The sequence below is a fragment of the Cajanus cajan genome, chromosome 8 (genome assembly GCF_000230855.2).
Source record: "Cajanus cajan strain Asha chromosome 8, NIPB_CcT2T_4, whole genome shotgun sequence".
NCBI classification, from domain to species: Eukaryota; Viridiplantae; Streptophyta; class Magnoliopsida; order Fabales; family Fabaceae; genus Cajanus; species Cajanus cajan.
Genome location: NC_138524.1, coordinates 19,729,777 through 19,801,865, shown reverse-complemented (window position 1 = coordinate 19,801,865; position 72,089 = coordinate 19,729,777). Strand labels below are relative to the sequence as shown.

Sequence of the window (72,089 nt, the reverse complement as noted above, 5' to 3'; positions counted from 1 at the left end):
AGAGAAGGTTGATTTTATATGATATTTTGTTATTGAAATTATATCATTATATTTTGGGTCAGAAATATATTATTATTATAGAGGAAAAATATTTTATAATATACATGTATTTATTTTATTTAATTATTTTGAGGAAAAAGAGAAGTGGGTTAGAAGAGAAGGAAAATGGGTTGGGTTGACCCAGCCCAATGGATTAATTTTAAGAAAGGAGTCAGGTGGTATTAACCCTATCTGCCTCATTTGCGTTCTGAAGGGTAGAGAAAAAAAAGAGGAGAAACAAAGAGCTCTAAGGAAGAGTACTCAGGAACGATCTTAAATCACACAAGACCATTCGTCTTTTGCTCATCCAGGTACGGGGGAAAATGAGATTATTTATATGTAGAGTTACATGAGAAAATTGGGTAGAGGAAGAGTCCCTTAGGATTATGAGTAATTTTATAATTATTTCTATTTGAGAAATTGATAATCCCATTAGATTCTGTATGTGTTGAGGATTAGAAATATATATTTAATTTGTAAGAATAATGATCTGAGAGGGAGAACGAAACTGTAGAAAAGTGTCTGTGAGCTAGGTTTTGGAACAATTGGGGGTTTTATCGTTATGTTGAAATTATATTAAATTGGTAATTCCGTTGAGTATTATATTAATTTATGAATGTTATTGTTATATTACTTGATAAAAATTGATGATTTAGATGTGAATTGCTTGATGTGTATGAAACCCATTATTTTGGACTTGTTTGATGTGTGTATGGTATTGAGCTATGAGATGAGATGTTGTATGGATGTGATTATGATTGTGGTTCCTCACATCAATGACCAGGGATGGCATGGCCCCTGGGTAAGTGATGCTACAGGGAGGGCATGACCCTGGCATGGTGTGGATGAGTGAGACAATTGACATGTATCACTTATGTCAAATATGGCAGCCCTGACATATGGTTAATTGCAAGAGATTTTGTGGATTGTGATGTGATTGTGATTCCTCACATCAATGACCAGGGATGGCACGACCCCTGGGTAAGTGATGCTACAGGGAGGGCGTGACCCTGGCGTGGTGTGTGATGAGTAAGACAATTAACCTGTATCACTTATGTTAGTTGTGGCGTGGTCTTGGCATAATGTTAATTGTAAGATTTGTGTGGATTGTGATGGATTGATGTAATTGAGATGTGAAGATGATGAATGATTGATAAATTATGATATATATATATAAATGCTTGTGAATATTTCATTCAGTAAGGAGTTATGATGGATTATGTTGTGTTTTTCCTTGTGTGCTTTCCATATAGATGTTTTCTTTTCTCACCGTATAATTTGTGAATGTTTTAGGTGAGGAAGATCCGACTTTGAGTGACATCTAAAATGCCAACCATTGAGTTATGAGTGTGCTCTGATATTGTGACATCGGGATAGAGGATTCTAGGATAAATTTTTATATGTATTTAGAGTTATACCTTCTCTTTTGAAAATAATTTGTAAACTCTCAAGTTTTACTTTCTAAATTTTATTTTTAATTATTTTGGTTATTTATGAAGGTTTTATGTGAACCATTTTTACCATTGTTAAATATTTTATTCTTTAGTTAATTACAAGATTTATTTAAATATATGTTGGGATAGTAAGGGTGTCACCTTATGGAATCTATACTCTTTAAAGAATTTCTTATGATATGTCTTCCTTTGATTTATTACTTAACTTACACATCAATCATCAAGTGAGTACTAATTAACTCTAGTTTTCAATCATGTTTGGGAGAGCTTAATTTCTCGACATCCCAGATAGTGCAAACAGCAACTAGATATCTCTTCATCTCTTTTTTACTTTCTTTTATAATTAATACCACGCATAATTTAACTTTTAAAATTAATTTGTTCATAAATAATTAAGAGTTTATTAACAATATATAAGAAAGATGTACCAACACCCATTTAAGCTATATTAGGTTACACGTTTAAAACTTATAATATTAGTTAGTTCATCTTGATCGTAATATTTATTTGTTTAACAACTTTTTTTTTCATTCTATTGCATGTGAATTACAAACAAATTTTGATTTTAAATCAAAAGTTAGAAGAATTTTTTTTTAAATTAGTTTAAAAATTTAAATTCAACCTAACTTTTTATCTATAATTCAATCACACAATCAATTAACATCAACTTATTAAAGACGTGAAAGAAAAAAAAAATAGTAGTCAAAGACAAGAAAAAAATAAAAGAAAAGAGGAATAAAAAATATGTGCAAGAGTGTAATACACCCTCCTCTCCTACCTTGAGGTGCGAGCCCTCTATCCAAACATGTCGTTTACATGCTTGCTTATATTTTTGGTCATTATATAACAAGGAAATTATTACAAAACATTACTTTGATATATTTAATTGCACGTTATCTAAGCTAAAAATAATGTGTTACGTTACGTTTATTATATTTTATTATTTGAAAAACGGTATGAAAACGGTGTGAATTGAATATGCTTGTGACCAAAGTTTTGCCAACCATTTTGCAACATTATTTTATGTTCCTTGAGAAGAGGAAGGAGCATGGAAAGAAGAGGGACAGTGAGAAAGGATGAAGTGGCCGAAAGGTGCACCAATTTTAATTAGAAAGAAAATAGAAATGATATACAAGAAAATTATCATACAGTAACATATACCTTATAGTGACACAATATGTGTCACTAAAAAAACTATTTTTATCCACATAATAAATATAATATATGTTGATATATTATTAAAAAATGTAAGTATATATTATTATGACACAAAAAATATGTTATTAAATTTCATTCAAAATCAACATTAAAATTATATGTAACTATATATGTCAAATGGATATATACCTACATATATTATATATATAATAATACTTTTTGTATGTCATTTGTGTAAAATTTATTATAGTAAGTATTTGTTGGACTTCGATCACAAGATTAATTTGGCCTGTCTCTATACGAAATTTAAAACAGTTAGTTATATTATATGATACCAATATTCAAGTAATTAATTCTTAACAATATAACTCAAACGTAAAATTTACTCAATTGGACATTTGTAAATGGTATAATAATAATTCAATAAAAGATAATATGATAATTTTGGCAATATCATTAGACATTTGATGTTGGATCTCTTACATTAATTATGTTATTTGACTTGATTATTTACTTAATTGACCATCATATTTTATTTTTTGAGGAAAAATAAGCATCATATATGGTTGGAGCATATGGAACACTATAGGATATCTAATGGATATGAATCTGAAAATTTAGGACAAGTTTGGAAATGTTCGTGGGTGCCAATACAATGTATTGATGGAAGAGATAGCTATTGCCATTAATTACACAGGTAGTTGAAGAAATATCAGTAGAGTATAGAACTATATTACTCTATGTGTACATCATGTTAAACAGACAAATTGATGAAAGCAGTCTTTTATATATAGTACTTTTTTTTATACAGATTTTTTGTTTATATATTAAAGTAATTATTTATAATTTTTAATGTGTATTTTTAAGAGACTCATTATTTATTAAACGTGTTGGATTTTATTGGCTCAGCCTCTTCTAAACATATGATAGAGGAGAACTCTAATTTTAGAAATTGTGATTTCAGTGCAAAAGGACTTCTACATTGAGCTGATATAAATTAAGCATTTTACAGATTTTAAGTAGGTTAAAATATTTTTAAAACTTTTACACTTTTATTTATCTTACTTTTTAGTTTTTATAATTTAAAATAAATATTTTTATTCTATATACTTATTTTTATTAATAATTTTTTATGCTTATCATTAATTTTTTGTGTAATTCAATCATTTTTTTTATGTTGACGTACATTATAAGAAAAGTGTCATTTTCCCGCAAATTTTCTTAAAAAAAATATTCGTAGAAATTTTTTACGAATTTTCTTGCAATAATAATTTCACAAAAAAAATTTATAAATTTATTTGCAAAAAATAATTTACAAATTTTTTTACGAAAAATAATTTACTAAGAAATTTTTGCAAATTTTGCTACAATTTTAATGATCATAGAAATTTTTTTCTATGGTAAAAATTTGCAAAAAATGTTATAAGAATTTTATTTTGTTTCTTGCAGATTTTCTTGCAAAAATAAATTCTCAAGTAATGTTTACTGAATGGTAGAAAAATTTTGCAGGTAACTTTTCTTACAGATTTTGCTGCAAATTTTAATCTGCAAGAAAAATAAAAAATATTTAAATTTATAAGTTTAATATTTTAAAAAAACTTCAAGTCCTATATCGATTGAAAATAAAACAATTAAAGAATATATAAGTTGGGATAATACTTACCTTACAAGTTGATTTGTATGATTGAGTGTTAGCCTTATAATCTACAATCTTAGAATTTAAAAGATTATGTATCACATGTTGGAGGCATAGAAACAAATGTTTCGGATGAATTCATTGTGAGCATTTGAAAGTTGAAAGAATTTATAGTAATTTCTTTAATTTTTTCGTAAAAAATATTCCTGCAGAATTTCTTGCGAAAAATTTGCAGGAAACTTTCCTGCAAATTTTTTTCGCAAGAAATTTCGCAGGAAAATTTTCTGCGAATTTTAAAAATTGTAAAATATATTATCCACGAAGGTATTACCTGCAAATAAAATTTCGCAGAAAAATTTGTAAGAACAACGTTTCCTCGAATTTTTCATAAAAATTCGCAGAAAAAGTCGCATGTAATAAGAGAAATTCTGGTAATGGTAATAAATGTTTTTAATTGTGTTTCTAATGTGGAATATATGTTTATTGGAGTTAAATTAGAATTTTCAATGCTTTATGTTTCTTTTTAGTAATCACTTATGATGTTCATTATTTTTTTCTTTTTTATGATTGACATTGTTGAAGTTAATTAACATAAGTACGAGTTAATTTTCCTCGAAGAAAATGAGATAAAATGAGATATTAGTTATTATCTACCAAATCAAATAACCTCAAGTGTGTGGTTCAACGGTAGGGTTGATCTACGCTTAAGCAAGATCAGGGTTCGAATCCTGCCTTGTATATTTGAGGTGTCTAGTCACTGCTATCGACGGTGGACACTCCAGGAACAAAAAAAAAAAATCAAATATATCACCCTCACCTAAAATTAATAAGCATATGCCACTCATGAAAACGATGCTATAAAATAAATTAACATTATGATTAAAAAATTTAAATATAAAAATTAAAAATATTTATTTTAAATTATAAAATCTAAAAAGTAAAACAAATGGAACTATAATATCTTATTATTTTAAATATATAAATTGAAATAATTAAATTATAATTTATACTTAACCTAAAATGTTTGACAATAACTTATTGCTATTTTTATCCTTAAATACATGAATTAGTTAATTGACTGCTCATGCTTTCTGTATCATCTATTTGTCTTTGATAATTATCTTCTCATTTAATATTTAATTAGTAAATATTTATATTATCTAAACATTCTGAAGAGTAAATTACAACTTTTTGGTGAGATTGATTCTCAATTAAATTATTTTTTTTCTGAAAATTTCCCTTCGTTCCATTTAAAGATTAATAGAATATATTTTATTTTAATATAAACTTCTTCGTAAGTGTATAAAAAAAAAGTAAAACATTTTTTTCTTTTAAGTTAAATGTATAAGTTAATTTATAGGAAACGTTTTTTATATTAACTTTAAGAAAGTCCATTTTAATTTATACAAATTATTTTTATCTTAATAAAAATTCATTCATAAGTACACATAAAAAATTAATTCAAATAGAATCATGATATATATATATATATATATATATATATATATATATATATATAAAAGAATGTTTACTATAAAAAATATTAAATACAATGATATACAAAAAAATCATAATAGATATAATATATATATATATATATATATATATATAAATATAAAATATATTTAATATATAAATATACATAATTTTATTATTAATTTTAAATAAAGTTAAATAACATATATTATGTATTATTATAATTTATATTTATATTTTTTAACAATGTATCAATATATATTATATTTATTAGTGTAAATAAAAATAATTTTTAATAATAAATAATATGTTATTATACCGTATGGTGCCGATTGGACCGAATTATCCGAACCCCTTACCGTTCCCGAACCGGCCGAATGCCCGATACCACCGACCCCAAAATAGCGTACGGAACGCTTCGGTACAGTCGGCCAGGATCAACGACATTACTTAATTACGGATAATTTAATTAGTTTAAAGCCTCGGATTAGTCCCTAATTTCCCGGGGCCCATCCCGTAATCACGGCCCAACACGAATACCTATAAATACAACTCCTGAGAGGTACGTAACCAACTTTTCAACTACCGCATTTAATACGCCGAACACTTACTTGAGCGTTGGAGTGTCTTTGCAGGCACCCCCCCCCCTCGTTTCGGACTGCTCGGAGAAGGACGAGAAGACCTAGACACCGGACCCGACCCGCTACAACAAGGATAATTGGAGGGTGTATCCTAACACAGGAACATTTGGCGCCCACCGTGGGGCCGAAGAGACGTTTTCAGCCCCTTTCTTAACTCTACGACTGAGACCGAGATATGGTAGTGACCCGAAAAGGACAATCAACAACGACCCAACCGACTCACAACATTAATACCGAAGCCAATCCCACTATGAATAACCAAGAGCGTTACCCGTACGGAATGCCCCAAACTCAACCGGAACCCGTGATACAGCAAGTCCAGCCGAATACTGATCAAACCCAACCAAATTTACAAGACGACCTTCGCGCGTTGCGGGAAGAAATGGCCACCATACGCAGGCAAAGAGAAGCCGACGCCCGGGAGCTAGCCGAGTTACGGCGACAGAATGCCGAACTCCGGAACCTGAATCAGACTTGTGTGCCGTCCACCCCCACGGCTGTGGAAGAATCTGCCTATCACGCCCCAACTGAGCCGGTAACTCGATCGCCGGGCACCTCATTGATAGCCAACAGGGCCGAAACCACCGTCCATTCTCTAAGACATCCGTTTTCACGGAGAATAATGGAAACAACCCTTATGGATCATTGGAAAAACCTCCCAATTGAGAAATATGACGGAACTTCCGACCCCGACGAACACCTAAACGTTTTCCTGACACAGGCAACCCTTTCCACCCAAGACGACTCAGCCCTGTGCTGAATATTTCCCACCTCATTGAAAGGAAGAGCTCTAAACTGGTTTACCAAGTTGCCGAACGCTTCCATCGACTCGTTTGGCGAGTTATCATCCCAGTTCACCTTACAATTTGCGACGAGCAAGCCGTACCGGACGACCTCGTTGGCTTTAACCGGAGTGCGTCAGGAGAAGAAAGAGAGTCTGAGGTGTTTCATGGACCGGTTCAACAGGATTGCCATGGAGATCGGCGACCTCAACCCAGCCGTAGCGCTAGACCGGTTGAGCACTGCCCTCAGACCGGGACCATTTGTCAATAGCTTATGCAAAAAACCACCTGTGGACATGAATGATCTCCGACGCCGAGCTGAGAAGTACATGCAAATGGAAGAGTTGGCCGAAACAAGAAATCAAGCTAGAGCCGAGGAGAATTACAACCGGAAGGAATCCGGTCGAGAACCAACAAAAAAGTTCAATGCCGACCCCTCAAGTTCTCGCCCCCCGAAAGGACCTCGTTACACAACGTACACTCCCCTCAACGCTAGCAGGGCTAAGGTACTAGAGCAAGCCCTGTCGTCGGAAATCCTGATAATCCCGAAAAGAGCGAACACGCCCCCAAGGGCAGACAAGGCGAAAGCATGCCGATTCCACCGAAACCGGGGGCACTCGACGGAAGAATGTTCGGCGCTAAAGGATAAGCTGGAGGACCATATCAAGCAAGGGCACCTGAAGAACTTTGTCTCACCGCAAGACCACCGACCAAGAGGGAGAGACGAAGAATACAGTCGGCGAATGTCACCACCGAGAGATCGACGTCACAGGTCCCGTTCAGCCGAAAGGAATGACCATTCACGAAATTCAAGAGAAGACAACGCTCGGCCGAGAAAGATAATAAACACGATCGCCGGAGGTTTCGCCGGAGGAGGCTCCACCTCTTCGGCTAGAAAGCGGCATCTCCGGGCTGTCCGAGATGTTAATACAGTGAACCAACAGAAAGCACCGAGGATGCCGACCATCACATTCTCGGACCGAGACTTCCGTGGCGTCGACCCCATCCAAGATGACCCTATGGTGATTTCAGTCGAGATGCACAACTGCATCGTGAAGAAAACCCTGGTCGACCAAGGGAGCTCCGCCGACATCTTGTACTGGAATACTTTTGTGCAACTGGGGATCCCCGAGGAGAGCTTAGAGCCGTATCACGAACCCCTGGTCGGTTTTTCTGGCGAAAGAGTAATGACGAGAGGGTGCATCGACCTGTATACCCGTTTCGGGTTCGACCAAAAGATTTCCCGAGAGATTAAGGTCCGATACATCGTTGTACACGCCAACACGTCGTACAATGTTTTACTGGGCCGACCCTCGATCAACACGTTGGGGGCTATTGTTTCGACCCCCCACCTGTGCATGAAATTTCCATCGAGGGATAAGCAGGAGGTGATCACCGTGCATGCCGATCAAAAAGCTGCAAGGGAGTGTTACCTTTCTAGCCTGAAGGTGCAACCTCTGGCCGAGCCACCCGCGACAGCAGAAAGGGTAAATGTGGTTGGACAAGAAACAGCCGAGAGCATCGACCTAGATCCTCGTTTAGGAGAGGTGGAACGAATTGAAGCCGTCGAAGACCTCGTCCCTTTCCAGCTCGGCCGATCACCCGAACAAATCACCCAAATAGGATCCCAGTTGAGCGAAACTGATGCGAACCGAGTCAGGCAAACTGTCCGAGACAACAAAGACTTGTTTGCTTGGACGGCATCAGACATGCCTGGGATAGACCCTGGTTTCTTGTGTCACCGATTGGCAGTGTGCCGAGACTCCCGACCGATAGCCCAAAAGAAAAGGAAAATGGGAGACGAGAAACGAAGGGCTGCAAATGTTGAGGTGCAAAAGCTATTGCAAGCAAAGTTCATCCGAGAAGTTACCTATACCACGTGGCTGGCAAATATAGTCCTGGTCAAGAAGTCAAATGGCAAATGGAGAATGTGTACCGACTACACCGACCTCAATAAAGCCTGCCCGAAGGATGCATACCCGCTCCCTTGTATTGATCGGCTTGTAGACGGTGCGTCAGGGCACGCAATCTTCAGCTTCTTGGATGCATATTCAGGCTATAACCAAATAAAAATGCACCCGGCCGACGAGGAAAAAACGGCGTTCATCACCGAAAGCGCCAATTTTTGTTACAAGGTAATGCCATTCGGGTTGAAGAACGCTGGGGCAACCTATCAGAGGTTGATGGACAAGGTATTCCGAGATCAAATCGGCCGCAACATCGAGATTTATGTGGATGATATGGTGGTGAAATCTAACTCCATGGAAGATCACGCGGCCGATCTCGCCGAAGCATTCGGAGCATTGCGTAAATATAACATGAGACTCAACCCCGAGAAGTGCACTTTCGGGGTTAAGGGAGGTAAATTTCTCGGCTTTATGCTATCGTCGAGAGGCATAGAAGCTAACCGAGACAAATGCCAAGCTGTAATAGATATGCGGAGCCCGAACAGTCTCAAGGAATTGCAGCGCCTCTCTGGAAGACTAGTCGCCCTGTCCCGATTCCTCCCTCGGCTAGGCGACAAAATCAGTCCGATGACGAAGCTCTTGAAAAAGACGTCAACTTTCGCCTGGAACGAATCATGCGAAGAGGCCTTCGCGGCATTGAAAACGGCTTTGGCGACCCCTCCGACCCTGACGAGACCGGATCGTTTGAACCCGCTGTTGGTATACTTAGCCGTATCAGACGAAGCAATCAGCTCGGTTCTAGTACAAGAAAAGGGAGGTTCTCAGGTTCCCATCTATTTCGTTAGCCGACTTCTTCAGGACTCCGAGACCCGATACCAACTTATTGAAAAAGTCGCTCTCGGATTGGTACATACCTCCCGGCGTTTGAGACACTACTTTCAAAGCCACCGAATGGTCGTGCACACCGATTGCCCAGTCTCCAAAGTCCTCAGAAAACCCGAACTCGCCGGGAGAATGATGGCATGGGCTGTCGAACTCTCGCAATTTGACATTGCATACAAGCCGAGAGGTCCGATCAAAGCGCAATGCTTGGCCGACTTCGTGAACGAGTTACACCCCCACGGCCACTTCGAAGAACAATGGTGGACCCTCCACGTGGACGGCTCCTCAAACAGCCAGGGGAGCGGAGCAGGTGTAATCTTGGAGGGGCCGAAGGGCATTACTTTGGAGCAATCCCTACGTTTTCGATTCAAAGCCTCCAACAATCAGGCCGAGTACGAAGCCCTGATAGCCGGACTCAGGTTAGCCGAAGACATGGGCGCGACGAGAATCAAATGTCTAACCGATTCTAAGGTTGTGGCCGAACAAGTAGGTGGCAATTTCCAGGTTAAGGACCACGTGATGATGAAATACTACCACACTTATCAAGGGCTGAAGTCCAACTTCCAGGAGGTGTCGGTCGAGCACATCCCACGAGAGAACAACACTCGAGCCGACCGATTGGCTAGGCTAGCCACAACCAAAAAACCAGGTCAATTGAGAACCATCATCCAACAGGAGATCGACCACCCGAGTGTTGACACGGAGTTGATAGCAAATATCGATGCCGACCACGCCGAACGAAAAGATCCCCCAGACTGGCGAGCCGAAATCAAAGCTTTCATCATTGACGGGGTCACACCAGACGATCCGGCTGAGGCCAAACGTTTGCGAACCCAAGCCAGTAGATATACTATCATTGCCGGGCAGCTGTACAAACGTGGTTTCTCTACCCCGCTGCTAAAATGTCTTGACCTCCGTGAAGCCGATTACGTGACAAGAGAGGTGCACGAGGGAATCTGTGGCCTGCACTCAGGAGCAAGGACAACTGTCTCCAAGCTCCTACGGGCCGGATACTACTGGCCGACCATGAACACCGACTGTGCAGCGTTTGTGAAGAAGTGTATACCATGTCAGAAGCATGGGAACCTAATCCACCAGCCGGCCGAGCAATTACATTGCATTCCCCCCGCCTGGCCATTCGCTACCTGGGGGGCCGACATACTAGGACCATTTCCGATCGCCAAGGGACAATGCAAGTTCCTCATCGTAGCCGTCGATTTGTTTACTAAGTGGATTGAAGCCGAACCCCTGGCATGCATCTCTGCCCTTCAGGTTCAAAAATTCCTATGGAAGAACATCGTCACCCGCTTCGGAGTCCCTCACACGTTAGTGACTGACAACGGCCTTCAATTCACCGATCGGAAACTCAACGAGTTCCTGGCTGGCCTAGGAGTACAGCACAAGTTTACCTCGGTGGAACACCCTCAGACAAATGGGCAGGCCGAGTCGGCCAACAAGGTTATCCTGGCAGAATTAAAGAAACGGCTAGGGGAGGCAAAGGGAGCATGGGCCGAACAACTACCTGAGGTGCTCTGGGCATACCGATGTACCCCCCAATCGACTACGCAAGAGACCCCTTTTCGCATGGCTTATGGGTCCGACGCAATGATCCCCGTGGAAATCGGGGAACCTTCATTCCGCCGAACCCACTTTGATGAGGCAAGTAACGAAGCCGAGCTCCGGACAAACCTAGACGCGATAGAGGAGGTTCGAGACCGAGCACTGGTTATAGCCGAAGCCACCAAGCAACGATACAAGAGAAGGTTCGACAGCAAGGTGAAGCCTCGAGCATTCCGAGAAGGAGATCTCGTCTGGAGAGCCACGGGCGAGGCGAGGAAAGATCCGAAGCAGGGGAAGCTCGCCCCAAACTGGGACGGGCCCTTCCGAGTCCGACACAATCTGAATAACGGGGCATTCAAGTTGGAGCACCTATCCGGAAAGCCTATCCCTAGAACTTGGAACTCAACTCACCTTAAGATGTACTACAGTTGATGTACTAGTGCACTCTTTTCCTTGACCGACTCTTTTGTCCCTAAGGAGGGTTTTGGGTCGGCAAGGTTTTTAACGAGGCACTTAATAAAAATTTATTTCATTCTCTTTCTTCATTCAATATTATGCATATGTAAACCACAATGATGCGAAATTTGATCTCGGACGACACATACAAACCCTAAACGCCTAGCATCCCTCGGCCGACTTCTTCGACATTCTACCGAGCCCGACAGGTTTCCCTGCCGAGTACCCTCCTCGGCTAAGGATGTACCTGGGCCAAACGTTAAGCACCAACGCCGAGCATCCCTCGGCCGACCTCTTCGACGATCTACCGAGCCCGACAGGTTTCCCTGCCGAGTACCCTCCTCGGCTAAGGATGTACCTGGGCCAAACGTTAAGCACCAACGCCGAGCATCCCTCGGCCGACCTCTTCGACGATCTACCGAGCCCGACAGGTTTCCCTGCCGAGTACCCTCCTCGGCTAAGGATGTACCTGGGCCAAACGTTAAGCACCAACGCCGAGCATCCCTCGGCCGACCTCTTCGACATTCTACCGAGCCCGACAGGTTTCCCTGCCGAGTACCCTCCTCGGCTAAGGATGCACCTGGGCCAAACGTTAAGCACCAACGCCGAGCATCCCTCGGCCGACCTCTTCGACGTTCTACCGAGCCCGACAGGTTTTTTCTAACGAGTTCCCCCTCGATTAAGAACGCATCTAGACATAGCAGCATACTACCAGTATTCAAACCCAACATAATACCCTGAGGAGTCGACTTCCCCTTAATCCCGAACCCTCGTTGCTAGAGGAGTCGGCCTCGCGTTGGACTCCCCCGACTCGGCCACTCTGAAAACGCACGATGAAGCCGAGCACTCATTACGATAACATATTCGTATTAAACATACAACTGTTATGTTAAAATGGAAAAATAACCCGAACAATCGAGAGCAAGGTAAATTTTAATATTGACGAATAAAACGGTTACAAAAAATCCTATACTACCGGCGCCAATGGCCGAAGTCACAAAAGGCTCTAATGGCCCGGTTACAAAATAATAGGAATTACCCCCTACCTATCCGACCCCTACTCAGCAGCCGCGCTTCGAGGCTCCCCGTCACCCACCACGTCTATGATCAGGTCCTCTTCCTCGTTAGTCGGCGCAGGGACCTGAGTAGAAATACCTTGTCCCGGGGCCTCGGCATCAGGTTGAGCACCCTGGGGAAATTCAGAATAACTGATGAACTTCCCGCCCAGGAAGTCTCGGCTGACATCAAATTGAAAGTCAGCCGGAACCTCACAAAAGTGATAGGCCTGCCGAACCGCATGTTGAAAGCCGGCATCATGCTGGAGGAGGATTTGCTCGGTCGCCTCGGCCTCGAACTTGGTAGCGGCCTCCTTCAGACGGGTTATCTCTGCTGTGGCAGCAGCGGCGTCGGCCTTCATCCTTTGCACCGTGAGCTTTAAATCGTCAGCCTCTCTTCGGTGGGCATCGGCTGCTTTCTTCAACTCCTCAGCCGACTTCACTGCCTTAGCATTAGCATTTAATGCCTCCTTCACGGTCACCTCGGCGTCCTTCAGTCGGGCCTGAAGTCTCTCGGTTGAGACCGCCGACCTCATCATTACATGCTTGGCCACAAGCGAGGTCCGAGTGTCGAGCTCACAGAAGAGCTTGTACTCGGCCTCCGCGGACATGCCCTCCAAATACTGGCGCCCTCCACCAGTCGTTATATCAAGGTTGATTAAATTCTCAACCTGCACCTCCGAGGCCAAGAAGTTTGTGCCGGCCACCACGGCAGGTATAGCAAAGGCCCCGCAACCCGATTGCTCCAAAGCAAGTTGCTTCGGGCGCTTAGTCGACGAGCCCGGACGCTCGGACTCGATGTTTTGCTCGGCGGGACGAGCCCGAGACGTGCCCCCCTTTTTCTTAGGGTCGGCCAATGGAATGATCACGGGGGAAGGTTTGTCCCGTGGCACCCTAACGGCCGACCTCGCCGGAGGCACTTTCCCACTTTCCTTTGCCTCCCTCGCCCTCTTCGCGAGCATCGCGGTCACATCCAGCTTACCTCCGGCCATCAATCCTGCAATAAAGAGAATTTTAACATCAATTTAAACTGATTGATCAACCGAATCCTACTACACGTACCTAGCAAGACCCTCTCAAAATGAGACGTCTCAAAAATCTCCAATAGCTCCCGGACAGGAAGCTCCTTCGGCAGCTGATCCAACAAATCCACTATCCCTTTATCTTCGACAGGAAGTTTTGAGGCCGGAAACGCCTCAAAACGAGTCGGACGCCTCGTCCAATAGAAGGGGAACAGCGGGGCGTTGTCTCGGTCATAAAAGCAATTCGTCAACTCCGACCCCCAACGCACCTTGAAGAACCCACTTTTAAATCCCTTATACGAGGAGGTGAAGGCCCGAAGGAACCCCCGTCTCGGCACCCGGGATAAAGAAACCCATTTTATCGGCCTAGTCGGACGACAGGTGTAATAATAAAGAAAGGCGAGCGGTCTAGGCGTTAGGCCGAGGCAGAGACACAAATTCCGGAACGCTTGCATGGCCGCCCAGGCGTTAGGATGCAACTGAGTCGGCGCCACGTTTAGCGTTCGGAGCACCCCCATCTGAAAGTCGTCGAAGGGTAGCTCGATGCCTAGATCCTCGAACCAGCATATATACGCATAGAAGTAGTCGTCTTCGTCAGGATCGGCCCCCAAAAATACAAAATCTGTGTCTGGCCCATCGTCCACACACGCCTCGGCCAACAACGGGAACTCCTCGCCGCCACCTCCGAAACACCTCTCCGACGAAACGAAGGTGTCCAACAGACTCTGGTCAGATAACCTAGAAAAGTATATGCCGACCTCTCCGTCCACCCACTCGTAGCCCGGAGTTTCCACGGTACCATAATCGATCTTCGGCACCCTCCGAACCGGCCGATTCATTACCCCCTTTCCCTTGGCAGTAGTAGGCCTCGGTTGTTCGGCCCGCAGTAAACCCCTTACGTCGACTTCGGGTACTCGGTCTAGGGCCACTGCCTGAGTAACCGGAGGCGATACCTCCACAACTTCATCCCCGCTGTCTTCTACCTCGGTACGGTCGGACGGAAACACCACTTCGCATTGCAAAAGTGGCAGTCTTGATATCTCGCTGGAATTCGACCCGTCCGTACCAGACGAGGCGTCCGACTCGCCCGACGAGGTCCAACTCCTACCCGACGAATATTCCCTATCCATTTATTATTTTGAATTAATGAATACAAAATTTACCTTTATCGGTCGCTTCGGTCGAAATTTGTTCTCGAGAGAGCTCGGAATTTACAGCAAGTGAATTCTCGCAACTCCCCTCCCCCTATTTATAAGCAAGGTAAAAAGGGAAGGTGAAAAGGCGTCTCCCAACCCCAACCGTTCGATCTTCACCATCTAACGGTCCATGTTTCATAACCGTTGGCATTAACCGCTAGGGCCAACGTGGCAAGTCACACCCGTTTCGTTCTCCGAAACCTCCAATCGGTCGGCCCCAACACCATCCCTTACGTCGGCTTAATCAGCTTAAACAACACACTTGAGGTCTCGGCACTCCAGCCCAATCGTCAAATGTCTCGGTCACGACTTTCCAAGTCTCGGTAAAACCTTTTATATCCGACCCATCGCCCCGGGCTTCGTCCTCATGACCCTTCGGCACGTCGCCCAACTTCGCATATCCCGCCGCCATTCCCTGTCAGAGGCCTCGGCATGGTAAGGCCACATCTTACGTCGCCTAAACTTGAGTCATGTCTTAACCATCTTCGTCTCTTCTCTCCTAGATGCTGTGGGGGTTGTATACCGTATGGTGCCGATTGGACCGAATTATCCGAACCCCTTACCGTTCCCGAACCGGCCGAATGCCCGATACCACCGACCCCAAAATAGCGTACGGAACGCTTCGGTACAGTCGGCCAGGATCAACGACATTACTTAATTACGGATAATTTAATTAGTTTAAAGCCTCGGATTAGTCCCTAATTTCCCGGGGCCCATCCCGTAATCACGGCCCAACACGAATACCTATAAATACAACTCCTGAGAGGTACGTAACCAACTTTTCAACTACCGCATTTAATACGCCGAACACTTACTTGAGCGTTGGAGTGTCTTTGCAGGCACCCCCCCTCGTTTCGGACTGCTCGGAGAAGGACGAGAAGACCTAGACACCGGACCCGACCCGCTACAACAAGGATAATTGGAGGGTGTATCCTAACACATGAACAGTTATTATACAGAGTATGGTGTCAGGACAATACAACTTTTTCTTTAGTGTTTGGATTGCTTTTTTGGAATGATTTGTTCCATTATTTGAATTTTCTTCAATATTGATGTATTGATCATTGAAAATGTAAAGACACACCCTTTCGTAACTCTTCTGGTTTGATTCAAAAACTCAAATATTTCATATTTGAAATAGTGATCTAAGTTGTGTCTTGCAATAATGCAAACTCTTAGAACTATTTTTTTTTTAATTGCGATTTTAATGCAACACATCTATCGGTCATGCAAAATTAAACTTTCATAGGTTAAATTTCAAATAAGTTCTATTTGGACAACCTTTTCTATATTCATTTATAGAAGAACAAAAACTAAATATTTTTTTAAAAAGTTAAAATTAGTTAAACTTCTCTAAAAATCAATATTTAAATTATACATAAATTAAACTCTAATATACATTTAATTAGTTAGCTTAAAATTAAATAATGATATCAGTGAGTTGATGAGTTAAGAGGACTGAAATTCAGCTGATTAGCTAAAAAAATGGACTAAAATAAGAAGCTGCAAATAGCTGATATTATAGGAATAATGTTCAATTATTGAACTTAAATTCAAATTTGATTATAATTAAGAATATTAATGTCCAGATTATGCAAATGCAAAATATGTTGATAAGACACTTATCTTCAAAATGGGTAGCACAATGAGAAGATAGAGGCGATTTTTAGCCTTTGATTTAAAGTAAAAACAGTTGGTAGAATGTTAAAGATGATGCCCTTAAAATCTGGGAATATGGAAGCCAATGTGATCAATGGGGACCCATTTTTCTCAGCCAAATTTTGGATAAAAGAGCCAAATCAATGATGCCAAACGCAGCCTAAGACAATTATTTTAGCATAGGCACATTTAATTAGACAATTATAGGAACCAGCCTAGCTAGGTGTGACTTGGTAAAAGTATGTTTTAGAATCACTTCTCAAGCTTAAGGGTCTCAAAATTTTAATCCAAAATCTGGTGTGGTTGTTATAATCTTCGAATATATATAAAACTAATGAGTTTAAACATTTCAATATAACTGCAAATATATAATCATTATAGTAAAAAAAATCAACATAATAAGAAATGATAATAATATTATACTATATTTATTTATTTATATATGCTTGTTTATTCATTTAAAAATAAAACTCTTTGAATAAGTACTTGGTTTAGAGTTGAAGTAGGTTAATATCTACAGAATTAATCACCTATACACTGCTAGTGTAAAATTTATTTTAATTTAATAATTTTTTTATATTTTAATTTAATTAAATGAGCAAATGACATGACACTATTAACAGATCTGATTAGTTGTTAGTGTAAAAAAATTTTACACTGCCAGTATATAAATGATTAACTCATATCTATATATGCTTACCCTTATTAAATAGTATTTTAAAAAAATATTTGCAACACATTTTTATTTTCATCGCACTTTATTTTTGAATTTTTGAGTTTTCAATAAATATATATATATATATATAATAATTATAATATTAATATAAAATATTTATCATGAAAATATTTTTATCCTAATATAGTCTATTTTATATTTAAGTTCAAGATTTAAATTTTGGACAATTTAATTAAGTGATACATGTATAGCTACACATAGTGTTGGTACTTACATTTTTCATTTAGTATTTGATAAAAATAACATGAATCTTATTCAATAATAAAAGTGTGCTAAAGAGAATTTGATGAAAAAAGTGTTGTTAGATTAGATCTCCTAATAAACCACATAGAAAGGAACTTTGAGAGAGCACGCTTGGGCCGATGGTCGGATTTGAGTTGACATGTTTAGTTGACATTCAAAAGGCAAAAAAGGAAACAGCAAAAGGACATTTTTTATTTTTCGTCTAGTGTTTTATTTTATAGGGGGCATTAAAAAGTATGAAGTTGAAAAATTAGATTAGGTCGAGATATTATTTTTGGTATAAATTTGAAATCATTAGAAATTTTAACTAAGAAAATGTATGATAAAAGTATACATCAATACATGCACAATTTATCACTTATGTAATAAGTAGAGATTTATGCAAGCATGTAATGACCTATCTATTAACTAATCCTTATATGTACATTTATTTTTCAATTATTTATATAAAACTATTAATATAATATACATAGGCATTTTTTTTTAAAAAAATTATAAACACACATCAATTACAATAAAATTCGCAAATCAACATACAAGAATCTTAACTTCACAAGAAAAAAAAAACCAATACATCCAAATTGATCAATATTTCCTCCATAATTAAATAGAAATACGCATTACATTTTACAAATACACAAGATAAGGTGTTAATAACTTCTCAAATTGTACTACAAAAATCCTACAAAGGCTTAGAGTTCATTGCATTACCCATACTTTTATAAGTGTGCACATGTAATCTCACTCTCCTCTAACCTCAAACATTGATCTTGAGTGTGAAAGATACAATCTCAATGATCTAGAGGTTGCTTGACTCACTCCTTTTAACATTGAGCACTTTCTTATTAATTGATTTTATTAAATTATGTGTTGTGGTGATTTGTTGTTTAAATATTAGGAAATTTTAAGAATTTAGAATATTTTATGAGTTTTAGTGGTTTAGGAGTTACTATGAGTATAAACCAAGTTTGATCTGTTAGGGAAAGGTATATAAGATTTTCTTTAAGATTTGAGTTTTAGAAGTTCGTTCTTAAAGAAAATTTAGAGAGATAGTATAGAGAGAAGGGTTTTGGAGTTTGAGAAAACATTCAGTTCCCTAAGCCTTCTTTAAAGTGTTGTGACCTTCCCTATAGCTCAATTGTAGGAGTGGTGTTGGGATTCAAAGCTCAAAAGGTTGAGAATCGAGTGGTGGTCGTTCCATGCAGAGTTCACGAAGTCTAGCTCTTCTTTTTCTTCTTTTGATTATTGATAGTTAGAGGTAAAGGAAGCTTACTTTGTTGATCTTGTGGTGATATATGAGTTGTATGATGTCTGAATTCATTTAATGGTTGTTGTGTGGCTGATTGAGAGGTGAAATTCTTGTATTTTGGATTTTAGTTATTCTTGAACATGTTGGAGAAAATTTGGAGATTTGGAGTCATATCTTGGTTACATGTTGTCAATTTGGTTGGAATTGAGTTTCTCATTTGGTGTAGATGTGAATGCTATTGTTGCATGTTGGTTTTCCTGAGTTTCAAGTACAAGTTGAGCCTAATCGTGAATATACTAAGAACATAATTCATCATTGCATCAGGCTCAACTTCAAGGCGTTGGGTGTGATACAAGTCAAAGGCTCTTTGTCTTACTAATGTCAGGCGTAATATTGGTAGCACTGAACCTGAGTTAGAGGGTAGCTCTTTGAATTGGTCATGCTAGACGTAGGTTGAATGGTATCAAACGTGAATGCCTTTGGAGTTCTCTAACTTGGTGATGCTAGACCCCAATTGAGTGGCGCTAAATGTGATTGAGAAAAAAGCTCTTTGTCTATACGACGTTAGACACCAATATATTGACATAGGGCATGAGTTAGGCAAAGACTCTCTTTATGCTTAAACAAGGTCAGGTTTGGGTGTGATACAAGTCAAAGGCATTGGGTGTGATACAAGTCAAAGGCTTTTTGTCTTACTAACATTAGGCGTAATATTGGTAGCACTAAACCTGAGTTAGAAGGTAGCTCTTTGACTTGGTCATGCTAGACATGAGTTGAATGGTATCGGGCATGAATGCTTATAGAGTTCTCTAATTTGGTGACGCCAGACCCCAATTGAGTGGCGCTAAACATGATTGAGATAAAAACAAGGTCGAGTTTGGGGTTTGACCACATTAGGTGTGATTGTCACATCTGCTTTTTGTCTCATTTCATGCCAAGTGTAGGGAGAATGGCATCAAATGTGAGTTGCTTAATGAAATTAAGTTGGTTTTCTTGATTAAGTATTGAGTGTGTGTATGATGGTTGAATATCTCACATGTTGTAGCTAGATATATGTTTCTAGTTCTTTATACATTGATCGAGGATGATGTATATTGATGATTTCACTATTAAGAGTTGTAAGTTTGCATTGTTGAGATGGTTGTGTTGAGAATGCTTAAGGCATTATATTGAGTTGTGTTGACTAGCTTAGGACTAGAGGGGAAGTTATTTTAAAAGTTGACTATCTCATTGTAAGGATATTGTGTTATGATGCTCTACAAGCCTAGTTGTTTAAAACCTTCACACGAGTAGTTGACTCTTGAAGTGAATTATTTAGAATTTTTTTGGGATCTTAATTGATGCGGCATGAGGGCAAGTTCGAGCCATACTGTCTACAAAAGACTATAGTATAAGGGCCAAATTAGGCTATACTATTTTTAAAGTGATAAAATGCTTATTTGTATAAGGGTTAGGTCGAGCCATACATGTACAAAGTGACCAAAAATCGAGTAAGGTACAAGGTTGGTGACCATAGCCCTAAGTTCTAGAAAGGGCATAATATCTAGGGGGTAGTCTACGAACCAATCCTGTAGGAGACTTAGTCGCGTATACTAAGATCATGATAGGTCAACGCCCAAGTTGTCCTATCCTGATAGGAATACTAGACTTTCCTAATTTAAGTAGAAAACTCTAAGAAACCATGTTAGGGATTTTTATCCAAATTAGCTATTGATCTAGCTAGCCCAAAAAGATTGTGTTGTTAATTGGTTCGGTTGGGTTAAGCCACTTAGACTGCTTACTTATATTATAAGAATCTCTTAGTTGAAATATGTGATGATACATTTAGTTGTTGTGTTGTGCATATTTTATTAAGTTGATGAATAGTGTGTGCATATGTTGTGATGTTGTATTCTTCAAGTTAAATGATGTGTTGTGTAATTGGAGTGCAAGTGGATAACAATTGATGCATGTTGTAGAATTGTTTAAGTTATATTAAAGTTACTTAATTTTCTATACTTGTGGTTTATTTTTAAATGTTAGCTTATCCTTGCATGTTTCCTTGTGGTTGGACTGCAATGATCATACTTGATATGAAAGTAAGGAAAGATAGGCAAGAGGAATAAGAGTGTTTTGAGGTCATGTTAGATGATGACAATGTGGACTTTTGAGCTACCTCGATGTAGCTAGTTTAATATTTTATAGTACTGTTTGACTGATAACTTAGGTTACATTTCCAGTACTGAATTATTGTGTATGTGTGTGTGTATATATATATGTATGTATTGTTGTAATTATAGTCACATGGAGGGATTTGTTTATTATTTCATTCATTGATGAAAATTTTTGCACATATATATATTATTGCATGTATATCCATGTACTGCTTGCATGGTAATCTTATATAGTTAGATTTATATTTTCCATTGCATATAACTGAGTTGTAAAATGTAATAATTTGATAGGTTGTTACATTCCTCAAGCAAAAGCTCGTCTACACTTTCTTAAGAGTCATAAACTTATAAATTGACTAATTATGTGACTTAACTATTCCTCCTCTCTAATTTAATAAGTAAGGCTCGAGATGAACTTTTAGAGTCCAAATTCAAAAGTTAATACACTAACCAACACACTTATATATATATATATATATATATATATATATATATATATATATATATATATATATATATATATATATATATATATATATATATATATATTGTACCGTCTAGGTAAAAACCCGACAAGTGTACCGTCTAGGTAAAAACCCGACAAGTGTACCGTCTAGGTAAAAACCCGACAAGTGTACCGTCTAGGTAAAAACCCGACTAGTGTACCGTCTAGGTAAAAATCCAACTAGTGTACTGTCTAGGTAAAAATCCGACTAGTGTACTGTCTAGGTAAAAATCCGACTAAGTTACCTCTCGTCTAAGTTTCAGTACAGACCTAATCGGTCATAGCCCGACTCGACCTGCTAAGCTCGATTCCTCTCGCCTACAAGGGAACCACTCGGCAATTACCTTACTGGACCCTCGGTATGGGTCCAGTCGGTCGGAATCCGACCAAGCTCGTTCCCATTAACTCGCACCATCATGATAAGAACGGTTAGGGAAATCCCTTGATTCTCGGGGCCCAAGAAGCCCATGAACGACGTACCATAAAACCCAAAACCCTAAAGTTGAGCAGACAGATTACACTCTTGAATGCTCTGGCTTTGAGGCTTGACCTAGGAAAAAACCCTAGCGCGTCTCTTGGCCGGAACATTTTGGCGCCCACCGTGGGGCTACGGTGAAACTCTTCCTACGCCCCAAGAAACAAAAAAAAAAAACCTACACTTTACCATAGCGAGAGGCGGCAACAACAACAACTCGCAACCACCAACCATGGAGGAGATGATGACCATGATCAATGGCATGAAAGAGGAGCGCGACCCAGAGAGAGAGAAGGAGAGGAAGTTTCCCGCACAAAAACAGAGTGGGCTTTGTGTTTTCGTCCGTGTAAGGTCTTGCACCGTTGGATCGAGCTGATTTTTGGACTATAGGTTCCAGAAATGTGTTTCTTCATTCTGACCGTTCGGATTGTCAATCTGAGGACTGGTTTGTCGAAAAACAGCTCCATATCAGTGGGTGAAAGTGTTTCAGCACAAAACAGAGCTGGTACTGTGTTTTAATCGGTGTGAAGTCGTTCACCGTTGGATCGGCCTGATTTTTGGGCTATAGGTTCAGGAAGTGAGGTTCTTCATTCTGACCGTTCGGATTGTCAATCGGAGGACTGGTTTGTCGAAAAACAGCTCCATATCAGTAGGTGAAAGTGTTCCAGCACAAAACAGAGCTGGAACTGTGTTTTAATCGGTGTGAAGTCGTTCACCGTTGGATCGGCCTGATTTTTGGACTATAGGTTCAGGAATTGAGGTTCTTCATTCTGACCGTTCGGATTGTCAATCTGAGGACTGGTTTGTCAAAGAACAGCTTCGTATCAGCAGGTGGAACCGTTTGACGCGAAACAGGATCCTAGTCAACATCTAATGGACTTTCGTGCTCAGATGTCAATTCGTGGAGGAAGCATGGGAGTCTGCTGCGAGGGTGTTATGCTAAAAAGGTTTTTAATGAGGTACCATCAAATAATAAAATCATTATTTTCAAATTGATTCTGACTTGTAGGCAAACTCGTGATTATCGGCAATAGTCCGGCTGGGCGAGTATAAATAACTCGAAGACCAAACTCGTGATTGTCGGCAAAAGTCCGGCGGGGAGAGTATAAATAACTCGAAGAACTCGTGATTGTCGGCAATAGTCCGGCTGGGCGAGTATAAATAACTCGAAGAACTCGTGATTGTCGGCAATAGTCCGGCTGGGCGAGTATAAATAACTCAAAGAACTCGTGATTGTCGGCAATAGTCCGGCTGGGCGAGTATAAATAACTCGATTGATAAAACTCGTGATTGTCGGCAAAAGTCCGACTGGGCGAGTATAAATAACTCGAAGACAAACTCGTGATTGTCGGCAAAAGTCCGACTGGGCGAGTATAAATAAATCGAAGACAAACTCGTGATTGTCGGTAAAAGTCCGGCTGGGCGAGTATAAATAACTCGAAGAACTCGTGATTGTCGGCAATAATCCGGCTGGGCGAGTATAAATAACTCGATTGATAAAACTCGTGATTGTCGGCAATAGTCCGGCTGGGCGAGTATAAATAACTCGATTGATAAAACTCGTGATTGTCGGCAAAAGTCCGACTGGGCGAGTATAAATAACTCGAAGACAAACTCGTGATTGTCGGCAAAAGTCCGACTGGGCGAGTATAAATAACTCGAAGACAAACTCGTGATTGTCGGTAAAATTCCGACTGGGCGAGTATAAATAACTCGAAGATCAAAACTCGTGATTGTTGGCAAAAGTCCGGCTGGGCGAGTATAAATAACTCGAAGACAAACTCGTGATTGTCGGCAAAAGTCCGACTGGGCGAGTATAAATAACTCGAAGACAAACTCGTGATTGTCGGCAAAAATCTGACTGGGCGAGTATAAATAACTCGAAGACCAAAAATCGTGATTGATCGGTTCAAATTCGACTGGACGAGCACAAACTCGACACGGCTTTAGACCGATTGTCATTCATCTTGCAACACGGCATCACATGGATCGGAATATGGCCGACCGGCCGTATTAAATTTGGTTCTATACATTATGCGAATCAGACTTTGGCCGACTAAACGTACAAATTTTTTTGAATAGTCAGAATTGGAACGACTGGGGTCGTAAGATCTAACGCTTAACTTGGAAAATTTCCACTTCTTTTTTACGATTCGGAATTTTACCGAATGGCTACGCAAATTTCATTCTGATAGAAATTTTGTTTGTTATGCAACTCAGAATTTGGTCGACTCGCTTCGGAATATTTTAATCTTCAACTAGGAAAGTTTCCATTGGTCTAGTAAATTTCATTTTACAAGGTTTTCAACTCATTATACAAATCGGATTATCACCGACTCATTTAGAAAAATTTTCATGACTTATGCTAAAAATTTTCCGTTTGTTTTCGGAGCTTAGGCGATTTGTTTGGTCAAATTTTCTTTCCAATTACATAGAATCAGCAATAGGGTGATCCAACCCCGCAAAACTCAAAAAAAAAAAAAAAAACATTGTTGAACTCGGCATATGGCCGATTATATTTGGTCATCGAAAGTATTTTTCGTGACTTATGCTAAACGGAATTTAGGTTCTTATCAAACCCCGTGATAACTTAAAATAATAGTGATCCATTTACAAAGGTAATCGGCTTTGAGGCGATCACTATTGTTCAAGAACCCAACATGTAAAAACCGTTTTTGTTACTTAGAATTTTTTGGATCGTAAGTGAAGTCGGGATTTCGGCGGTTACTCATTGAAGCCGGAATCTTGACGACTATTACTTATTGCCCCAATCTTTTAACTTAGAATAATCTTGATGCATGGAGTATGCCAATCGGAATTTACGCGATTATACTCGTTTTAATGGTGATACTTCTAAGCAATGATATTTGTGATTCACTGTTTATGGTTATCAGAATTTCGGAGACTACTTTTGGTTAACTTAGAATTACTATACCTTTTGTTGAGATCGAAATTCTGGCGATTGTTTTGGTTTTAAAACCTCCATATTTCTAGTGTACGGGCTAGGCCGGATTCCGACCATGGGGTTAACAAGGGACAGGTCGGCAATGGCTAAGCCGACCCTCTATCTAGCAAAGCCTTCTCGCCTTACACGCTCAAGGCTGGAGGGCTAGTGTACGGTCTAGGCCGGATTCCGACCATGGGGTTAACAAGGGATAGGTCAGCAATGGCTAAGCCGACCCTCTATCTAGCAAAGCCTTCTCGCCTTACACGCTCAAGGCTGGAGGGCTAGTGTACGGTCTAGGCCGGATTCCGACCATGGGGTTAACAAGGGACAGGTCGGCAATGGCTAAGCCGACCCTCTATCTAGCAAAGCCTTCTCGCCCTACACGCTCAAGGCTGGAGGGCTAGTGTACCGTCTAGGTAAAAACCCGACAAGTGTACCGTCTAGGTAAAAACCCGACAAGTGTACCGTCTAGGTAAAAACCCGACTAGTGTACCGTCTAGGTAAAAATCCAACTAGTGTACTGTCTAGGTAAAAATCCGACTAGTGTACTGTCTAGGTAAAAATCCGACTAAGTTACCTCTCGTCTAAGTTTCAGTACAGACCTAATCGGTCATAGCCCGACTCGACCTGCTAAGCTCGATTCCTCTCGCCTACAAGGGAACCACTCGGCAATTACCTTACTGGACCCTCGGTATGGGTCCAGTCGGTCGGAATCCGACCAAGCTCGTTCCCATTAACTCGCACCATCATGATAAGAACGGTTAGGGAAATCCCTTGATTCTCGGGGCCCAAGAAGCCCATGAACGACGTACCATAAAACCCAAAACCCTAAAGTTGAGCAGGCAGATTACACTCTTGAATGCTCTGGCTTTGAGGCTTGACCTAGGAAAAAACCCTAACGCGTCTCTTGGCCGGAACATATATATATATATATATATATATATATATATATATATATATATATATTATTGCATGTATATCCATGTACCGTTTACATGGTATTCCTAGATAATTAGATTTATGTTCTCGTTACGTGTAACTAAGTTGTAAAATGTAATAAAATAGGTTGTTACATTCTTAAAGTAAAAGCTCATTTACACTTTTTCAAGAGTCATAAACTTATAAATTGACTAATTGTGTGACTTAATCATTCCTCTTCTATAATTTAATAAGCCAGACTCACCATGAACTTTTAGAGTCCAAATTCAAAAACTAACACGTTAACCAACACACTTAGTCCAAAATGTATTTTATTTATAGAAAATCTTTAATTATATTATAAGCTCAATTAATAAATTAAGTAAGCATATAAAATGAATATAATTTAAACAAATTTTTATTATTAATTTAGAAAAAAAGAAGATGTTACTAGTTATATTAAACTTAAAAATAGTCCAAGTTTGATGATGAAAATGGAAAATGAATAATTCTATCTTCTGTGTTATTTGATATTAAGTGCAATTTTAAGTTGACTATTAAATGAAACTTAGAGAAAGCAGGTATAGAATGTAATGAAATTTTATCATAAATCTTAGTTATATAAATAAATAATTATCATATTGCAGATGCTAAAATGCTATGATAATAATAAAACTTATCAAGGAAAGGTGGGTTCTTGTAATTTGCATGATATTGGCCATTAGCTATATGGTATAAAAAAGGCACCGACTAATTGGTTAATATTTTACCCAAAAAAGGTAACTTATAAAGAAATACTTGTTAAACTAAATACATATCATAATGGAAGAAACTAGAAAGGTTGTATTAAAATAAAAATAAAAACCAAATGTTAATTTAAGATGTGATTTGATTTGATTTGATTTGATTTGGGTTTAAATTGATTGTGACAGAGTAGTGAATTTTGTGGCCCTACATGAATTTGATTCTGAAGTAGCTAGCTAGGTCATGGTTTGGGGGCCATGTTCGATGAGCTTCAGAGATATCTCTTTCAAAAACGTATATGGACAAGACAAGAGAGCATCAATGCAGCAGAAGCAGATTCACAGTCACACATTCACCCCATAACCCTCTTTCTTTCCCTTTTCAGATTAAATTTCTCCCTCAATAAAAATATAAAAAAAACCCTAGCTTCTAACAATATTTTTCATTTTATCAAGATTTCTTAATTATATTGTACATGTTTAGTGTTTACTGATTTTATTTTGTTGACGATTAGTGTGTATAAAAATGTTATGTAGTGGCATTGCATATAAATTAAATCTAAAACATATTTCATACCCTGCTAAAAATATAAAATTATACAAAAAAAATTGTATTCTTCTTTAAATGCATGCATGCATTGTTTCTATAAAATAATTTGCCATACTTATGAATATTGTTACTGTTTAACATGATTTTTTAACAATTAAAATTATTCAAATTTATTTGATATTTACTATGTTAAAAATATAAATAAAATTTATTATTATCGATAATTATTTAACAACAATAAATTAATTATCTCTATTTTATTATTTAATAAAAATATTAATGACTAATATATAATAATCATTAAAAATATATTTATATTACACCAAAATTTATTATTAATGATAATTATTTATTAAGAAAAACTTAAGTCTCACATCGACTAGAAATAAGATAATTAAAAAGTATATATACGTGGTTGATAACTCTCATCTTACAAGTTTGTTTTGTACGATTGAATTAGACCTATAACTTATTCTAAGTTGGTATTAGATTACTCACCATTACCAAACTTGAGGGAAAGTACTGGGAAAAACCAAAATCTTACATCAACTATAGATAAAATAATTAATTAAGAGATAAAACAGTTAAAAAAAATAAGAAAATTAAAGAATATATAATTAGAAGACAACCTTCATCTTACAAGTCTCATATCGATTAGAGATAAGGTAATTAATGAGTATTTGTACTTATCTTTTAAGTCTCACATCGACTAAAAATAAAATAATTAAAGAATATTATGAATCATTTCTTAAACTTTTAGGGTAATAACAAAAAATATTAAATGCCAGTAAAATATGCCACAAAAACTTATACACTTTTCTTGACTATTATAAGAGTTTTTATCAATATGCAGAATAATTGTCAGTAAATGTTTTAACGACACTACATATAGTAGCTAATGTGAAAATATTGGTAAAATATTTTGCAACAATTTTTATTAACATTAAAAATTATATTAAATGTGAATAAAAATCTATTTTATTATAGTAAAGATAGATTAAATAAATTTATCTTTCTATATATTTTGACAGTGAAATGCTAAAATATTTAATTTTGGAACGTTGAACAATGATTTTGTAGTTAATAAAAAATTAAAATCAGATTTGATAAATTATATATAAACTAAATATTGAATGTAAGTTTTGTCTAAAGTCTTATAAATTTTTGCCAGAACCTACAGTAGAGGAAGGTGCAAGTGGCACATATGAATTGTTGGACCCCAAAACTTGAGAAGTTTTAATCCAATAAGTTTTGATGGTAACAAATTAAAAATGTATGGTATAATTGATCTTTTGGGTGAAGAAAAGTTAATTGATAACGAGTAACTTGATCAAAACGTTCAATATATGTAGAATAATATGTCAACCTATGTTTTAAAAAAAGCTTTTGATACTCGTTTTTAACCAAAAAAAAGTGTTAAAAAATTTGTTTGGATACAAATTAAAAATGTTTTGAAAAGTTTATCTACTAGAAAATATTGTTTATTTTTAATAAAAAAATTCCCAAAAATGTTTCAATATTTTTATCCTAACATAGTCAAACACTAGGCTTTTTGAACAATAAATTAAGTTTATAATAAAACAATACATTCATATATTTTACATCCTACATTCATAATTTTATCTATCTTTAACAAACATTATTTTTCTTTAGAAAACTTGTGTTTGTCTTTTTTGGAATAACTAGACAAGGAATATCCTTTATTACGCTATAAAAGAATGGAAATATAAAGAACTTTTGACTGTTTAACCAGAACAGTAAAAACTACTTTTCATATTTGTTGTGTCTGTGTGTTGTAACTATTTTTTCTCTTTCCACAGCATAAGAAGAGAAAGTTTGTCTATTCTAGCATGTAATGCCCCAATTTTTCCTAAACATTATTGGAATGTCAAAAACTTATTTAAACATCTTCTATTTTTTATTTAACATTTGAAGTCTAGTTTGACAACGTGTTATCTTTTATTCTTTTACCTTATGTTGCAGATTTTTCTTTTGAAAATTTCTACATGTTTTTCTTGATCACGTTTATTTATGATATGCAATGTCATGAGAAATAAAGAGTAGTGTCTTTAGTGGTATCTAAGAGGGTTGATCCTTTCGACCAATATGTTATGTATTTTTTCATGTTTCTCTACATGTACTCTATGACTTACTTAACTTGTGTTGAGTTGTTGCTTGCTTGTTTTATGTTGATGTCTTACTGTTATTTCTTTCTAGTATGATAAATTAAGGAAGCAAATGATTGATAGGGGTGTTTGGGAGATCATTGATGAAAGAAGAGTCATAAATTGGGGAAGCCTTCAAAGAGGTTTTATCGGAAAAAGTACTTTTTTGAGGACATCCACAATCACAAGAAGATGGAATTATTAGAACTCAACTAGGAAGGTATGATTGATGTTGAGGATGCCGCTAAGTTTGAAGAACTGTTGAGGTTCTTTTAACACTACAACCATGAAGTAGAGGAGAGATCTAAATGTGTGAAGTTTATCAACAAGTTAACACCAAGGATCAAGCAAGTTAATTATGAACTATTAGGAGATTCATTAGTTTCCTACATTGGTGAATCATTGCAAAATATTTGATGAGGACAATTGGGCGAGGGCCACACATTGCAAGAATACAAGTCTAGTGAGATTTCCTTTCCTCTTGCAGTTGACTTCGGATGCTAGTGAACTGCCAAAACATTTTAAAAGTTAATATATCAATGTATAATTGTTAATTGAAGAAATGAAGTGACAAAATGAACAACTTATAAAGATATAAACTTTTATAAAATATAATATCAACCTTCAAATATATAATTTGAAAGCAATGACAACTTTTAATTATCCTTAAAGGCCTATAGAATGTCTCAAATCTCAACTCTTTCATTGTGTTGTTGTTTTTCCAAACTAATTGCAATTAAAGGTGCAATACCTCACCAGGAGCAATGGCATAAGAAAACATGTTTGAAAGTATCACAAGAGCATGCTTCGAGATGGATTCTATTGGGGACCTAAATATGTTCCCCACTATGCGAGACGTAAACCAATTGTTGTATATATATGTTTTTAATTTAATGAATATAATTTAATATTGGTAAACGGATCGGGTTCGTAAATGAATACTAATATGCATAAAATAAACATTCCACGTAGTTAGAGATTAATCTACGTGTCCATGTCTCGGGAATCTATGTGTTCAATAAGTCTCATAGGTTATCGTGTCGGAACCATTATTTATATTCTCAAATAAACCCATATTTTTAAGCATAGTTGTGATGGAGACATTATATCTATCTTGAAGGTGACCTATTTTTTGTGTGTTTGCTATTGGTGTGAAGTTGCAGTCCTGGTGGTTAGTTACGCAAGTAGGTTCCATTGTTGCTTACCTCTTTTGCTTTTTTCTTCCATTGACAAATAAATTGTGTATAGCCCCGATTGGAAATTTTTTTTGTATAGGGTTTCCCTACCCATTCTGAAGCAACTAATATTTTGTTGTTGGCTATCTCTTTTGCTTTTTTCTTCCAATGGCCAAGAAATTGTGTGTAGTCTCAATTGGGAACACTCTTGGTTAAAGTTATGAGTCATCAAAATGATAAACATTCAAGTGTGAGACTCTTAGATTTAATTGATTTTATTTTATTTTTTTTGTTGGTGGTTAAAGTAATTTTGCAAACAAATATTGATGGTTAGTTAATTGTAAGATATAGATAATAAATCAAATGGAGATGAAAGTGTTATTAAAGATGAAATTAAGCAAGGAGATGAGTCAAAATATGGAAATGAATGAGAGGATGGAGATGAATTAGACCATGGAGATGAATGAGAGGATAGAGATGAAATTGCTTAAAAAATGAGTTTATTTAAGGATGTGAATAATGACTTCAGCACGACAATCTACGAGACTTACCAAATATGTAGGTTCTCAGAATATAAACACATAGATTAATCTCTAATTATGTAAAATGTTTATTTTATAAATATTGATATCCATTTAAGAACTCGATTTATTTAACAATATTAAATCGTATCTGCTAAATTAAAAACATATATATCCAAAAGTTGATAGTGAGGGAGATGTTTAGGTTAGAATCTGTCCATGGTAAATTATGCCCTAGAGCAGCTTACTTTCTTGCGCTTGTAATTTTTCTTTTGATTTTGTTTTATTTTTTGTTGTAAAAATAAAAGAGCAAAAACTTTTTATGGAGAGAGAAGTGTTGGGCTTTTAGGCCCAAATGAACCATTCGTAAGGAAGGCCCAACAAAAAGAACACGCGAACAAGCGTCCAAATTCTCTACAGCATTTCGCAATCGCAATTTCGCAGAGCATACACAGCATTTGTCGGCGGCGGTGACGAAAGCGAAGCAGAAGCGTTCGTCGGAGGGAGTTCGAAGATGACCGGTGTTAAGGAAGACAAGAAGCCAACGGAGCAAGGCCTCAAGGTCAAGGAACAGGTTCATTTCTTCTTTCGTTCTTTCGTTCATTTGAATTTCTAGGGTTTTCGCCCCTTCTTCAATGCGTTACTTACGCGCCTTTGATGCGTGCATTCCAATAGTTCGAGTTGGTGCGAACGAAGTCGTCGAAGAGAGTTCATTCCGAGCGCGAGCCTCGTGAGAGTGAGAGGGACCATGACAGTGGCAGAGGGAGAAGGTCCAAGAGGGATGAAGTTGAGCCAAGGGAGAAGAAGAGAACGGAGAACGACGAGGGTAGGGGAAGGAGTAGTAGCAAAACGGAGAGGAGAACGGAGAACCACGACGACGACGGTGGCGGAAGGAGTCACAAACGGTCGCATTCGAGGCACGAGAGGTCGCCGGAGCGCAATGGGAGGGGCCGGCATAGCTCACAGTCTCCGCCGAGGAGCCGGCATAGGTCTCGGTCGCCGCCGCATCATCACGCTTCTCCCGCGAATGCAAAACCTCGTGATGAGGTGTCCGGTGATATCCAACCCTAGTTCATATCAATTCTGCATGTTCTATAATTTTTTTAAGCTTTAGTTTGAGTTGTTTTTGCTTTTGTTTGGTGCTTAGTTGTTTTGCTGAATTGTGGAATTTGGTCTGAAATATTTCTTTAAAATGCTGTTGTTGGAATTGAAAGGATGAGGATGAGGTTTGGGAGATGGCGTTGTTTTGATTTTTTTTTCCTTCCGTATGTATGGTTGGAATGGTGTTGAATGTTGGTAGTGACTTTTGCTTAAAAGGAGTGTTAATGTCATTTCATGAGTTGGGTGGAAATGTAGGTATTAGTGTATTACTTGATGTTGATTGAATTTATCGAATGTAGAATTTTGGAGGTAATTTAAGAAAATGTGAAGCTTCTTATGATGTATGAGTGGATCTCGGAGTGTTTGGCAAACCAAGTATATATGATGTTAGGATGTAGTTGGAGTTTTACATAAGGTGGATTTGAGGACCTTAGAATGTATCTGATGTTTTTATGTGGATGGCTTTAAGTCAAATACGGAAAAGTATTAAGTAAAAAAAGAAAATCAGATGATTGTTATTATAATGAAGACTGATGATGGTAAGCATGGCAACTGACAAGTGATTGGTGAAGCATCAATTTAGAACTCTATAGTAGTGTTCCGTCCATGCTTTCCAAGGGTAGAGGGAAAAAGGATTTTATGATTACTGTACCTCATTATTTGTCTTCATGGGTTTTTTTGCTTTCTTTTGTTTTCCATTTTGGTTGTTGTGAGGGTGTGCTAAGGGGAATAAAGTCAAGTCAATGTAGCTTTTAGTAGATATGAACATTAGGCTTCAGTGGGGTACAATTTTTATGTTATTTTACATGTCTTCTGTTGCTGAATGTGGAATGGAAGAGACACTTCCTAATTCCTATGTCTTGCACTTCATAGCATATTGATTCTGTCCTGCCTCCCCCTTGGTTCCCATAATGTTGATTAACTTATTATTCCATACTTTTGGCCTTTATTTTTCATTTTTCCTTGTTTCCTTCCATCTTTATGGTCTCTTTATTCCTGTTTTGAATTTCTTTGCATGTTAAGGTTTCACTGTTCTCTATAATTGATGCTTATCTGGATTATTGTTTAATTTTTGCAGATGATGAATTCAAGAGGAGATGAACAAATGTAAGTTGCTGTCTCAACTCTGAATTGCATATTCAAATATTGCTGTGCAGGTTGATGTTGACCATAATGTTTGATTATTGATTTTGGTTTGACTTAAGTCAAATCTATTAATAGGAGTGCTGCATTTTGGAGTAATTTTTTGTTCAATCTGCTGCAAATTTAGTTTTCGAATTGAATCTAAATAGAGGCTCCTGGTTTATACACAGTGTCCTTCAACTCCCTCCCTCCATTTATGCTCATCTTTGATTGGATGAATCATGCTACATAAATAGGTTACTTAATGTATCTAATTTTACTTAGCCTAGGTGTGATCTCAATTGGGATTAACTTTGTGAACATCAGTGCAAGAAATTGTGTTTGGAAAATGATAGTTTTTAGAAGCCTTGAGCTTCAACATGTTTCAGAACACCTTTATTTTTGGCAGAACAGCAGGTTGAAATGTTGAATGTTCAAACTTGGAATAGTAGGCAGAGCTAAACATTACTTTCTATGAATGGAATGTAGTAGGTTCTAAACAGATTTATGTTTATACATGAAAAGAGATAACAACTCAGTCTTTTTAAGACAAAAAATAACAGTCAAACCTCTGTTATGGAATATAAGGATCTCAGCACCCTCATTTAATTAGTTTAAATTGTCAAAATACTGGTGATTAAACTAAAAAGATGTTGGCTTGTAACTTTGCTTCAGGTTGCTTCATGTATTCTGTCTTTCTCTCCATTGAAGTTTGGAACTTTGGATGCTATGGTTTTGTTTAAATTATAATTAGTTGATATAGCTTTTGATGATGACAATCTGATTGCTGCTTCTGCACTGCAGGGATGATGAGGACGAGTCTATTAGGAAGATGAAGGCTGCTGAGGAGGCTTTGGAAGAAAAACAGAAGGTAATAATGTGCTTTATATTGGGATCGTGTCTGAATATCATGTAGTCTCCATGTTCTTTTGTGTTGGGGTGGGGTGGGGGGAGGAGTTGAGACCACTTTCAGATAATTAACTGTGTATTTGTTTAAGTATGGCTTGTTTACTCCCTGTACTTTATTACTAAGTGTCATAATGTTATGTCTTGCTTTGATCTTTGGATGCTTCTATTGCTAATTGGTTGGGTCAGATGCTGTGCACAAGAAGGCAATGTTTAATTGCTCACTTTTGTTGTTCATTAGATGTTTGTGAAAGAATCACACCTATCCAAGGTTACTGTTGGAGCCTGTTTGGCATATGGGTTTTTCTTTTCATAGAACATAAACAATGTTGTATGAAGTACTTGATACAGTTTTTTTTACTAGTTACAATAATATTCATTCGGGTGTCCTTTTCCTTTATCGAGGCTAGAGTGAGGCATTCCAGGCTCTAGATATTACTAAGGAATGTGTTAATGAGACTTTGCCATTCACAAAAGGAAAATCAAAAGATGTGTGATTTAAGAATGAAAAAGGGGAAAAAAAAGGAGAGAATAAATATTTTAAGTATTATTAATGTTTAAAATACCTCGACAAAGTTTATGTTTATGTTGTTGAATTCAGAGCAAGTTGTGTGCCCAATGTGTAATTTGTCTATTAACTTGATTTGCATTGCAATATGGATGTAGATTTTCTGAGTGATTTACTCCTGCTGGCTTTTCTGAAATCCTCGTCATTTGCAGCAAAAACCTTCATTTGAGCTATCTGGAAAGCTTGCAGCTGAAACAAATCGAGTCAGAGGTGACACTTATAGAACTATGTATCTAACTTTTAAGTGAGGTTATCTTTCAATTTTAAGTGTATGCTTATCATTATTTCTTTTTCAGGTGTTACTTTGTTGTTCAATGAACCACCAGAGGCTCGAAAACCAGATATTAAATGGAGGCTTTATGTTTTTAAGGCTGGGGAAGTGCTAAATGGTTAGTTTATATGGCTTCTTCTTGTAATATATGTTATAATAAAACTCTCCAACTTGTATGCCACATGTCAATATTTTGTGAGCATTTCCCACGTGAATGTTATTGACAGACCTATGCTATTAAAAGGAGACTTATGCATCTCCCATGTCAATTTACCATTTGGTTTTATCTTATCATGAATGCCATTGATTTTTCTTTGCAATTTATTTGATCAGTTTCTACTTTCTAGTACCTTATGATTTGGAGTGAGCTTTAGTTAATTAGATTAACTATCTGTCTGAATTCCTTTTCTACTTCTGCATTTGGTTGTATTGTTTATGTTATGCTTTCATGGCTACAGTTCCTTCTTTTTCTCTTAAATTTTCAACAGTTGATTTTAATATATTTTTTAATCTTGCTGTTAAATTGTTATATTAAAGATCTTCTACAACATGGATGGGACTAAATGGAATTACAATTTTCTTGACTTCCAAAGAACAATTATAAATATATATATATATATATAGAGAGAGAGGAGGGATCCATTTACTTTAAGAGTAAGTCTAGGTAGACTTACTCTACTCTAACTCATGTTTTATATAAAATTTTAACAGTTTAACTGTTGAATTAAAAGTTCTTAATACATAGATTAGGTCTACAAAATTTTAAAAAATTTGAAAACTATTTGATACTCCATTTCATCAAATTCAAATCAACGTATAAAATGTTTTATCATTATCCATCGTTTTGAATTAATGAAATGGAGTATCAAATATTTTTTATTTTTTTTTTTAAATTTTGCAAACTTAATTTATGCATAAAGAACTTTTAATTTAACGGTTGAATCTTTAAAATTTAACGTAGAACATGAGTTATTAAATGAAGTAGTTTGAGTAGATTTACTCTTCGAGTGAGTCCCTCCTCATATATTTATATATATATTTTTGTTTTCTACATTTGCTAAAAAACTTGTACATGATTGATTTGATTGCCAGAGCCCCTCTATATACATCGCCAAAGTTGTTATCTTTTTGGAAGGGAAAGAAGGGTGGCTGATATCCCTACAGATCATCCATCTTGCAGCAAGCAACATGCTGTTATTCAATTTCGGTATAAGCAACCCCATGTGGTTCCTTTGGTTATTGGTGCTTTAATGGTGATTGAATTTTCTGAAATATTTTTAAAATTCCTTTCATTGTCAGGCAAGTTGAAAAGGAGCAACCAGATGGTATGTTGTTAAAGCAGATAAGGTAATGCCTGATTCTTACTTTTGTTGACTCTTCGTATGCAACTAAAAGTTTGTCAATGTGCAAACCCTAATAATATGCATATATTATCTATGCCAGGCCTTACATTATGGACCTTGGAAGCACAAACAAAACTTTCATTAATGTGAGTGGTCTTAAAATTCTTTTGATAGTTTGATTAGTTTCTTCGTTTATGTTTATTTGTCTGATAGTGTTGAATGAGCTGAAGTTAGATGTGTAATGAATCTTCTGATCTGATGCTTTTTGCTTTTGCAGGATAGTCCTATTGAACCTCATCGATATTACGAACTTAGGGAAAAGGACACCATTAAATTTGGTAATAGTAGGTAAGTGAGATGTAGACATTAATTGTTTTTCATGATTTTCACAATACGTGTTTCTTTTGTTTCAGTAAAAAGAATTATTAGGCAAAGTTGTATCTTGGTGCTTTCAGAGGAATATATTTAGTAACTGTCCCACTTGCTGTTGATGAAAGGTTTTTATTATTATGTACTCCTTCTGTCCAATAATAAGTGCCATCAAGATTTTTTTACATCGATCAAGAAATTAATAAATAAAGAAAATAATAATTTTACAAAATTAATTTTCTTTGCCGGAAACGATGTAACACAAGTTTGCGAAAAATATTATTAGGGGTATAAATAGGAAATAAGTAATTAATAATACATTGAAAAGTTAAAACGAGACTTGTTTATTTTTCTTACATAACTCTTATTATGAGATGGGAGAAGTAATATTTATCATTCATTATTTAAACCCAAGTTATTTTGATAATTAGGTTTTGATCGAGTAAAATAATTTGTTTTAAATGCTAAAAGTTTAGAGTTCAGTAATAGATAAGTTTTTGTAATGTGATAAGGCTATGTATGGATAAACTTCTCAATAAGAGTATTTAAAAGAAGAAAATAAGGAGACAAACTGAATTAAATTTCTCTAGTTATAATTAGTTTATGTATAATAGAAACTCTCTTAATTTAACTTCTCTATAAGCCAATTTTAACTTATTATAAGTTAATTTTAACTTATGAAGATAACTTAATTCATTTTATCTTTTTTTTCTTTTTCTAATAGTGGAGAAGTTTATCCAAACGAGACTTAGAGGAAACTGGATTTTTGGATGGAACGGGAAGGACAATATTTAAATTTTAAAAGTTGCACAATATTTTAATATATGAATTATCATCCAGTTGAACTAGGTGGAGATATGGGGAAACTATTGGCTAGAAAGTGCCAAGTTCGTGCATTTATTTTCTGATGAAAAAGTCTGAAGCCAATTTACATGAAGGTGAAAATGATTTTCATGATACTGGGACATCTTTGGATGATTTAACATGACTGAATTTTCTTGGCTGGACTAGTTTGTCTGGGGCATGTTAATGCAATGAATTTTCTTGTTTGTTCTTTTATGTTGGTACAAATGCAAGGCATTTCTGACGACCACTCAAAAGTATGCATATATAGTGCTTGTGCTTTATTTACCTCGATGCAGTTATGGATTTTGTTCCCTAATACTTTGTTCTATATAAACGCTTATTATTAACTGTTTTCCCTTCTATTGCAGCCGAGAATATGTATTACTACATGAGAATTCTATTGGGTAATGGGCAATAACTCCAATTTCGCTCCATCTTGCTCATCAGAACTGATTAAAGCAACAGTCGACCAACAATTTTTGTAATCCATGTCCAACTTATGTGTATTCCATCCTTTCACAGGTTCATATTTTTCTCCATGTTTCTTGTTATTAATATACAAGACACATTGGATAACCCTTTTTAAGATGTAGAATTCAATCTTGACCCCCTACTTCAGCAAAATTCACCCTTGTAAGTTGGTAAATTTGCCCTGTGAACTTAACTCGCGCTTGTTTGGAACATTTGTTTGCTAGTTTCGGATAGGGTTTAAGTTGCATTATGTAGCATTTCGTTCTCCTCCCCCTCCCTAGGTAACCTGGTGAGAATCTCTTGAGCATCACTATAGAATAAAAAACTTACATTTGTTGAAGTTGAGGACTCTTGATACTATTTTATTTCTTGAGGTAATTTTACTAAGAGCATCTCAACAATTTGAGTTTAATTTTGATGCTTATTAGTGTAAAAGAAATTGTTATATTGTTTGATTATTTTAATAACTTGTGAAGTTTTAATTTTTAAATAAAATATTGATATACGGTTGAAAAATGATGAAAGATATTATATTAATTGTTCAACACCAACTTGCGAAAGTGGAATACTTGATTGAAATCACAAGTCTTCACAAGTTGAACTCCAGGGGTGTATATGCAAGGATTCTGACTCTCAAGTCATCGATTGCGAGATGAGTGAAATGTAAAAAATTAGAGATACCTCAATCTTTCATGACCTATTAATGCCACTGGCATAATTTGTCAAACTAGGATAATTTTTTTATTTTTATTTTATGGTTTTATTAATAGGCAATATTTATCATTCATTATTTGAACCTATGGATTGAGGAAAATAATTTATTTTAAATGCTAAAAGTTTAGAGTGTGGCGATGAAAAAAGATTTCGTAGTGTATGCAGACTCTGGATGGATATTTTTTGACGAGTACTATAGAGAAATAAAAAAAAAAAAATGAAATAAATTTCTCTTATAAGTTAAAATTAGTTTTTTTATAATGCTAATTGATACGAGCTTTCTCTATTTAACTCCTATAAAATCTTAATTAGTGCATAAGTTAATTTTGCTAATTTATATGGACTTTATTTAACTTCTCTAACTAGTACAAGTTAATTTTAATTTATAAAAAATAATTTATCCTATCGTATTTTCTTTTCTTAAAAATGCTTATTAAGTTTATTTAAATGAAGCTTAGAGGAAAACGAGTGTCTTTTGGTAGTAAGAGAAGCGCAATATTTAAAAGTGGCACAATAATTGAATTATGGAATTATCCAACAGTTAAGCTACGAGGTATGTGGAAACTATTGGGTTGGAAGTACCAAGTTCAAGTATATTTGTCTTGGTCTCATTCCCTAAAGAGGGGTTTGGGACAATGACAAAGTAATTAAATTAAACTAATAAAATATTTATCAAAAATAATTTCAAAATAAGTCAAAGTATGCACGTGAGTTGCAGTGGTGTCATAAATCACTTTTTATCGCTCGTGTTTGTTTAGTTCAATTTGGTTTCCGTTGTTAAAAGATTTAATTTGATTTCTTAATTTTTTAAGACATGTAATATTGTCTTCTCCGTTCAATAATTTTTGTAAATATACACATATGTGTTATCTTTTTTTTTAACCGTGTTAGGTGTAAGCATGACAACGGGGCAGGGCGAGGGCGAGTTTTATGTTTATTAAAGGGTAAAACATGTCTTTCGTCTACCTAAAATTTTCCAAATTTGGATTTAGTTTCACAAAATTTTTGTCCTATTTTCTTCTAATTTAAGATGTATTACTTTTGGTCTTTACAATTTACTTATGTAGCATTTTATGAAAAAATAGAATTTTTTTCAAAGTTTTATTAACACTATATTATTAGTTTAATATAATAAAATATATCATTTTTAATTATATTATGTATCTATTTTACATGATAAATATTTAATTATAAAATATTTAAATATAAAGATTCATTTATTGTTTTGTATAGGACTTATGAAATGTCAATATTGATTGTGTATGGAAGTGTCAAACAGCAAATCCTATTATATGTTTTTTTGACGCTAAGCATGATGGAGTCATGCTAGATGCAGAGAACTCATTAGACTTAAATTCAATATCATTGATTAATATTAAATAATTTTATGTTAGTTGTCTACATGCTTAACAATAAAAAAACAAATTATTTTTGAATTAAGAGAAAATGATAATGTAATTTATGCATTTTATTAGATAGGAAAGTGTATTCAAAGTAATATATGAGATACTTGATGAATTAAAAGTTACATACCTTACTAAAACAGAAAGTTAATCTCATTCTTAACTTCATAATATTTAAAGACGGATTCAAGACCCAATACTTGATGATAGAAAATTTTCTGAGTGAGTCTTTTGAAACGATAAAAGATCGTTGATTTTTCCCCCTTTTTGTAATGCATCGTCTCAGTAATATTGTACTTTTACATGTTCATTGAAATCTTTACTGTGTATGGTTAACCCTTATAATAATAATAATAACCGATTTGTTGCTTTATTTGATTTGTTAGAATAAACCTTTTTAAAAACACTTAAACGTTTGATAGAAGGAAAAACTTTTCACGTCTAAATGATTTATGAAAATCATAATATCTTTATCACAATAAAACATCACTTATAATTAAATGAGAAATCTCACTTTTCAGTGTATAAAAAGCATGAAGCAAGTTGTCACAAACAGGTCTCTAAGGACGGTGATTTTGGCTTGTTGATCACAATTATATTTACCCCAATGATTTTTTATTTCATTTTATTGACCCTTCATTCAAACAATTGAAAAGCTACCCTACTGAGGCAACAAAAAAGGATTTCCCATGTTATTATTGAGTATATTTTCTATCCATTTTTTAACACTGTTTTAACACCGACTTTATATATTTCGATCTTGGTCAAATAATCTCTGTCCAAATGGAAAGCCTTAACATCGACTAATTTGTTTCTTAAAACACGAGTTAGCAAAAGTAATGTAGTTATTTAAATAAGATTAGCACACGTACGTGTAATAGATAGAATCAGAGTCTTATTCCTTGAATCAATAGCCATATTACTTGGTTTCTGGTTCACCTTCTTTGTTTCTTCGGTTATTATTATTTTTTTCTTACCATGCAAATTGAAAAGAAAAAATCATCTAGACCACAGTGGTTTAGTGCAATTCGTTTTGTTCTTGTATGTGTTGGACCAAGTGGGTGGAAGAAAGCTTTCAAATGGTACCTTAAGAAGTTTTCTGCATAGTCCTCATATATAGTCATGTTTATTGAATTAGAAACTAAAATTGTAAGATATTGTGTGACATGATGCATATATGTACCCATGTTACGTGAAATGAGAAATCAAACTTATTTTCATGTTGTGTGTGAAAATCCATAATAGTACTAATTTTTAATAATGTTTCATGTAATGTGATCATTGTATTTATGTTGAGTGAGAAAAGGCAGTGTCAAATAGTGCCTTATTGGAATTGCAGCTTCTTGTTATATTTTCCTAGATTAATATAAGCACACCTTAGAACTATACTTTGTACATAACTATTTTAGTCTTCACTACCAAATAATGCCTTGATGTTTCTCTGTAGATATTTTCTTTGCTGAGAAACTTTGTTGTATATCAATTATATGTCAACTCCTTAACTATGCAGCGAGAACCTGATAATGCAATTTCAAGCTCAACTAGTTATCCAGAAGATTAGGAGGCAAGTTGTGATTAAGCAATCACGGTCAGATATTGCTCAGCTGCTCCAAAATGACAACATTGACAGTGCTTTTGCTAGGTTAAGTTATGTATTTAATCATAATATAGAGAGGGTTGATTTCTATAAAATTTTAGAAGAATGAAGTACGAGTAAAAAATTGAAATAAGTTTCTCTATAAGGTAAAATCATCTTATATATAATTTAAAAAACATATTTTGAAGAAGCTAATACGAGAAAGATTCTATAGATTAATTTATATATAAGCTAGTTTTTAAAGAAATTAATTTATTTCAATTTTTCTTGTTTTCTTTTTCCAAAAGTATTAATAGAGAAATTTGTCTGAACAGACCGTTAATTAATCAAGCCATATGTTAATTGACTGCTGCTATCATCATACATAGCTATTGTCTTACAATTGGTTTTCCCCTAACAAGTTATATAGGTTTGGATTATTTATATTTCCCTTTAAAATTTAGGTTGAGCAGCTGCATATAGACACATGTGTTTTGGCTGCATATGATCTAATTGATAATTTCTGTGAATGCATCATCTCCAACATATCCTGCATTAGCAAATTCAGGTACTTAACATTAGGCTTGGCTACCTCAATTTACATGCAAGATTCTGTGCGCAAGTGATATGCATGTAATCATGCATAACTTTGCTGTAAGTTTTATTGCAGTTGTATACACAACTTGCCTACAAAAGTTGCTGTGGCCGTTGCAAGTCTGACATATGCTTCTTCAAGATGTGGTGAATTGTCACTTTTGCATCTTATAAGAAACTTGTTCAGAGAGAGATATGGTAGGGACTTTGACATCACAAATGTGGAACTATTTGCTGGCAACTATGTGAACTTGGAGTTAAGGAAAAACCTGAGCATCTATAGTGTATCAGATGATGAGAAACTCATGTTATTACATGGAATAATTCAAGAATATACTTCTCCTTTGTAAGTTTAGGACTTGAAACAAATCTTTCAACCAATAACTTTATGTGAGACTATGATATGGACCCTTTTGTTACAAACCATAGGAGTGATGCTTTCAGGGTGCTAATTAATAATTAGTATCTGAACCAGAACTATTTCAATAAGATGGTAATCCATGTTGTAGCTTGAATTTACTGTAGAAACTTTCATGTATTTTAAACATTACTTTATGATAGTTTATTTCCAATGTCTCTTAACTTCATCCTAGTAAGTTGTTTTTGAGTTGACAAATGACAAGAGTGTAATATATGAAATACTGATACATCTACAAAATGTCGTGTCAGCGAGTCTAAGATGTTTTGAATATAATATATTTGTCAAACATATATTAGACATGATCCATAATTTTTCTCTCGTGTCACAAGTAATTTTTATTTTGGTTCATATACTTCTTTGATACATCTTAAACATTTTTATGACACAACTTAGACATTAGTCAAATCGTCAACTTAACTGACACATACTATTAGTTAAACATTTATTTAACAATTCAATTATAAAAAAAATTAAAATGTCAACTTATTTACAAATATTGCCAGACTCATAACATTTTGCTTTACCTTTTGCGGGGCTCAATTTCATAAAAATTACTAGTTGTTTTAACTTTTAAGAGATATAATTTACCTTCTAAGGGTCATATTATATAAAAATTGTAAAGATTATATATATAATACATATATGTCATCAAGGTTCATATCCTATATTTTGGATATTAAGTATGTCTCAGTATTTGTGTCTGTATTATGTCTAGTATTTGTGTCAAAATCAATACTTTATATATAATGTTAATCTGTTTCAACCTTGATTTGGTACACCTCTCCATTGAATTCTCATTTACTCTAGAAGGAATGGAAGCTCTAATAACAACGTTAATTTAAATGGACTGCCAAGAATGTTCTTCTACAAGGACATCCTCATCAAATGGCATGCCTAAAGCAACGGAATTAAAATTTCATATTTTGATGACATGCATGAAGATGAAAACTCTAAACCAAATGAAAATCAAGTAAACATGGCAGAAAACACTTGGTGACAAGTAAACACGACCATATTTTGCATTGGCTGTGAGCGCTCTAGTCCAAAAATAAAGAAAACATGTTTCTTATTTTTTACGGGCACTATTAAAGGATGTCTGCAGAAATATTCTGCTGCATCTAAATCTTAAGAATCAGATTGTAGTTGCTCCTTGTTTGAGGTTGGTTATGACTTTGTGGTGGAAATTATTTGAGGAATCAAGGCTAGCTCGAGAGTGTCATCACATCGTTTCAATATTAATCTAATGTAATGAAAACAAATTGGGTCATAAAAAAAGCAAAAAAAAATTGTGTTGTTTTTAGGAGCTAACGAGGATGTCCACAATTGATGGACTGATGCAGAGGAAAAGAAAATAACAAATTGCTTTCATTGAGAGTCGAACTCAAGACCTCCCGCTTACTAAACGGGTGCTCTAACCAACTGAGCTATGAAAGCTTGTTGTTAATTCGTGGTTTATTTTATTTATATCATAATGTACATAGATGCTTTTACATCAAGTCCAAGATTCGAAATTGAAGCCCAATAACTCTCACAAGCACCACTTGCCCCAATAGCCCATGAGCCAACATCACGCAAATCTCTCCGAGTAAATTAATTCTACAAACCTCCCCCAAATAATAATAATAAATAATAAAAAAATAATAGTATTTTATTTCTTTAATTTAAATTATATGCGATTTTACTTCCTCAATTTGTTTTGGGTAAATTAAATTTTATTTTAAAATTAAAGAAATTTGGTCATGTCATGTCATTCTTTTTTTTTTTTGTTTAAAAATCAAATTATTATTGTTTTAATCTAAATATTTGTTAGTTTATGATGGGTTTGACGTATAACATAATTTTAAAAGTTTTAAAGTCAATAATTTAATAAAAAAATGTTACAATCTGATGTTTTAAATTTATTTTATGAAATATAATGTTTTGGTTCGTGTGGTTTTAGAAAAAATTTAAAATAATTGAATTAAATCGATTCATAAAAAATAATAAAAATGTAAATTCGAAGATTTTATTGATAATATTTTTTAGAAAACTAAAATTACACGGAGTCTAAAGTAAAAAAGACCAAATATGTAATTAAATAAAAAGGGAAGAAAAAAAAAGGCAAAAGGGTTGTTGTTTGATGATCAATGTTCTGGGTTTTTCTATTCTCATGTGTCACGTTCATTGAGAGCACTATATTCGTTGGTCTATGCAACTCAACATTGAAGTGCAAAATAAGAATCCTTGTGAGGAATTTGAAGCAATGAAGCTGGATCATGTGACCTTTACCCTCATCACTAACGTACCCTATAATATCTGTGACACACTTCAATACTCTCTCTCTTCCCTACTTCTCTCACCTTTCTATATATAGCTATTTCCCTCTTGGCATCAAAGATCATCGTTTGCATTTTGCTTGACCTTTACCCAATTAATAATACCCATGAAACTACTTTCTCTTTGCATAACGTTTCTCGTGCCTTTTCTTTTTTCCGCTACCATCTTTGCTACACACATGGCTTCGCCAAGTGCAAGTATGTTTTTCAAAAACCCTAAACATTAAATATATATTTTAGTGTTCCTTTTGATTTGATGAATTTCTGCACTTAGTTAAATTTAGATCTTGATCTTAGATTGTTGCATCGGTTGGGTCTAAAGACCCTGGTTTTTTGGATTAGTGTTGTTGTCTTGTTAATTGCATTAAGACTATATGCCAATAGTAACTTTTAGGTTGTTGGTCGTAAGTTTTTCTTTTTCTTTAGAGGTTTGTCTTTAATTTGTTGGTAGTTTGTATTTGTTCTATTTGTGTAACTTTCTTACGTTGAGTATGTCTTGTACTCAAACTTTCAATATATTATCTTTGATATATAAAAAAATAAAAAAAATATTTTGGTGCACATACTCATAGGATTCATTTTTTTTTATAAGAACAAGCGTATGCGAAATAGTGTGTTAACCTTTACAAAAAATGTTACATACAATGATGTATAAAAAATGTTACTATAAATATAATATATATAAGTATAAATTTATTTGACATATAACTACATATAATCTTAATTTAACAACATATATTATTTGTTATTATAAATTATATCTATACTTTTAATAATATAACAACATATATTATATCTATAATATATGTAAAAATAATTTTAATAAAAAATATTGTATCAGTGTAAAGCGTGTGTCATTGCATAATATTTTTTTTTGTAGTGTTTCTTTTATTTTCGTTGTTTTTTTTAATTAGTTGACTTTAACACATCTTATTCATATAGTGATCGTACATTTTGATGTTTGGTCTTGTTACAGCTAATGATCATCTTAAACATTCAAGCAAAAGTGGGTTATGGAGTGAAAGAGAAAACAAAATGGAGAAGTTAATGGAGGAAAAGGTAGGAAGTAGGAGGGGCAAGACACTTCAAGTTGCAGGTTCAAGAATACCAGATTGCATGCATGCTTGTGGTTCATGCTCACCTTGTAGATTAGTAACGTTTAGCTTATCTTGTGCCTCACACACTAAAGAAGCTGAGTCATGCCCTATATCTTATAGATGCATGTGTAATACTAAATCTTACCCAATACCTTGAACTATTTCACTGCCTCTTCCTAGTATAGCTAGTTGCTACTAAGTTTCAATTGAATTTTGAGTCCTTTGTCCACATATGATATTGTAACTATTTACAAAGTATTATATAAATATGTATAGTTTGCTTGACTTAGTATAAAAGAAGTTTTGTACCAATGTTAAATAACACGTAGTTGGCTAGTTGCTTAATTATCAACGGGATAAATGATAAGTCAAAGAGTAAAAGAGAAGTAGGACCGGATGGAAATCATATGCCAGGTATTTATAATTGGTTTTCATCATAAAAATTTCATATACTATCTATCTATATCAACAAGGTTTTGACTTGAATATTATGTAGTTTGTGTAGCCAAAGAGTACGACCAATATTTAACCTAAGATGTGTGCTAACACTTCCTAAAATATCCCATCAGCGTGTTATACACAAATTTTTTTTAAAGATATAATAAGTATTTCTTAGTATAAATCGAAGATTAAAAAAATATCAAAGTATTATACGAGAATGTCATTTTTATTTGAGAATAAAAATAACCTTTAAACTAAAATAAATGATTTAAATTAATAGATTATAAATAAAGTTATTATGTATTGTTCTTATCATAATTATTTTTATCATTATCTATGCATTACCATTGTCATTGCCATTGACAATGACAACAATTGTATAGTAATTGTTGGGATGCAAGCAAAGTCTCATATCGTTCAAATAAGAGGATGCATATGAGTTTATATACATACACTTGTCTCCATTGGTTGAGAAGCCTTTTGGGTGATGTCCAAAAGCAAAACCGTGAGGGCTTAGGCCCAAAGCAGACAATATCTCACCAATGTGGAGACATGTGTGGTAACCCAATATCTCACCAATGTGGAGACATGTGTATATATGTGTGGTAACCCCCTTGTTGCACAACAAGTAGTATTATAGCTGATGGTCTGATCAGGTGACCGGCTCGACGAGTATGATAGCTGGCAGGTGGATCCAAGTTTGGGATTCCTTGTGTCAAAAGTCTTCCTAACGGTGGGTCCATTGGTTGAGAGGCCTTTTGGGTGATGTCCAAAAGCAAAACCGTGAGGGCTTGGGCCCAAAGCGAACAATATCTCATCAATGTGGAGACATGTGTATATATGTGTGTAACCCCCTCGGTGCACTACAAGTGGTATATTAAAGTCGATGGTCTGATCAGGTGACCGGCTCGACGAGTATGATGGCTGATAAGTGCTCAAATTGCATATTTTTATGCTTAATTTGGCACTCTTTTTGGGAGAGATGTAAGTAAATTTAGTTGTATTTGACCCTCCAAATAGATAAACTAAGATTAATCTAAGGAGTTACAAGAGTGTAGTTTCTTTGGTTGAAAATATTTCCTTTTTGTGTAGATTTAGATGAAGTTGGAAATCCAAGGCTATAGCTCCAAAGCCAAAGTTGCAGCCATGAAGCCTGAACCAAAAAGAAGTGTTCGAGAGAGTTAAGGCTATAGCTCCAGATTCAAAGCTGTAGCCACGAAGCCTGAACCAATTTCAGAGAGTTGAAGCTTCAGCCATGAAACCAGAGCTCCAGCCTTGGAACATTCTAGGCAGTCTAGAAATTCAGAGCTACAACCCCCATTCCAGAGCTGTAGCCTTGGAGCTTTATGCGTCTCGCAACACTTCTAAAGCTGCAGCCACACATCCAGAGCTGCAGCCTTGGGTTAAAAATCCCAACTTTCACCTGGACAAAACGTATTTTAGGGCAAGAAAGGATCAAAAGGGGAGAAGAATAGAACGAACGAGACAAAAAATAAAATAGGGAGAAAGATCACCTAGGGGAAGAGGAGAGCTTGAAGATTAGATTTGAAGATTGGCTTGCTTGGGAACGAGGACCCATCTTCATTTCTTCTCTTCTATTGTGTAATCTCATCTTGTTATTTGCTATGGCCCTCATCATGAGTGGCTAGTTTCTCTTGGGTTGGATTCAATGTAACTACTAACTCTATTTCTTCTTAGATCTATATGATATTCAGTTCTATTACTTGTGTTTGATTCTTCTTTTAATGCTTAATCCAATTTGATCAAAACCCCTGAACTGAATCATTCACCTAATAATCTCTTATTCTAGGAATAGACTTGATTTTGTTAGCCATTTTGGTTCAAGTTATTGTCTTAATGCAAGGTGGTAATCTTAAATCATAGAGAAATCATGTTTAGGATTAACCACCTTAGGGCTCAATTTTGAGGAATCTAGTTGAGCTAATTATTGAACATGGAAGTAATAGAAGTGGAGTCATATTTATTTCACTACAAAAAATATGCAATTTAGCGACCACCAAAATCGGTCGCTAAATTAAAAATCGGTCGCTGTTTACCTTAGCGACTGAATTTAATCAATCGCTAAAACCCTAGTCGCTAAGCTATTTAGCGACTAAAAAATTTTCGGTCGCTATTTAGCGACCGAAAATTTTGGTCGCTAATTCAGCCGCTAAATAGTTGAAATGATTTTAATCGCTGAAGTGTATGAGACCAAATTAGTGACTGAATAAATCGGTCGCTAAATATTTATTTTTTATTTTATTAAATTTTATAGACGTCGCAAATTTGGTCGCTATGAACCACTCATATTTGACCTCTTAAGAATTTTATTTCACAATACTGTTTTAGCATGTTTTGTCCTTAATTACACAATTTTTGGAAACTTCCTAGAAGGTCACCTATCCCTATATTATTCCAAGTCAAACACGTTTAACTGTGAAGTTCTTATGAGATAAGCTACCGAAAAACAAATGCATGTTGTTAGTATAAGTAGTAAAAATTAATTCATTTAAGTCATTCTCAACTATCCAATCTCATACTTATATTATTTTTAAATCCTTACCATTTTGGTATATCCGGACCATTATAAATATACAATAATATATATAATAATTATATTACTAATAATAATAATTATATTATATTTAATTAATCTTTATTTATATATATACTTACTTTTATAATTAACAATCTACTTATTTCTATTTAAAATTAATTTTATGATACAATTTAAATTATTTATTATAAATTTAAAAGTTTAAGTAATAATTTATATATTTTAAAATGAGAAGGGTTTTAATAACACTGATATAACTTTTATACTAAGTATTACACCGCTCAATAAATTTATATTAAATGTGAATTTTGTAAATTCAACCGATAGATTGAAAGTTCATATCACTTTATATGTTTATATCAATTTTTGTTAAAATTAAACAATAACTTAAAAGTAATCAAAGTGCTCATATTTTATTTGAAATGAATATATTACGTCAATTTTGTTTTACAAGAATGAAGTATTAAATCATCTTGAATTCATATAAGATTTTGTATATATGATCTAAGAGTAAAAAACTTTCAATCTAACGGTTGAATTTATAAAATTCACATTTAATATAAAATTATTGAGCGATGTAATACTTAGTAAAAGTTACACCGATGTTATTATAACCCTTCTCTTTTAAAATATTATTTTTATAAATTAAATTTTAACATTTTAAATAAATTATTAATTAACTTAATATATTTATTCATTTTAAATCTAAGATATAAAATTCAAAAAATGTATTTATCCTTGTTTTATTTTCTAATTATCAACCATTAATAAAATACTAATTTAAAATTTAAATATAAAAATTCATTTAAAAATAAAATTATCATAAGTTAGAAATATATATTATAAATATGGATCAAAATAAATAAAAAATTTTAAAATTCATATACTTTAATTAAAAAATTTCCTAAAAATCCAATCGTAAAAAAAAAGCTCTAAATATTTTTTCACATAAATAACTATTGGTATTAATTATGTAGGAGTGCATATAAATATTTTTTTTAATATAAATTAATGTCTTGCTCTTACAAAAAAAAGAAAATAGGATTGATACTCAACAAAAATATTATCATCACTTTTAAGCAATTTATAAATTTTTTTAAGTTTTACTTAGTGACCGAATAGAATTTCGTCGCTAACTTTAACTAATATTTAGCTACTCAATAGAATTTTGTTGCTAATTTTAACTAATATTTAGCAACTGAATAGAATTACATCGCTAATTGTAACTAATATTTAGCGATTGAATTTAATTCTGTCGCTAAAAAAATCAAAATTTCTGATTTAGCGACCGAATTCAATTCCGTCACTAATTTTAACTAATATTTAGCGACCGAATTTAATTTCATCGCTAAAAAATCAAAATTTCTGATTTAGCGACCGAATTAAATTCCATCGCTAAAATATTAAAATTTCTAATTTAGCGACCGAATTTAATTCCGTCACTAAAAAATCAAAATTTCTAATTTAGCGACCGAAATAGCGACCGAATTGAATTCGATCGCTAATTTTAACTAATACTTAGCGACCGAATTCAATTCCGTCGCTAAATTTAACTATTATTTAGCGACCGAATTCAATTCCGTCGCTAATTTTAACTATTATTTAGCGACCGGATTCAATTCCGTCGCTAAAAAAAATCAAAATTTATAATTTAGCGATAGAAATAGCGACCGAATTTAATTCCTTCGCTAAATTTAACTACTATTTAGCGACCGAATTGAATTCCGTTGCTTAGCGACTGAATTAAATTCTGTCGCTAAAAAAATCAAAATTTATAATTTAGCGACCGAATTCAATTCTGTCGCTAAATTTAACTACTATTTAGCGACCGAATTCAATTCTGTCGCTAATTTTAACTAATATTTAGCGACCGAATTAATTTCTGTCGCTAAAAAAAATCAAAATTTATAATTTAGCGACTGAAATAGAGACCGAATTAAATTCCTTCGCTAATAAAAATCAAAATTTATAATTTAGCGACCGAAATAGCGACCGAATTCAATTCTATCGCTAAATTTAACTACTATTTAGCGACCGAATTCAATTTCGTCGCTAATTTTAACTAATATTTAGCGACCGAATTAAATTTCGTAGCTAAAAAAAATTAAAATTTATATATTTAGCGACTGAAATAGAGATTGAATTTATTTCCGTCGCTGAAAAATCAAAAATTATAATTTAGCGAACGAAATAGCGATCGAATTTAATTCCGTCGCTAAAAAATAAAAAAAGTTTATTTAGCGATCGAAATAGCGACCGATTTTCTAGCGACGACTTATTTTGGTCGCTAAATCGGTCGCTATTTTGATTTTTCATAATCGATCGCTAAATCAGTCGCTAAGTAGCGACTGATAAATTTCGGTCGCTATTTTGCAATTTTCTAGTAGTGTTTGATGAAGATTAAAAGAGTTAGAAAGTACATTTGAATCCAATCTCTTTCTCATATAAGGTTTTCTATTAAATTTACACCATTGCTTTTAATTGCTTTATTATAAACTTAAATAAATATTTCATTTATGTTCTCTGTAAACAAGAAAGGAAATTACTAGTATCCCTAAATCCCTGAGGACGATATCAAATTACTACAACGAAGCTTGGTCCGCTTGCCAAGAGTGAAAAATCCTTCACCAATGGCTGGTAGGTGGATCCAAGTTTGGGATTCCTTGTGTCGAAATTCTTCCTAACGGTGGGTCTATGTGGAAGAGAGGCTTCCTAGTAACATGGAGGGTTAGGAGGCGTGTCCCGCTGTCATGAGGGAGGTCATGATGGAGCGGCGGTGCAAGTACTCTGAGCGTGAGTGAGCTCTGTGGGGCTAGCAGGGGATGGGTTAAACCGTGATCCTTTGTTTGAGGGGAGGATTGTTGGGATGCAAGCAAAGTCCCACATCGTTCAAACAAGAGGATGCACATGGATTTATATACACACACTTGTCTCTATTGGTTGAGAGGCCTTTTAGGTGATGTCCAAAAGCAAAACCGTGAGAGCTTGGCACAACAAGTGGTATCAGAGCCGATGGTCTGATCAGGTGACCGACTCGACGAGTATGATGACTGGTAGGTGGATCCAAGTTTGGGATTCCTTGTGTCGAAAGTCTTCCTAACGGTTGATCCATGTGGAAGAGAGGCTTCCTGGTAACATGGAGGGTTAGGAGGCGTGTCCCGCTGTCATGAGAGAGGTCATGATGGAGTGGCGGTGCAAGTACTCTGAGCGTGAGTGAGCTCTAGATCTGTGGGGCCAGCAAGGGATGGGTTAAACCGTGGTCCTTTATTTGAGGGGAGGATTGTTGGGATGCAAGCAAAGTCCAACATCATTCAAATAAGAGGATGCACATGAGTTTATATACACACACTTGAGAAGCCTTTTGGGTGATGTCCAAAAGTAAAATCGTGAGGACTTGAGCCCAAAGCGAACAATATCTTACCAATGTGGAGACATATGTGTATATATGTGTGGTAACCCCCTCGGTGCACAACAACAATAATGATGGCAGTGCAATAATAGTGGTGGTAGTGACAGTGGTAATGTTACGATAGCTATACAATAATAATAGTGACAACAATTTTAATAGTAACAATTACAATAATAATAAAAATATAAAAATAATTATAATAATAATACTACATTGTAACTTTATTTACAATCATTTTAACAATTCGTGATAATTTTATTTACAATTTTTTAGTTTAAGACGCTTATTTTATTTGCAATCTCATGTTTCAAACCCATTTACATAGCTAACGCATATTTTAAAGCACTCAAAACTAGTTGACAAATAAATTAACACTAGTAAGATAATTAAGCCAAGAAAATATAGGAAATGTGCCTTTTGAAATACTCTAAATGTCACAACATATTAACCAAGACATAATGAAAATAGGTTTAGGTCTCCTGTGGTTAAAGTTTTCAAAACATTCATGAAATCAATTAATCAAATTTAAAATTTGAATTGCCTAACCTTTATTTAATGACTCCAAGGCAATTTACTAATAGTAGGAATGCGTTAAAATTCCTATTTATATAGATTTTGAGTCCAATCTATGAGGTAAAATATGAGAAATGAAAATAATATATTTTTTTTCTAATACTATCTTTTTAATATAATTTATGTTATTAGTTAAAATTTATTGAAATCACAAATTTTAATGGATCTCACTACTAAGGGGGGTGTATTGGATTAGGATTTTAAAGGACTTTTTTAGTGAAAAAAAATCTTGCGGATTTTAAAAGACTTTGCAGGATTTTCATGACTTTTAAGATTTTGCAGGATTCTACAAGATTTAAAATCAGGATTTTAATGGATTCTACAAGACTTTTAAATCAGGATTTTAATGGATTCTGTGGGATTTTGTGGAGTTTTGACATTTGATAAGATTTAAAAAAAAATTCATACATTCAAATTTAAAAAGAGTCAAAGATAAAATAATTAAAAAAAAACAATAATGTTTAGATAAATAATAATAATAATTCTAAATAATATTCTATCATATTTTTATAGCATCCACTATCAATTGTAACAATTCATCGGAATCCTCCTTGGTCTAAGCTTCATAGTTTTCTTTCTCTTTTCCTTTTCCTTTATTATTTTCATGTGAATCTCCCATTTGAATTACTAAAATAATATATGTTGAAAATCAGTTATATAAATAATTATGGATAAGAGACAAAATCAATAAAATTATATTATTATTTTTAGAAGCACATCAATTATACAAGATCGAATATATCTTGGCTATCCAAATGGATCAAATATCTCAATCATTATAAAAAAAATGTAAAAACGAAAATATAGAAACAAAAGATAATTTTTTATATTAAAAAAATTAGTATATTCGATACTGAGAAAATATTTAGATATATAATCTTTTTATATAAATAGGAGTATTTAGATATAGAGAATATATATATATATATATATATATATATATTTATTTATTTTAGTTATATATTATATGATAATTTTTAACGATATTTATAAATGTAAATTATTCTAACAAATATTTTAACAATATTTTATTTTTTAAAAAATAAGCTAATGAAAGCATAAATCCTAAATCCTAAAAAATTAGATACTGCAATGTCTTATGTTAATTTTCTTTTTTAAAAATATAAAAAAAAATCTTAAATTCACAATATAAAAATAAAAAGAAAAATTCATAGTAAAAAAATAAAATAATTGTTGAGTCATAAAAGGAGGGATAAGAGTAACAAATTCAAGGGAATGAGAGAGTTCGCAGTTTTTATGCTGAGAGGGTTCTTCCCCCAACTAAGATCCATTTTCATCTCATTCTACTCACAGAAACCCTAACAAATTCATCTTATATATATATATATATATATATATATATATATATATATATTTAGAGATTATGATATCAATTTCATCTTTCACCTTTTTTTTCTTCTTGACGTATGTTATAAAAAAAATTACCACTTAAAAGTTGAAATTTCAAGCATTTTTTTTGTTATATAAAGGAACAAATTCAACTACATAGAATAAAATAAAGCAAGTAAATTAAAGAGAACGAACAGAAAAATAGAGCAAGTCAATGACACTATCATTTACATATCAGAGTTTCACAAAATAGGAGAATGGGATGAGAACAGTACTACAATATTATATATGAGCAATGAATAATAGTATAGTATTATTAGTAGAGAAAAAATGGAGAAGACAGGAGTATAGAAAAAAAAGATGAAAAACCCACTTGAAAATTATTGTAACACTTGAAAAATCACTTCAAACAATCCTTCAAAATCCGTTGGGTTTGGATGAGATTGTTTTATGAATCTGGTATTTATAGATAACACTAGAAAGTCCTTCAAAATCCCTCTCACACAACAATCCTTTAAAATCCTTATATTTTTGAATACCAATGGATTGTTTTTAAGTTGTAAAAAATCTCAAATGAATACCAGTGGATTTTAATGGACTCTTTAAAAAATCTTGAAAATCCAGATTGAATACCACTGGATTGTTTTTAAGTGACATAAAATCCTGATTGAATACCAATGGACTTTTTTACTCAAAAAAGTCTTTTAAAATCTTACGAAATCCTAAACCAACACACCCCCCTAAATTCAAAGAAAAACTCATTAAATGAGATAGAAGACTTTCTACAACTTGTAGTTTCTAACAAATTTTAGTCAATAATATAAAAAAGTGTTATAAATAGTGTTTATTGGTGTGAAAAATACTTTACAATTTTTTTTTACATTAACTGCATATAGTAACTGATATAGAAAGTGGCACAATGACATTTTTATTATTTAAAACTTGTTTACATCATTATAAAATAATTGATGTGAAAGAAACATATTTATATCAATTCCAAAATAAATGATATAAAAAAAAAGTTTTTCCTACATTAATTTTAACTATAACTGATGTGAAAAGAGATTATTTTTTATATCAATTCAAATTAGAGCCAATATAAACAGAGGTTTTAATGTCACCATTGGTAATTTCAACGTCGACAATGCTTTACAGTGACTTTGACACTAATATCTCGCCTTGGAGAGTCCAATGTGATAATCTTCTATCATTGCACACTTCATCCTTGCCTTTGTTTCCACTTTATAACTCTTCAAGGCTTTTGAAATAGAACATCTCAAAAGTGACCTTGAAGATGTAGATCAACTCAAAGCCCCTTTGTTCAAGAGTTTTGGAGTAGTGATAGAATGTGATGATGACATAACAATGGAGGAGAAATGTTTTAAGGATGAAGACCTAGGTGGTGATGTAGAGGAACAAAGTAGTGTCACAGTTTGAGGTTAGGGTTGCAAAGAACAATGACTTGCGTAACGATTGAAGTAATATAAATGTAAAATGTGTTCCTATTTTATAAATCAACATTGATTATAAAGTTATAAAACTACTAGAAAAATATTATTTTCTTACAATTTTTTTTTAGAAAATATTCACAGAATTTTTTGGTGAATTTTTTTGCAATAATATTAATTTCAGAAAATTTATTTGTGAAAAATAATTTACAGAAATATCTTACAAAATTTTTATAAAAATAGTCTACAAGAAATTTCTGTAAATTTTGCTACAATTTTAATGATCAAAGAAAATTCTTTTCCATAGTAAAAATTTGCAGAAAATATTGTAAGAATTTTATTTTATTTTATTTTTAAATTTTCTTGTAAAAATAAGTTCGCAAGTAATGTTTACTGAATAATAGAAAATTTTGCAGATAACTTTTCTTACAGATTTTTCTGCCAATTTTAATCTGTCGAAAAAATATTTATTTTAAAAAACTTTATAAGTTTAATAATTAAAATACTTTTAATTAAAAAATGTTGTTTTACTAAATTATTTATAAATATATCATTATAATTAATTTTAATTAAATTAAATATATACAATTTTGTAAATATGATAAATAAATGATAATATGTTTTAATTTAATGATAATTTATAAAATTTTAAAATTAAAAGTACTTACTGAATAAAATGTTATTTTTCTAAATTATTTATAAATATTTCATAAAAAATAATTTTAATTTAAAACAGTAATAAATTAAATATTTATTTTAATTATATATAAATTAATGATAATGATTTTTAATTAAATGATAGTTTTTAAAATAAAATTATTTAATAAAAAATTATTTTTCTTCTTCAGAATATTGAATATTTTAAGAGTTAAAATAATTTATAATAATATAATTTTATAGTTCAACATAATGAATTAATTCTCTTTTTAAAGACATGATCTAATTAATATTTAAAGAAAATCTTAAGTCCAACATCAATTAAAAATAAAACAATTAAAGAGTATATAAGTTGAGACAACACTCACATTACAAGTTGATTTTGTATGGTTGAGTATTAGACTTATAATCTACAATCTAAGAGTTTAAAAGCTCATGAATCACATGTTGGAGACATGGAAGCAAATTTTTTAATGCTTTGGATGAATTCATTGCGAGCATTTAAAAATTAAAGAATTATTAATAAAATTTGCACAAAAATTACCTCTGAATTTTAAATTCGCAATAAACTTTCTGTAATAATTTCTTTGATTTTTTTTGTAAGAAACTTTATTGTAAAATTTTTGCGAAAAAATTCACAAGAAACTTTTCTCGCAGGAAAATTTCTTGCAAATTTTAAAAATTCGCAAAAATATATTATCCACGAATGTATTACCTGAAGATAAAATTTTGCAAAAATATTTGTAGAAACAATGTTTTCTATAATTTTTTTATGCAAAATTCGCATGAAAAGTCATATATAATAAGAAAAATTATAATAAGGTAATTGAAGTATAAAGTTTTCTTATTTTATAGGCAAAAATACATTTTTCGTCCCTTATATTATTTATTAGTGTCAATTTAGTCTCACTTTAATTAATTGAATCAATTTAGTCCCACATCTTTAAAATGTATCTCAATGTTTGACCTTCCGTTTTCTCTATTTAAATACTTAACAGATCTGACACTTATCATGACACGTGGCATGATGACATGACATATGTCATGCTACCATGTTACATGTTATGCTACCATGCCACATGTCATGTCATCATGCCACGTATTATGATATTATGTCACGTGACATGATAGCATGACACGTGGCATAACACGTGTCATTAAGTATTTAATTGTTAGCTACCACTACCTAGAGAGTACACAACCAAAATAGCACAAACAAATCAATATATGTACCTTTGAATTACTTTTCCCATATAATATGGTTGTTGAATTTACATGGCACGTAGGATTTAGATGAGATCGAGCCAATTAAGAAATTAATTAAGTCCTCGTTACACTTTTCGGTTGTTTCTTTACTGTTAATTACCACTACTAGATGCCAATACGATGATATACTAGTAAAGTTTTCTTAATTTGTTTTATTCCAAGAAATTAATTCATAATTAATTACATAGTAGGCACTATAAAATTAAGATTATAACCGAATCTAGGATTTCAGTAGAGAATGTGCTTCAAAGTTAGTGGGAATTTGAGGTTTATTTGCGTGACTAATTGTCGTATATTAAAGTAAAGTTTCATGTATGGACATATAAAGGAAATTAATGTGAAGGACCTGAAGGTGACAAAAATAGAGAAAAAACGAAATGGTAATAGTCAAACAAAGTTTCACAAAACGCGTAGTCCAGCTTAATTAAGTTGAAACTAAACTAAGTCTAATTAAAAAATAATTAAATATTTCCATGGTATCAGCATCTGAGTACAAGATCCTGCACTTAAATGGTCTCTCTATCTGTCTGACTTTCTTTGTCCAAAAATAATTGTGATAATTTTCCATGAAGTTGCCTGACTATTGATGAAGACAAACAGAAACGAGTTTAAATTTTCTATACAATTACCGTAATTTTTTTTACAAAATCAAATAATATAATTCTTTATCTATCTATCTATCTACAATAAATAAATAAATAAATAAATAAATATATATATATATATACACGTGTATATATTTATTAAAAATCAAACTTAATATTAAAAAAATTACAATACTTATACATCTACTTATAATTGAGTTGTATTGCCCATTCATATGTAATCTTATATGAGAAAATAAGTATTGTACACTCACAATGTGAAATAATTTTATACTATTGTTATCCAATCATAAATAATTATTTATGATAAGTTTTTAACTCTTATAATAAATAAGTAAAGAGTCATAAATAGTTATATATTATCATATTGGATGAGGGTATTAAATTATTTTATATTATTTGTATACCATTATTAAACTCATCTTTTATATAATTTTTAACATATATAATAATTATTAAAAAATTAATGATATTACTTATCATTCACACACATATATAGATAGATAGATAAAAATAAAGAGAAAAAAATATTCACTTATTTCAAGAATAAATTTTAGTAAACTTACTTGACTTAATAACTCATGTTCAATATCAAATTTTAACAATTTAATAATTGAATTAAAAAATTTTAATGCATAGATTAAACATACAAATTTTAAAAAAATTTAAAAATCATATAATACTTTATTATATTGATTCAAATCAATGTATATCATATTTTTTTAACTATTCATCAATTTTTTGGTAAAGATAAGAAAAATTATAAAGATGGTCGAAATGAGAACTGAATCTAGGTTCTCATGCATCTAACTACCCCAATCTTTACCCACCTAACCACTAGGCTAACCCTAGTGGTTAACTATTCATCAATTTGAATCTATTAATTTGAATTAATGAAATAAAATATTAAATAATTTTTAAATTTACACAATTAATCTATTAAATTTATAGACTTGATATATATATATATATATAATTGATGAATGTGACACCCTCTACCCCGTTATTAATATACAACAAATGTAACAATAAAATATTTCTTATCTTCTTTTTGGGTAAATAAAATCTTTCATAGTTGACAAATATTTCAAATATAACAAGGTAGAAGATTCACATTCGTAACTCATAAATCATAACTCTAGTGTAAAAATTATAAAAGAAAAGAAGTTAAGATTTTCAATACATTTTAGTGTAAAACAAGAAATCATATATATACAAATAATAATAAAGGAAATATAAATTAACTCCAGTAAAGGTGGCAGTGCCTCCTGGTTAGGAATTAATTTATACTCCCAAATCATATAATAAAAAATATAACAAAAATGTACATCTTGGTCTTTTATCAAGAACGTTCAAATTACAATTCTTAACATATATTTTCCTTGAATTATATATGTTATCTACGTTATTTCTTCGTTAGAAATTACAAAAGAAGAGAAACTAAAGTTATAAAAACAATAACATATTAAACTAAAATAACTATGCCCCGATGTCACATCCTATCAGAGCATGCCCAATTGAAGCCTTTAAGCCTCATCACCAACATCCTCATGATGCTGATCACCTGCAACATAATTTAAACATATACAAAAACAACAAGGGAGTGAGAAACATCTCACTCAGTTTCAGGTGCAGAAATAAAGGCTAGATAGCACTCACACACACAACAAATATAAGTCACTTATAAATAATACACATACATCATCAATATCACATATATATTCATTTATCATGCAATGATGTCATGATCTTGACTTATAAATGCATGCATGTGGCGCCATAAGGAAGTTTCACATATCATCACTGGTGACCCTAAGGCACACCTGGTTACATCACTGGTGACCCAAAGGTACACCTGGTTACATCACTGGTGACCCTAAGGTACACCTGGTTACAAGTTACATCACTGGTGACCCTAAGATACACCTTGTTAGCATGTTACATCACTGGTATGCGGCCTCAGCGGCACACCTGGAATAATATATGCGTATGATGCATGTCATACCATCATAATCTCATTGACTCAATATTTAACTTTTTACATGATTTCATTTAGTACATCATGTCCTCATTTGTCATAGTCTCATAATCATAGTTTGTCTCAATAGTCAATTCTTAGGTCTCATGTCATTTGTCCATATTTCACATGGTCATGTCATCAATACTCCTCTTAAGGTCCGCATAGGTATTCACAGAGATCCAGAGAGCATTCTTATTCATATTAAAACTCATTTATTATTAACATTAATTTCATATTCATTTATTACTTTCAACAAAGAACAAGGTAGAGTAAATAGAAAATCAGACAGAACAACGGCACTTTCAACAAAAACAAAGTAGAATAAATAGAAAATCGGACAGAACAACGGCACCTTCAACAAAAAGCAAAGTAGAGTAAATAGAAATTTAGACAGAACAACGGCACCTCCAACAAAAAAGCAAAGTAGAGTAAATAGAAATTAAACAGAATAACGACAAAGGATTGGGGGCCAATCCGACAAACAACTATCCAACAATTATCCCTACACCCCTGAGCGAGGTTCTCACTCCCCCCTTACCTGGATAAGCGGAGCTGAACTTAGGCAGAGCCTCCTCCTTTGGATTCCCTCTTCCTTTCTCTCTCTCTTTCTTTCTCTTTCTTTCTCTCTCTCTCTCTCTCTCTTCTCTTTCTCTCTCTAAAATTTCACTTTCTTCCTCTGTATAAAAAATTTCACCCCCCTGCCCCTATTTATAGGCAATCTGACGCACCCGGAACGGCCCGTACTGATTTCGGAACGGCCCGTTCCGGATCCTTCAAATCTGGGCAAAATTTGTAACTGGAACGGCCCGTTCCAAAATCGAAACGGCCCGTTCCCAAAAAACCAGAACGGCCCGTTCTGAAATCAGAACGGCCCGTTCTCAATCTCAGAAGAACGGCCCGTTCTCCTTCCGGAACGGCCCGTTCTCCATACCGGAACGGCCCGTTCCAAGGCCGTTCTGGGACTACAAAAACCTCACATTTTCAACATTTGGAACGGCCCGTTCCACTTTTGGAACGGCCCGTTCCAGAACCCAAAATACCCCTATAACTTTATTAAAATTACGAAAATGCCATTAAAATAATAATAAAAATTTGGGTGTTACAATTCTCCCCTCCTTTTAGAAATTTCGTCCCCGAAATTTACCTGAAAACAGAAATGGATGAGCTTCTCGCATCTTGCTTTCTAATTCCCATGTAGCACTTTCTTCAATATTTCCTCCCCAAACGACCTTAACCAAAGGGATTTCCTTTCCTCTTAGTTGTTTCACTCTCTTGTCATCAATCCTTAGAGGAACCGTTTCATAAGTAAGATTATCCTTCAACTGAATGTTGTCAGACTCAATGATATGGGAAGGATCATGGACATACTTTCTGAGTTGGGAAACATGAAAGACACTATGGAGATTTGAAAGAGATGGAGGCAAAGCAATTTGATAGGCCACTTCACCGATTCTTTTAAGAATTTGATAAGGACCAATGAAACGTGGAGTAAGCTTACGGGATTTCAGTGCTCTGCCTACTCCTGTCCAAGGAGTGACTTTAAGGAATACATGATCACCTTCTTTAAACTTAAGGTCTTTTCTCCTCTTGTCATTATAACTCTTTTGCCTACTCTGGGTTGCTCTCATCTTCTCTTGGATCATCTTAACCTGTTCAGTAGTTTGTTGAACTATCTCAGGTCCTAACATGACATTCTCTCCAGGTTCTACCCAACATAAAGGTGTTCTACATCTCCTACCATACAGAGCCTCATATGGTGCCATCCCAATACTAGAATGGTAGCTATTATTGTAGGTAAATTCTATCAAAGGTAGGAAACTATCCCAACTACCCCCACGTTCTAAGATGCAAGCCCTCAACAAGTCTTCCAAAGATTGTATGGTTCTCTCAGTTTGGCCATCTGTTTGGGGATGGTAAGCTGAACTCAATCTAAGCTTAGTGCCTAAAGCCTTATGCAAACTCTCCCAAAATCTAGAGGTGAACCTAGGATCTCTATCAGACACAATACTAGTAGGAACTCCATGCAACCTCACGATCTCACTGATGTACAACTTGGTTAACCTCTCCAAAGAGTACCTAATATTAATGGGAATAAAATGGGCAGACTTAGTCAATCTATCCACAATGACCCATATAGCATCCAAGTTCTTCACAGTCTTAGGTAACCCAACTACAAAATCCATAGAGATGCTATCCCACTTCCACACAGGCACATCTAAAGGTTGCATCAAACCTGAAGGTTTTTGGTGTTCTACCTTAGCTTTCTGACATACTAAGCAAGCATACACAAATTCCTCCACTTCCCTCTTCATCTTAGGCCACCAAAACATCTTCTTAAGGTCTTGGTACATCTTAGTGGCTCCTGGATGGATACTAAGGATACTCTTATGACCTTCTTCCAGGATTGCTCTCTTAAGTTCTGGCACACTAGGAATGCACAACCTATCCTTAAATCTTAAAACTCCATCCACTCCAATTCTAAACTCACTTTTCACAGCTTGATTCAACTTCTCTACCCGACTCAATAAGAAAGGATCCATCTTCTGACCTTCTCTAATCTCATCTATCAAGCTATTAGTCACTCTTAAAGCTCCCAACTTAATACTCTTAGAGGTCAACTCACACCCTAAGCTCATATCCCTAAATTCCTCAATCAATTGCAATTCCCTAATCATCAAGGAAGACATTCTCAAAGATTTTCTACTCAAAGCATCAGCTACAACATTAGCCTTGCCAGGGTGATAATTCAATTGAAAGTCATAATCCTTAAGAAACTCTAACCATCTCCTCTGCCTCATATTCAATTCCTTTTGGTCAAACAAGTACTTAAGGCTTTTATGGTCACTAAAAACCTCAAATCTAGACCCAAACAAGTAATGTCTCCACAACTTGAGCACAAAAACTATTGCAGCTAACTCAAGGTCATGGGTAGGATAGTTTTGCTCATGAATTTTAAGTTGTCTTGAAGCATAGGCTACTACCTTACCCTCCTGCATAAGCACTCCTCCTAAACCCAATTTAGAAGCATCACAAAATACCTCAAAAGTCTTACTAGGATCAGGTAATACTAACACAGGAGCACTAGTTAATCTCCTCTTAAGTTCTTGAAAACTTTCCTCACACTTAGAATCCCACACAAAAGGTTGGTCTTTCTTCGTCAGCTTAGTCAAAGGAAGAGCTAGCCTAGAGAAATTCTCTATGAACCTTCTGTAATAACCAGCTAGTCCTAGGAAACTCCTAATCTCAAATACTGATTTAGGTGTTCTCCACTCTAACACAGCTTCTACCTTAGCAGGATCTACAGCTATTCCACCCTTGGATATCACATGTCCTAGAAAGTTCACACTATCCAACCAAAATTCACATTTTGACAATTTAGCATACAACTGTTTCTCCTTAAGGGTTTGAAGAACGATCCTAAGGTGCTCAACATGCTCTTCCCTAGTCTTGGAATACACTAGGATATCATCTATGAAGACCACTACAAATCTATCCAAGTAAGGGTGAAAGATCCTATTCATGTAGTCCATAAAAACACCAGGTGCATTAGTCACACCAAAAGGCATAACTAAATACTCATAGTGCCCATAGCGGGTTCTAAAGGCAGTCTTAGGAACATCCTCAGCTCTCACTCTAATCTGATGGTATCCTGACCTTAAATCTATCTTACTGAACACACAAGCTCCAACTAGTTGATCCATAAGGTCATCTATCCTAGGCAAAGGATACTTATTCTTAATGGTCACTTTATTCAGTTGCCTATAGTCTACGCACAACCTCATGCTCCCATCTTTCTTCTTAACCAACAAAACAGGCGCTCCCCAAGGCGAGACACTAGGCCTAATGAATTGTTTTCCTTGTAATTCCTCTATTTGTTTCTTAAGCTCAACTAACTCTGTAGGGGACATCCTATAGGGTGCTATAGATATAGGTGGGGTACCTGGTACTAAGTCTATGCTAAACTCAATCTCTCTCTCAGGTGGTAAACTAGACATATCCTTAGGAAATACTTCTGGAAATTCTCTCACTAAGGGAATCTCATCTAGCTTACTATCAGTCTCAAGTGTTAAAGAAGCTAAGATCATGTACACTTTTTCATTGTCTTTTAAACAAGTTTTAATGTCAGCAGCACTAAGAAATTCCGTACTCTTACATTCACCAAAGGAAATAGATTTCTCAAAGCAGTTTAAAAGGACATGGTGAGAAGATAACCAATCCATACCAAGAATTACATCTAATTGACTAAGAGGCAAACAAATTAAGTCAACTAGAAACTGCTTATCAGAAACTGTCAAAGGACATTTCAAACACACTAGGGATGTAGTCACAGGACCATTAGTAGGGGTTTCCACAACTAAATCAAAATCTAACAAAGACACAGGCAAATTCAATTTTTGGACACAAGAGACAGAAATAAAGGAATGAGTTGCACCAGAATCAAATAGTACAACAAAAGGAGTCTCAGCTCTGAAACAAGTACCTTGTATCAAATTTTCTGACCGAGAAGCTTCAGCCCCACTAAGAGCAAATACTCTCCCCACAGTCTTTGGACGCTCAGTTTGCGAACCCGATCCCATAACACGTGTTCTTTGTGATTCAGGACATTGGGTACTGATGTGACCTTTACCATTGCAGTTGAAGCAGGTAACTTCCCTGTCACGACACTCAGACTGATTATGACCAACAAGTCCACACTTCCAGCATCTTACTGAAGGAGTGGACACAGACCCTCCAACACTTCCAGTAGCACTAACAGTGGATCCTCTAGTAAGCAACTTACTTTTATTAGCAGCAGCTTTACTCCCTTGAAATCTATTAGAAGCGAAGTAAGGCTTACTCCTTCCCGAAGTACTAGAACTCACAGCACGGATAGGACCTCCAACTCCTTTATAAAAAGCAGCACGAGCACGGTTGTCATGATCATAAATGCTGCACTTGTTGACCAGAGTGGGAAAGTGATATATCTCCTGATAGTTAATTGCAGTTTTTACTTCCGGACGCAGACCATTTACAAATTTTATGCATTTAGCTCTTTCACCACCCTCACCATGGTAGTGTGTGCAATAACGAACCAAAGCATCAAATTTGGCAGCATACACAGCCACTGTGTCGTTCCCTTGATTCAGCTCAAGGAATTCCATTTCTTTCCGACTTCTCACATCATCCGGGAAATACTTCTCAAGAAAGACCTTCTTGAAGTTGTCCCAATTCAAGTGCACCCCTCCATCAATCATCCTCCGAAGTGCTCCTTCCCACCAAAAGTGAGCATCAGCAGTCAACATGAATGTGGCCAACTTCACCTTCTGAGCGATGGGACAATCCATAACATTGAAAATTTTTTCTATTTCTGTTAGCCAATTCATAGCAGCATCTGGGTCATATCCTCCTTTAAAGGTAGGTGGGTGATTTCGTTGAAATTGCTCCAACCAGTTAGGAGCGACCTCAGTCCTATTGTTATTATTCATAGCTTGTGCTAATGCTTGAAGAGCATCGGCAATCGCACGATCATTTCTACCAGCCATAGTCTAAGAAAATAATACAATCAATAAACATAATCAATCATCATACTATCATACCAACAAGTTTTACAATCAATTCAGTCCATCATTCATGTACCAAATAAACATAGTAAACCAAATAAGCATAGTAAACTCATAACTCACGGTCGATTAGATCGACCTGCTCTGATACCACTAAATGTGACACCCTCTACCCCGTTATTAATATACAACAAATGTAACAATAAAATATTTCTTATCTTCTTTTTGGGTAAATAAAATCTTTCATAGTTGACAAATATTTCAAATATAACAAGGTAGAAGATTCACATTCGTAACTCATAAATCATAACTCTAATGTAAAAATTATAAAAGAAAAGAAGTTAAGATTTTCAATACAATTTAGTGTAAAACAAGAAATCATATATATACAAATAATAATAAAGGAAATATAAATTAACTCCAGTAAAGGTGGCAGTGCCTCCTAGTTAGGAATCAATTTATATTTTCCAAATCATGTAATAAAATATAACAAAGATATTCATTCTGGTCTTTTATCAAGAACGTTCAAATTACAATTCTTAACATACAATTTCCTTGAATTATAAACTTTATCTACGTTATCTCTTCGTTAGAAATTACAAAGAAGAGAAACTAAAGTTATTAAAACAATAACATATTAAACTAAAAATAACTATGCCCCGATGTCACATCCTATCAGAGCATGCCCAATTGAAGCCTTTAAGCCTCATCACCAACATCCTCATGATGCTGATCACCTGCAACATAATTTAAACATATACAAAAACAACAAGGGAGTGAGAAACATCTCACTCAGTTTCAGGTGCAGAAATAAAGGCTAGATAGCACTCACACACACAACAAATATAAGTCACTTATAAATAATACACATACATCATCAATATCACATATATATTCATTTATCATGCAATGATGTCATGATCTTGACTTATAAATGCATGCATGTGGCGCCATAAGGAAGTTTCACATATCATCACTGGTGACCCTAAGGCACACCTGGTTACATCACTGGTGACCCAAAGGTACACCTGGTTACATCACTGGTGACCCTAAGGTACACCTGGTTACAAGTTACATCACTGGTGACCCTAAGATACACCTTGTTAGCATGTTACATCACTGGTATGCGGCCTCAGCGGCACACCTGGAATAATATATGCGTATGATGCATGTCATACCATCATAATCTCATTGACTCAATATTTAACTTTTTACATGATTTCATTTAGTACATCATGTCCTCATTTGTCATAGTCTCATAATCATAGTTTGTCTCAATAGTCAATTCTTAGGTCTCATGTCATTTGTCCATATTTCACATGGTCATGTCATCAATACTCCTCTTAAGGTCCGCATAGGTATTCACAGAGATCCAGAGAGCATTCTTATTCATATTAAAACTCATTTATTATTAACATTAATTTCATATTCATTTATTACTTTCAACAAAGAACAAGGTAGAGTAAATAGAAAATCAGACAGAACAACGGCACTTTCAACAAAAACAAAGTAGAATAAATAGAAAATCGGACAGAACAACGGCACCTTCAACAAAAAGCAAAGTAGAGTAAATAGAAATTTAGACAGAACAACGGCACCTCCAACAAAAAAGCAAAGTAGAGTAAATAGAAATTAAACAGAATAACGACAAAGGATTGGGGGCCAATCCGACAAACAACTATCCAACAATTATCCCTACACCCCTGAGCGAGGTTCTCACTCCCCCCCTTACCTGGATAAGCGGAGCTGAACTTAGGCAGAGCCTCCTCCTCTGGATTCCCTCTTCCTTTCTCTCTCTCTTTCTTTCTCTTTCTTTCTCTCTCTCTCTCTCTCTTCTCTTTCTCTCTCTAAAATTTCACTTTCTTCCTCTGTATAAAAAATTTCACCCCCCTGCCCCTATTTATAGGCAATCTGACGCACCCGGAACGGCCCGTACTGATTTCGGAACGGCCCGTTCCGGATCCTTCAAATCTGGGCAAAATTTGTAACTGGAACGGCCCGTTCCAAAATCGAAACGGCCCGTTCCCAAAAAACCAGAACGGCCCGTTCTGAAATCAGAACGGCCCGTTCTCAATCTCAGAAGAACGGCCCGTTCTCCTTCCGGAACGGCCCGTTCTCCATACCGGAACGGCCCGTTCCAAGGCCGTTCTGGGACTACAAAAACATCACATTTTCAACATTTGGAACGGCCCGTTCCACTTTTGGAACGACCCGTTCCAGATCCCAAAATACCCCTATAACTTTATTAAAATTACGAAAATGCCATTAAAATAATAATAAAAATTTGGGTGTTACAATGAAGCCATATTTTGATATTGCTAGGTTTCTTTGATGAATTTGGGATAATGAAACTTATATAATGACTATAAATGAATAAATAAAAGAGTTAAAAGAAGCTCTTAGGTTGTCTTCTCTAATCCTTATATGCCGGCGCAAGCCAATGAGCTGATATGGGGATTGACTAATATTTAAGGTGTATTCTTTATGTGCTATTCACCAAAGGTTAAATGGTCAAACCCAAAAGGAAAAAAACTTAGAAATTGAGCATAAAATGAAGGAAAGGTGCACTACTTAATCACTTAAATGCTTTATTTTGTCATTCTCTTAATTATTATAACTGTTCAACGCATAATCGGATAAGTGTTTTTTTTTTTTTTGGTTCAAACGATCAACTTTAACTTGTAAGAATGTGTTTATGGGTCATGTCCACATAACAAAGAAATAGAAATCCTCACCGTGTTTGAATGGTTTTCTTACTCAACATTGAATCTATAAGGAATATTCAGTTGCAAAGTTTAGAGATGACAAAATGAATTAACCTAATCAAATCAAATTTTTTATTTTTATTTAATTTGATAAGAAAATATAATTTTTTTTCTATCGAATCAATCCTTTAGGAATAAAGTGATATTTTCAGTTATAATTCTTTATTTAAAGCATGAATCAAAAATGAATTAGGATTAGGTTGTGTTGAACTTACTTTAAAGTTAAAACAATTTTGTACCAATTGATTTACACACTTAGTGATACACTAATGGAATTAAACCTATTTTTAAAATAAGTTAAAAATTTCAACTATAACCCAACCCAAAATTAAATGAATCAATCCAATTATCTTTTTTTCTTCACGGATTTAATCTACGTAGTATTTTAAAGTTGACAATCAACAATTCAGCTATATTCGTAAAAAGTGATTTTTATTGATCAAATATTATTTTAATATAAATAGAAATCGAATAAGTACTAACACTATTAGAAAAATGTCATTTTTTTGCGAATTTTCTACAAAAAAATATATTCGTAGAATTTTTTTGCAAATTTTTTTGCAATAATAATTTCACAATCTTTTTATGAATTTATTTGTAAAAAATAATTTACAGATATTTCTTACAATTTTTTTTATGAAAAATAATGTACAAGAAATTTTTGCAAATTTTGCTACAATTTTAATGATTTTAGAAAAAAAATTTCATAGTAAAATATTTGCAAAAAATTTTGTAAGAGTTTTATTTTGTTTCTTGCAGATTTTTTTGTAAAAATAAATTCGCAAGTATTGTTTACTAAATGGTAGAAAAAATTTTCAAGTAACTTTTCTTGCAGATTTTGTTGCCAATATTAATCTGCAGAAAAATAAAAAAATGTTTAAATTTATAAGTTTAATAACTAAAAGATTTTTAATTAAAAATTTTTATTTTACCAAATTATTTATAAATATATCATTATAATTAATTTTATTTTTAATTAAATTAAATATATAAAATTTTATAAATATGATAAATTAATGATAATGAGTTTTAATTTAATGATAATTTATAAAATTTTAAAATTAAAAGTATTTACTTAATAAAATATTATTTTACTAAATTATTTATAAATATTTCATAAAACTTAATTTTAATTTAAAATATTTAGAAATTAAATATTTATCTTAATAAATGTATAAATTAATGATGATGAGTTTTAATTTAATGATAATTTTTAAAATAAAATTATTTAATAAAAAACTATATTTTTAGAATATTAAATATTTTATGAGTTAAAATAATTTATAATAATATAATTGTGTTGTCAATATAATGAATTAATCATTTTTCTAAAGACATGATCTAATTAATATTTGAAGAAAACTTCAAGTTCCACATCGATCAAAAATAAAATAGTTAAAGAGTATTTAAATTGGGGTAACACTTACCTTAAAAGTTGATTTGTATGGTTGAGTGCTAGACTTATAATTTATAATCTAAGAATTTAAAAGGTTATGTATCACATGGTGGAGACGTGGAAGTTGTAGTAATTTCTTTGATTTTTTCGTAAAAACTTTTCCTGCAGAATTTCTCGCGAAAAATTGGCAGGATACTTTATTACAATTTTTTTTCATAGAAAACTTCCCTACGAATTTTTTTGCAAAAAATTCTGCAAGAAAACTTCTTACGAATTTTAAAATTCACAAAAACATATTATCCACGAAGGTATTGTTAGAGATAAAATTTTACAGAAAAATTCGTAAAAATAATGTTTATTGCGAATTTTTATATAAAATTCGCATAAAAAATCACATGTAATAAGAAAATTTCTAATAATGTAAATTAATCCTTGTGTTGCAAGACAAGCCTTATAAGTACCAGATTAAAAAACTTTTCAAATTCGATTCATTTTACCATGTACCCAAAATCTACACATTATTAAAGGATTGATCGCCAAAGCTTTTTCCATGAACATTCTGGCTTTCAATCAAAATTATATAATATATCCACCAAGATAGAACCATATTCCACAGGAAGAACACAATACGAAATTGCCAAAGGGAAGAAAGAGAATAAAAAATTCATTTAGCAAGTCTATAAAAGGAACTCAACACTACCTAACTCTTTTACGCTTCTCCTTGTATAAAAAAGACAAAAGAAAGAGCAGCAAATATAAAAAGTCATAAATATAATTATTGGAAGAAAGCAATAGCAGTAACATAGCATAGCATCATGCAACGTTCCTTGTCGATGAACATCCAATCTAGGTTTATCAGCCATCAAATGCAAACACAAATGAATCAAGTGGTGCCAAAACCTGTTGTTGTGGATCCCTGTGACGTGTTCATAAACCACAGAAGCTTGGATACAAAAACAACTCTAGCTGCTCCTATTTATGATCATCTTCGCAGGCATGGATGGATTTAATTCATATATACTTGTATTATTTATGACATTTTTTTGTAATACTATGCTTTTAATTAATCTCTGTTACACCAACTATACCTTGTTTTATGGAGGACCCTTCTTCCTCATTTTCTTTTTTAAAGTTATATATTTGTAAGTTCTAGTTTTTATATTAAATAATTTTGCAGTGTTGTAATTTTTAATATAATTATGTATATTATAATTTGTTTTTGAACGAAAATATGCTTTTAATTTTAGTAAGTATAATTTTATATGATTTTGATCTTTTAAGTTTTTGTTTTTGTCTTTGTAAATTTCAATTTTTTAAAACATCACTGTCACCATCAAGGATGGTGAGTAACGTGTTCCTAATTATGCCATGTACATGACATATCTGATATCACCATTAAGTGGCATAGAGATTATTTTTAAAATTTATGATTATTAAAATCAATATTTTTTTTAACTATTATTATCGAAGGAAGTCATATTAAAGAGATTAAAAAGGTAATTATTGGCAGATATATACTTCAACATCGCAAACATTTTATTAATACCTATTCTCTCTCTCTCTCTCCCTTGTAGAAGAGTGCCAGCTAGCAATACAATTTTGGCACTTTTATTTATTTATATTATATATTACCTAAACTTAT

General features: G+C 34.0%; 4 protein-coding genes and 1 non-coding gene across 5 annotated transcripts in view; 3 read left to right on the top strand and 2 right to left on the bottom strand.

Annotated features, from left to right (window-relative positions):
- Nucleotides 1-31,689: 31,689 nt before the first annotated feature.
- DDL (SMAD/FHA domain-containing protein) lies at nucleotides 31,690-38,640 on the top strand. Its single transcript, XM_020351467.3, has 11 exons — nucleotides 31,690-31,877; nucleotides 31,979-32,350; nucleotides 33,483-33,511; nucleotides 34,331-34,397; nucleotides 35,153-35,210; nucleotides 35,297-35,389; nucleotides 36,364-36,478; nucleotides 36,571-36,618; nucleotides 36,715-36,760; nucleotides 36,892-36,962; nucleotides 38,198-38,640. The coding sequence occupies exons 1-11, from the start codon at nucleotides 31,818-31,820 to the stop codon at nucleotides 38,235-38,237; spliced, it is 999 nt and encodes a 332-aa protein (XP_020207056.1). The 5' UTR covers nucleotides 31,690-31,817; the 3' UTR covers nucleotides 38,238-38,640.
- A 2,755-nt stretch (nucleotides 38,641-41,395) lies between these two features.
- Nucleotides 41,396-42,937, top strand: LOC109792078 (uncharacterized). Its single transcript, XM_083061384.1, has 4 exons — nucleotides 41,396-41,499; nucleotides 41,928-42,069; nucleotides 42,458-42,561; nucleotides 42,664-42,937. Exons 1-4 carry the CDS (start codon nucleotides 41,396-41,398, stop codon nucleotides 42,935-42,937), a joined length of 624 nt encoding a protein of 207 aa, XP_082917510.1.
- A 1,431-nt stretch (nucleotides 42,938-44,368) lies between these two features.
- On the bottom strand, nucleotides 44,369-44,442 carry TRNAT-AGU (transfer RNA threonine (anticodon AGU)). Its single transcript has one exon. It is a non-coding gene; the product is annotated as a tRNA-Thr (tRNA).
- A 15,497-nt stretch (nucleotides 44,443-59,939) lies between these two features.
- On the bottom strand, nucleotides 59,940-68,441 carry LOC145950724 (uncharacterized). The gene is made up of 3 exons (XM_083062402.1): nucleotides 68,019-68,441; nucleotides 65,227-67,023; nucleotides 59,940-60,290 (listed from the first exon to the last, which is right to left on the bottom strand). The coding sequence occupies exons 2-3, from the start codon at nucleotides 66,266-66,268 to the stop codon at nucleotides 60,253-60,255; spliced, it is 1,080 nt and encodes a 359-aa protein (XP_082918528.1). The 5' UTR covers nucleotides 66,269-67,023; nucleotides 68,019-68,441; the 3' UTR covers nucleotides 59,940-60,252.
- Nucleotides 68,442-70,049: 1,608 nt separating this feature from the next.
- Nucleotides 70,050-72,089, top strand: part of LOC109792077 (putative 2' cyclic ADP-D-ribose synthase BdTIR) — a 5,017-nt gene continuing 2,977 nt past the window's right edge. The window contains exon 1 of the mRNA XM_020351463.2: nucleotides 70,050-71,441. Within this exon, the coding sequence (XP_020207052.2) occupies nucleotides 71,263-71,441 (179 nt within the window). The 5' untranslated portion in view covers nucleotides 70,050-71,262. The remainder of the gene's footprint in view (nucleotides 71,442-72,089) is intronic.

Coding starts and splice junctions, on each gene's coding strand:
- DDL (XM_020351467.3), top strand. CDS start 31,818: ATGACCGGTGTTAAGGAAGACAAGAAGCCAACGGAGCAAGGCCTCAAG. Junction 34,398..35,152: donor CTTTGGAAGAAAAACAGAAG/GTAATAATGTGC, acceptor CGTCATTTGCAG/CAAAAACCTTCATTTGAGCT. Junction 36,479..36,570: donor CATGCTGTTATTCAATTTCG/GTATAAGCAACC, acceptor TTTCATTGTCAG/GCAAGTTGAAAAGGAGCAAC.
- LOC109792078 (XM_083061384.1), top strand. CDS start 41,396: ATGCAAATTGAAAAGAAAAAATCATCTAGACCACAGTGGTTTAGTGCA. Junction 41,500..41,927: donor TGGAAGAAAGCTTTCAAATG/GTACCTTAAGAA, acceptor TTAACTATGCAG/CGAGAACCTGATAATGCAAT. Junction 42,562..42,663: donor TCCTGCATTAGCAAATTCAG/GTACTTAACATT, acceptor GTTTTATTGCAG/TTGTATACACAACTTGCCTA.
- LOC145950724 (XM_083062402.1), bottom strand. CDS start 66,268: ATGGCTGGTAGAAATGATCGTGCGATTGCCGATGCTCTTCAAGCATTA. Junction 60,291..65,226: donor GTCAGAAAATTTGATACAAG/GTACTTGTTTCA, acceptor ATTATGTTGCAG/GTGATCAGCATCATGAGGAT.